Consider the following 66,144-nt stretch of genomic DNA (forward strand, 5'->3'; position numbering starts at 1 on the left):
TGGAATGGCAGTTGTATTAGATACAGGTTGAGTCTCCCATATCCAAATATTCCGAAATACGGAATATTTTTAGCATGACTGAGATAGTGAAACCTTTGATTTTTGATGGTTCAGTGTACACAAACTTTGTTTAAGGCACAAAATTATTAAAAATAAAGTATAAAATGACCTATAGGCTGTGTGTATAAGGTGTATGACATATAAATTAATTTCATGTATCTACACAAACTTTGAGCCACAAAATTATTGAAAATATTGTATAAAAATACCTTCATGATGTGTGTATAAGGTGTATATGAACCATAAATGCATTCTGTTTAGATTTGGGCCCTATTCTTTAGACATTTCAATAGGGTATGCAATTATTCCAAAATACAGAATATTCCGATATCCAAAATACCCTTGGTCCCAAGAATTTTGGATATGGGAGACTCAACCTGTATAAGATATTATATAAGGTGCTCTGGAACCTCCAATTGTTATGTATTACAACTTTTAAATATGATAGATTCCTTATTTGTCTAATCAATAATAATATCCATTACATTATCATCATTACAAATGTAGAATATAATTAGCAACTTGTGTTTATGAATGGTGCTAATGAATGCTTCATTATTGTGCATGAAGTATAATATTAACATTCAAAATCTAAAATGAAAGCTGGGGATATATTTGTTGACATATGTATATGAATAATGTTAATTAAGGAGTTGTGCTGTGTATAATAGTGTTTTCTCTCTTGGGATATTAATATATCCTGTTTAAGGCGAAAAAAAATGTATAGTCATATAGCTAAATGGATTTGTTCAAACATGTTAAAATAATATTGTAAGTAAAAAGTTTTTTTTTGTGTTAAGCCATAATTGTAAAATAGGTCTATTATTATAGTATAATTAAGGTTTGTTTTTATGGTCTTCCTATATATATGTTGTCTTGATCTAGGTAGATTCTTTATAGTTTTTCAGTTGGTTTGATATTATAGCTGAGCACCTTAATAAAATTTCCATACAGTACATTGATTATTGGAAAATTGTTTTTTGAATTCAAATAAATTCTTATGTAGTTATTTTCATCTTTTATTACTTATGGATTTATTTGCATTTACTGTCCCGTTTACGTACTTAATAAATATCTGGGCTTTTGGTGTGACTTTCTGAGGAAGCAGGGTGTATATCACTTAATTAACTCTTACTAAAATAACTTAAATTGACTACAGTGAACAAAAATTAAAAATAGAAAAAATTATATTTAGAGAATAATCCTCTCATTGCATGCTATGGGCTGTTTCCACAATGCCAACTAGAGTTGTGCAGTTCGGGTTTGTCTTGGAACTTCCCGCTAAGTTCAGATATCTGAATAAGACAAAGGGGTCTATTTACTAAGCAGTGTTAGGAGACAGAGTGAAAAGTGATAAGGTGCCAGCCAATCTTCTCCTAACTGCCATCTCACAGGCTGTGTTTGAAAAATGACAGTTTGGAGCTGATTGGCTGGCACCTTATCACTTTTCACTCTGTCTCCTAACACTGCTTAGTAAATAGACCCCAAAATGTGATCTTTCACGGACATTTCAGAACAGATGTCCGAGAAAGATTAAATATTGTATCAGAGTACACATATGCACATAGATCATACATTTAAATGGGTGAAATTGGCACAACCAAAACATTGGCATGGAGTCTCAGACCCCAACTGGTCTTCACCAGGGATCCCTGCAAGAGAATATGGACTTTACCCAGGTCATGGCCCAGTGTAGTTGCTTCCTACTGTGAAAGCAACAGAGTACTAGTATGAGAACACCACTGATTGGAATGTGGGTAAGGATGTGCTGCTTTTGAGGAAACTAAACACCAGAGTTAAAACAACATTGGATGCAAACAATACTGGAAAATATAGGTCTGAAGCAGGAGCATCTATGTAAACACAATTAACATCAGAGAAATGCATTGAGAAGGCCTTTATAGTGGTTGGCTGATAGGTGATTCATCAGTCATCGGTGCTGGAGGTTAGTGGTAACAACAAAGAGATATTATAGCATCATTAACTTAAAGCTAACCACAGCTGGGTTCTGTTGAGGATTTCATGAATCAAAGATGCTGGAGGTTAGTGGTAACTCCTGAGAGAGGTGCTATGTCATATGTAGCCTGAACCTGAGCCAAGCTGGGTTCTGTCGAGGATTCTGATAGGTAAGGCCAGCAATCAGTGACCTACTGAATGTTTAAAAGTAGGAAAGTCATGTCCATGACTGCTGGTACTGAAAGCTTTGCACTAGCAAAGCACCTGAAACCTATACCAGAACCAGGTGCATGAGTATATAGTGTTATGCTGCATACACACGGTCAGATTTTGTTTCAGATATCAACAATAATGATTGTAAAAAAAAATACAATCGTTCATATTTTTTACATGTAGGGCATGTATCGACGAACAATGTGCATGCCCGCATGTCAGATAACGATATCTGAAATCTGATGTGTTTGCAGTCAGAGTTTAATGATTTTAATAATTAAAATACTGTCAGAAATCGTTCATCGTTGATGAAATTGTTCAAATCATTGTAAATATCATTCAATCATTCAATTGTTCATTGTTCATCTGACAAATCTGACCGTGTGTATACACCATTAAAGTGATCCTCTAAACTCATTGTTATCTTGCCTCTTAAAGTTTCTTTGAGGTCACCAACTGAGGTAAGGATATCTCAATTTCTTGTATAATATTCCTTATTCAAGACTATTCTTCACAATATATTTCCACAAATATTGTTTGATTTTTTTTCAAACTATATTTGATCATATTAACCATTTTCTGTTGTTAGTTTATTCTGATTTACAGGCACTGATGATAGTTTATTTGTTTTTACTATAGCATTTTTCTTTAAATCTTTAAGCTACAATGATGTCTCTGAATTTTATTTTATTGGAACATTTCTGTCTCTTTCTTAAAAATTCCCATTTGGGTACTCTTTAAAGAGTGGTGTGTAAGCGTGAGCTGATGTTGTGCAAATTTCTGTTACTGTGGCTGTTTTATTGAATAAATTTGACAGGCTTCCATTTTCCAATATCACCATAATGTTGTCTACATGTCTCAGACACATTAGTATAGTGTATTTGTATTTTTTGTTTGCTTCAATAAATTCATGTTCCATTTGCTACCAGCCAAGATAAATGCTGTTGTGTACGGTTGAATAATTTGTGCCCATAACAGTTCCTCTGGTTTGTAAACAATTAATTTCACGGAATCCAAAAATTCTTGTTTATTATGAATTGTAATAGTTGTTTAAGAAATACACTGTGCTTCAATGGTGAAAAAATATTTTATTTAATCTTTTCCATGTGCATGGTACTATATTTGTAAACAGTCCTTTAATGCTGCACATAATAAGTCAAGTTTCCAATTATATTTTCAATAGATGAAGCACACCGATTTTGCTAATTCAGTTAAACTCTACAAATTTGCATAACCACACAAATGTGCTTTAATACAAAACACTATATACATGGAGTAGGACTAATAGTGATGGGAAATACATGGATGGAAAACTTATACCAGATAATTGTGGACAAGGCAAACAAAATATGATGCACTCAATTGCCATAATAATATCACAAAGTCCAGGAAAATGTTCAAAGGCTTGGGGAGTCACTTAGTTTCCTTGACCTCTTCAAGTTTAAAAAGATGGAAGAAAAAGGACTTATTTTAGCAATTCCACATTCTCCTCAGTGCAATTCTACACCAAGAGTAGCCATACTGTATAAGAAACCACACGGAAACTTCTAGTGTATTATCTTCAGTGGAAATATGGAAAAAATAATGGTGGAAAATGATAAGTGAATGGAAGTAATAATACATATGTATGGTATATGGAGGATTTGGCCGCATTCAAAAGGTCAACCTGTGAATGTCAACCTGGTCATAATATCGACAATGAACATATTGACAGATTCATAATGTCGACTTTGACCCTGTCAACATTCAGCATGTTGACAATGATGGATTGCCAACAATGTTGAAATGTTGACAGAGTACTTTTATTGTTTTTCTATCCCTAAACCTATCCTTAACCCTAATGGTAACCATAATAGTAATCCTAGCCCTAATGGTAACCCTAATGCTAATCCTAAACTCGTTGTTAGCCTTAACCGTAACCTTAACTCCAACAGTAACCATAACGGGTTACCCTAATAGTAATCCTATCCATAATGGTAACTCTAATGCTAATCCCAAATTTATTGGTAACCCTAACTGTAACCCTAACTGCAACAGCAATCCTAATGGTAACCCTAATTGTAACTATAGCCCTAATAGTAACCCTTATGCTAGACCATAACCCTAACAGTAACCCTAACTCAAACAGTAACACTAACACTAGCTGCATACATAATGCTAACCCTATTCCTAAACCTAATGGAAATGTCTACATTCTATCAACATCTACATTTTGCAGGTGTTTACATTCATGATTTTAGAATTTTAACTATGTCGGCATAGATAATAGCTAGAAAGAACAAAACCATATTTCTAATATTCTACTTTTCAGTGAAGATATTGTCACTCATAAATATTATTAAGATATATATTTTTAATAGGTAATTGTTTTGAATAAGATTATAGGGATTTAATGGCGTTATGACTGTACATGACCAATCATCAGAAAATAAATCAACTCTCTTGTGTGTGACACAATGCATCACTGTGTGTAGAATGTTAGAACATATAGATTGCTCAGTGGCATCACTAGGGGGGGTGCAGACCACACTGGGTGACACCATCCAAGGGCGTGATATCAAAATAGCAGAGCTGCTCTGCTATTTTGGTGTCCTCACCCCCTTGGATGGTGTCAGAGAGCAGCGGTGATGGATGGTGCCCACATTTGTGCCATTCACACTGTGCCGGGCAAGGCTGGGTGCTGTCCAGCAGCTCTGGAGCACTGAATAAGTACCCAGTGTGAACAGAACAGGGGCATGACATGCAGTCATTCCCCCAAAGTCATACACTGGGAGTGTGCTATCAAAGATAAGACAACGTCCCCTTTTTTGCCCACCTACGATATGTGCAAGTACTCCGCAGTGTACACTGGGTGATGCCAACTCTAGTGACATCACTGACATAGCTTACTGACAGCACCGTTTTTTCTATAGTTTCCATCTAAAAATGTCTCTTCATAGATATCAACTCTTTGTTTTCATTGCATGTGAACAGTGTAGTAGATGTTGTTTTTCTGACCTATTAGGTCCTTCAAAAAAAGATAAAAAATAAAGTGTTGAATATATCAAGCAAACATGAAGAAATGTTAATGTATAATAATAGTTAGAGATGTAAGGTTCAGTTCTCCAGAAATCTGAATCAACCCGAATTTCGTGAATCTGGACAGAGCCAAGTCACAGCTCTGATCTCCTGAGGAGATTCAGACAGATCTGAGTCATGATTCTGTTCTTCTAGCGATTTGGAATTTTATTTTAAATCTGAATTTTGGATTTTGGATTGCAAAAATTACATGATTTAAGCTGTTTATTTTTTCTTAAATTATAATTTATAAAAAAAAAAAAAAACTTATCCAAAACCTAAATACTTGAGGGTGGTTTTGCAAAACAAAACCAAAACACGAAGCTGAAACCAAATCCAAAACCAAAGCACAGCTTAGCACACATCTCTAAAAATATTATTAATATTCAATTTTAAAGATTTCTAATAACAATATAGAGAGGAGACTTATTTCAGAAACTTCACATGCATACTAAATTTTATATTTCAATAACATCATAAATAAATACAAAAATAGAAATAGGACATTGTTTCATTTTAATTTTTTGTGTTTTTTGGTGGGTAATAAAGTATAATATAGCATGCCCTGAAGATGCTAACATGACAATATTGTACAGTACAATTTAATGACTGCAAGACAATGGCAGCTATGAAAGAGAATAAAAATTAATTTTCTACTAGCAAAGAAAGATTTATTTTACTGTTTAAAAAAATATTTGTTTTGAATTGCCTCCTTTAAACTTAATACATCCCAACAGTTTTATTTTAATCATTAACTGAATATATAGTACACGACAATAAGAATTGTGCTCTCTAATTTCATTGATTAAAATTATTAGTACAATAGAGATAAGTTGATCGGTTTTGGTTCAGATCTTCCCGCTGAGTTCGGATCTCATATTGCATATTAATATACAGATAGCATATTGATCATCCCCTATTAGGACCTGTGGAGGCTGCTAGGACAACTCAGTGAAATCGGAAATCTCCAGCTGAAATACTTAGAAATGTTTTTTAAAAATAGAGCCCAAATTGTGAGCAAGTCATGTATCATTTTACAAAGATTGTGATATGAACATAACTGACCTATATAGACAAAATGGAAGGATCTTAATGTAGCAAAAGCTGTTTTATAACTAAGATTTCATTGTAATACAGTCTTAAATGTTGCCTGTAAATATGAATATCCTTATAATGTATAAAACTGGATAGTTCTAACAGGAATATATAGAGCTACTAACACAAATACAGCTATTATCATACCATATCATACCTGATAGGTATGTTCTGGTCCTACATGTTCATTGTGTCCATTTCCTGGAAAATAAACCAGATTACCTGGTAAACTATGTATCATTTTTAAGAAAAACTCAAGTTTTTGTAATACAATTGAGAGCATGGTATAAGAAACACAGCAACACTAACAGCTGATAATCACCATTAGCCATAATATATACGCATTTTTATTTGTGTCTATAGTTCATTTTCAATTAATATTCACAAATTCACAATAATCATCCAAAAAATAAAAACTAACACATTTTCTGACAAGTGATCACTTCACTTTGCTTTGTGTTACGGCAATACTTACATTTGGAAATGTTGAAGAACTTTTTTTAAGTGGGGGCAAACTAAAAAGTTTTGCTATGTTATAACTACAGTAGCACTGTATTTAAATTCCGGCATGTGTATGACCGCTTAGCGAGTCTGGCAATCGGCTTTGAGTACAGTAGCATTTATCAAGTAAATTCTATAAAATTACAGGCAGAAGCTGGGTGGTTGCTATGGGCAACTTCTACACTAATTTAATTGCTTGATACATGCCCCCCTCATTTACAAATGACTCTTTAAGTATAATGGAGCCAGCATATCCTGGGTCACCTCAGTCTCTACTCCCGCTCAGCCACATACCATGTTTGGCGGGCTCTGAACCCTCTCTGCTGTTCCCCTTCCCCCCACCAGCCCCATCATGGGTCATTGCTTCAGACTTGTCCTTCCCCTTTGCGCTGTGCCACCCACCCTGTGGCGGCTCCATCTGCGCAGCTTTGTCCTGAATCCCCATCACTCTGCACTCTCCATTGCTTCATCCAGCCACCCCTTCACTCTCTTAGATGCATATACGTTAAAAAAATGCCCGGTGCTAGCAGAGTTGCACAGGACCTGTCATGCTGAGTGGCATATTAAGGATATATGTAGAAAGATATTCCTTCCTGTGCCACTCCAGAAAGTTACTTCCATTCTATACCTGCACTGTCACGACTCTGGGAATATTGGCCTCCTGTGACGAATCAGACTCTGCGGGCAGAGACCGTGGTAACAAGAACTGAGAAGGTATCAGATAGCTTTTCCTCATAGAAGAGAAACAACTTGAATCCTAGTAGATGTTGAATGAATACAAGGCTTTATTTGAACAAGCAGGGGGTGATAAGATAAGAACATGAATCTGAGACAAGAATGCAGCAGCGTAGTAGGAGTGGAACAATTGGTGTTAGTGTATGAACTCCACAACAAGCAGGACACTAGTCAGATGATGCTGAGTTATCCTCGATAAAGGGATGCAGGAATCCTGAGTCCGAGTCACCGGGGTTCACCCAGTAAGACGAGATGGGAATCCTGGGTCAAAGGTGTAGAGGTAAATCCAGCTAGACTGCGATGTCATAGGCTTGCGATGAGAGTGAGTCTTGTGTACACAACATTGCGTCGAACTCCAGATTTGGTACACTGAGATGTGTCACAGTGATATGGACAAAGTGCACAGATGTGCGTCAATGGGCGCTGCAGGTTTTGTACCCACAGTGGAGTCTTTAGGTGCTGCAGGCTTTGTACCCAAAGTAGCGTATTTACCACGTTGCGGGCTTGGTACCCAAAGTGGTGTCTGTTGACACGGAGTAGAACATGAAGATAACAGGAAGTCAAAGACCAAATTATATCAGGAGCCAAATACTAGGACTTGAGAAAATGTTGTACAGGCACTGAATGAGCATCCAGGAAAGGTTTAAATATTTAGTGCCTGTTGCTGATTGGTGGCTGAGTCTCAGCTGACAAGAGGACCAGGAAATACTGATGGACCCTGGCTACAGTAAGCCAAAATAATTTATCGTTCTTGCAAAAATATAACCTCCAATGAGCACTCTAATCTTTCAACAAGTACCGCCTAGCTGGACAGAACTGTTTCCATTAGAGAGATGTCTTTCTAGAGGGCTCATCTTAAAAATAAATATGCAATATGAAAAAAAGAAATTCTGCAAGAAATACATTGTAAAAAAGTTCACAGAGAAAATAAAAATATGTTTAAACTTCATTATTATTTACCTAATAATCTTTTCTCCATGTATCGCTTAAGAAAACAGAACAGTCCCAGTGAAAGCAGGATCAAGAAAATGATGTTACCAGCTACAATTCCAGCCATGAGTTTAGAATCCACAATATTGCAATCTGAAAAAAAAAGTGGTAAAAAGTCATTGTATAGTTTAGAATGTGCTATTGTATATCCAACTGTAGATTGGATTATACTGTAGTAGACAAGCTTCTTACTGTACATTCTTTCCTTCCCCTAATTGTATACAGTCTTAGCCATTCCACACTGCTGTTTTATGTGGTTCTAAATACTGGGTACACACTGGCCGATATATTGGCCGATCAATTGATCGGCCAATATATCATGCCCCCGCCGGACAGTGTGTACAGACGATATGTCTGTGAACAACATCGTTCACAGACATATCGCATTGGCTGTGCTGTACAGCCAATGAACAGATATGTCTGGAGACATATCTGTCCATTGGCAAGTGTGTACTGGTGATCAGCCGATCGCCTGTACACAGGGGCGCCGAGAGGGACGGGGGGAGCCGCGAGCGGGTTCTACTTACCCGGGTCTTTCACAGCTCCCCATCCACAACAGCCCAGCACATGCTGCTGTGTGCTGGGCTGCACAGGGAGACTGTCCGAGGCTGCTAAAGCAGCAGCCCGGGCAATCTCCTATGCCAAAGGGGGAGCGATCATGCTGATCGTGCCCCCCATTGGCTGTGTGCCGGGCTGAGGGCACACAGAACCCCCCTCCCCAGCGCGCAGCACCGTGTCGCAAATGTTTTTTTTTCAGAAGGGGGCGTGGCCACACCTCCCATGCTTAGGCCACACCCCTACCCGCCCCCAGTCCGGCCTGACCCGCTGCAGCATGCAGATGATGATTGTTCAGTGTGTATGAACGACCATCATCTGCAGATATATCTGTCAGGTGTGTACCCACCTTAAGAGACTGAAGAGAGGATGTACCAAGCCTTAGAGAGAAATAAAGTAAAGAAATTGCTCAAAGCAACCATTCATCTTCTAACTGTCATTTCTTAAGCTCCACGGAGCGATGTCTCCGAACAGACAACGATCAGATGAGTGTTGTCTGATCATCCTGCATGTGCTGGATGTTCAATATCGAACATCCAGCACATGCACCAGCCCCCCAAACGACTATAACAACCCGCGATCATCGATTGTGGGTACCTATAGTAACCAAGCCAACTTGGCTGATATCGACCAGGTTGGCCTGCATTCACCGGTGATGGTCGATATTGATATCGACCATCCGTGCCCGTGCATCGACCATCGGTTGGTCATTGGAAGGGGTCCAAGAATACACAATTTGAGTGATAACGATATGAACGATATCATTATCGTTCAAATTGTGCATTAAAATCTGACCGTGTGTCTACGCACCAATAGACTGCGTCAGATAAATGACTGATAGAAGTAGTTTGGGGCAACTTCTCCAATTTATCATATATTTAATATATTATTGGTTGCTATGGGGAACGCCTGTAGTTGTCTTCTTTAGTAGGTTTGGTTAGGTTCCCCCTTTCTTTCAGAGCTTTCCCCCTTATATTTGGAAAGATATATCAAACCTTGGGGCGAGAGACATTGGATAGAGATAAAGTACCAACTAATCAGTTTCTAACTGTGTTTGGAAAATAACATTTAGGAGCTGATTGATTTGTACTTTATCTATCACCAAGCTTTGATACATCTGCCCCATTGTCTTAAACTTATCAAACTTGGAAGTGTTATTTGCAGGCACTTCTCTATGTTACAGAGCACACCGTGTGACAATCCATGTTAGGTACATCCCATTGCTTTTATTAATTGTACAAATGATGGGTATGGTAATATGTTTTGTCACAATCTACAGTGGAATTATAACTACCATGGGGGAGATGTATAAAACTTGGAGAGAGAGAAAATGAAGAGAGATAAAGTAGGCACCAATTACCGTCTAACTGCCATATTACAGGTGGTGTTTGAAAAATTGCAGCTAGGAGCAGTTTGGTTACCTCTCTCCACTTTATCTCTCTCCAAGTTTTGGTACATCTCTCCCCCCATATATTTGACAAACAACACACATTGGCACAACCCAGTGTATTAGTCACAGACATCACTTAGTAAATTGAGGATTTTTCACTCCCACTTATATCCCTTGTACGGGATTATTATTATTATTATTATTATTATTATTATTATTATTATTATTATTATTATTTTCAGCCTAAAGTTATGACATTATCAAGCTCAGTGGATGGGCACTCGGGTAACTGGATGTACATCAGAGCTCTCTTTCTCATGCCAATGGGTTTTTCCTAATAGTACATTAAGCAACTATACTGTCACAATATGACTGAATATATTTTTTTATAATTACGGAGGGTAAAGGGATATAAGGACTGTTTTATTGCATTGGGTCAGTTTTGTGTGCTTGTATGTGAGGTTCTAATTGCATTGCTGTGGTGTGAGCGATGACTGGAGGAGAATTGGGTTTTTCCATCTCTCACTAGAAGAGAAGAACGAGAAGGTGATTTTACAATTGTGAGGAAATGTAATGTGTAATACTTGGAAAAGTGTACAGGTTGAGTCTCCCATATCCAAAATGCTTGGGACCAGGGGTAATTTGCATAACGGAATTTTCCGTATTTTGGAATATGTGCATATCATAATGAAATATCTTGGGAATGGGACCCCAATATACACACAGAGGGCCTGATTCAGACCCGGTCGCAACCGATGAGCGCTCGCATCCGGGTCGATGGTGGTCCACAGCGCATGCGCACGATGGAGCCGGCTCCGTCGTGCGCATGCGCGAGACCCGGCAAGCGACGGGCACTCTGTCGCTCCGGGTCTCGGACCAAAGGGGGCGAGCTGTCGATGTTGAGTGACAGCTCGCCCCCTTTGGTGGGCGGGCTAGGGGGGTGGCTGCCCAAATTGAGGCGTTCCCATGAGAACGCCTGCCATTTGGGGGCGGCCTAAATCTCTGCAAAAACCATTTGGTGGGCGGGCCGGGGGGGTGGCTGCCCAAACGGAGGTGTTCCCATGAGAACGCCTGCCTTTAGGGGGTGGCCGAAAGCTCTGTTAAAGCTGAAAGCTCTCTGGGGCTTGTGATGACCGACAGCGCCGGTCGTATCGGGTCTCGATCCAAAGGGGGCGAGCTGTCGATGTTGATTGACAGCTCGCCCCATTTGGAAAGCGGGCCGGGGGGTGGCAGCCCAAACGGGGGCATTCCCATGGGAACGCCTACCGTTTGGGGGCGGCCCCACTGACGTCACTAGTGAGGTCAGTGGAGAGCTTCCGGCTCAGACAGAGCCAGAAGCTCTCCGGAGCTTATGACAAGGGAGACCCTACCCTAGGGTCTCGTCGTAAGCCCCGATGGTCGCGATGGTCTTGACCATCGCGACCATCACCTTAGGCGGTCGTAAGGCTGTGGGTGTTAACCCACAGCCTTACCACCGCAAAGGAGGACGTCTTGAAAATTCAAGAGGTCCTCCCCTCATTCAGACCGACCGCACGCTCTGTGCGACCAGCTCTGAATGAAGTCCACAGTCTGCAGGTCATTTTATACAATATTTTCAATAATTTTGTGGCTCAAGCAAAGTTTGTCTACAGAAATGAAATTAATTTATGTTTCATATACACCTTATACACACAGCCTGAAGGTGATTTTATACAATATTTTTAATCATTTGTGCCTTAGACAAAGTTTGTGTACAATGAACCATGAAAAATCAAAGGCTTCATTTTCTCAGTCATGCCAAAATAATCCGGTATTTCGGAATATTTGGATATGGGAGACTCAAACTGTAATACTTTTTAGCCTTTATATTTAGCCCTTGTCCATATGCCTGTTTTATCCATTTGTTATTCTGACCTAGCCACTAAAGGTTTAATGGTTTATTGAATAGTATTTTTCATGTTTTATTCACTCTAAATTAGCGCAACACCCGTTTATTTTTTGGTGACTGGCTTTGTAGGTGTTTTTTTGTGAAGTTACACAGGTTCACAGGTGTGTTTGCAGCTCTATATGATTAATCTGTGCAATTATATTTATATACAATATTTTATTTATTAGCGCCCTGCTAATCAGTGTGTTACTTTAAATATTTTATTTATAGTAAGCATTTGTGACTTTATACTGCACTACATTAAGTACTGTATGATATATAAAAAAAACACGACGTGATAATACAGTAAAATATACAAATATCATAATATCAATGTTAATTTTTAGCAAACAGTGTAAAGGGAACATATACTGTATATATTAAAGTGTAGAGGGGACGGATATAAAGAAGTGTTGGTTATGTCTTTTTGACACTAATTACATTCTCAAGTTGGAGATGGAAGGTGTATGGTAACACTTATTTATCAACATACCCTTACCCACTCAGTGCTCACTTGCCTTGATTTGCAACATTCTGGGAGAATTGCTTGAGTTCATGGTATATACAGAGTATCACCCTAATCTAGTAAACTCATGAATATTCCAAAATAGTAGGCGTGTATGATTATTACTGTATAATATACATGTAAAAAGAATCAGATGTCATTAAAAGCATTACATTAAAACAATGTAATTGTTTAATAAATCCACCTAATGAAGTCAGAATAGCACTTGCTGCTAGTCGAAAAACGATGGAAACATCTTTATCTTCTAATATCTTGTTGCTGGTTAAAAACTCCTTTGCTGAATTACCCCATCACCACTGGGGTAACAAGTTTGGTGATACAAGGGCCCGTATTCAATTTGAGCCGAGCCGCGTTAACTTAACGTGGCCCGGACTTAACGCCGACCTGTTTTGTAGGCGTTAAAGTATCGTGCACGTGCACGCTTTACCCAGTATTCAATTTTAAAGTAGGCGTAAACGGCACCCGGCGATACTGTAACAGGCGGAAAGTACTGTCATTTTTGTGGAAATCAGCCTGTCACCCCCCAAATGATGCTCTGACATGGGGGTTCACTATGCTACCCCCCGATTTGGCTTCCTGAAGGTATTTGGTGTTTTTAAATGGGCTCAATAGCAGCTAAATAGCGTTTTTCTATACCTGATGCATAATAGTATGTAGGAGTATTTTTTCCAGAAAATAACTTATCCCAGAAAATTTGGGGTACTTGAAAATGGGGGTCAGCATATTTAAAATTTGCTAAAGTGAAGTTGAAAAATCATGAAAAATCCACCTGGTGCAAACACCTGCAATCAAAAAAACACTTGGGGCATACTTGGGGACCCCCCCAGAGTCAAGGTCGCTAGTTTTTAACTTTGTACCCCAACTTTTTATTTTTTTGCCTCCTTTTTCAAAGTCAATTTTTGTGGTGTCCTTAAGTTTTTTTTTTTAAATTTTATTGACACAGATTACCTTTGGGGGGCTGTCTGAAGGCCGCAGGGGGGTTCCAGAACATTGCACCCCAAAACCCCAATTCTGCACTTTTTTCCGCCTGCTATTCATAGGCAAAACTTTACCGCTTACTACATTGCATTGACTTTCCGCCTAGGCGGAAAGTCTTTCAAATTGAATACGGAGGAAAATCAAAACAGGCGATAATGACGTCATCGGCGGTAACTTTATGCGGATCCGGATTTAACGCTTCAAATTGAATACGGGCCATAGTTGATCTGTGTAATGTGGCCAGTATTATATCCGATCAACAGAATTTATATTAATTTTATGTAAATGTATTACTTATATTTTAATCAATGGGAATGTATTACGTAATATCGGTCTCCTTTCATCCATTGGATATATGTTTGGAGTTGATGTTCTCATCAAGAAGGAGTTGTGGCAGACTCCTCAGAATTTGCCATACAAGTCTGGTTCTCTTTTACACATGGGTACAAGGATAATTAACACTTTTTGGGCATAGATTTATTACATACACTGGGCCTGACTCTGAGCCACATGCAATGCCGATGTTCAGGTAGTTGAATGATATTTTTGCTACTATACATAAACAAAAATAACTTGAAACTCCTTTTTGTTTTAGACTGATGGATCTACATACTAAGCCTTAGAGAGAGATAAAGTACAAACCAATCAGCTCCTAACTGTCATGTTACAGGCTGTGTTTGAAAAATGACAGGAGCTGATGGTTGGTACTGCATCTCCATCCACTATCCAAGGCTTTGTACTTAGGACACTGGCCCTCATTCAGAGCTGCTCGCAATTAGCGCTCGCTCGTTCAGAAAAAGGGGGTGGCTATTCAAATGAACCGTTCACTCATTGCGGTCTGTTGACGCCTCCATGTCTGAATGAGCGAACAAAACATGCGCTCCTTTATTTGTTAAAAACGCCCCCTGGCTGCTCGCATCATACGTCATGTCCACTATTTAATAGATTAATCGAGTACATCGAACAGCGTATGAACTGCTCGCTAGTCTTGTGGTTGGTTTTTCCTACCGCAATCTTGCGAGCAGTTTTGGCTAAAAGACACCCAACTGACGTGGTTGATGACGCTGCTGTTTTAATTATGCACACCCATAAAATGCCCGCTTTGACCTTTAAGCACGCCTGCGTTCTGATCTCCACTCCCCGTTTTCAAGCACCTTCCCCTGTTACCACCCACATACGCCTCATTCTGTCACTCAAAATAGCAGGCATTCGCTATCTAGCGAACAAACAATTTTCCGCCGCACAGTCTGGTTCGCGCATGCGCATTACAATCCGTACGCATGCGCAGTTGTGCAAACATCGCTCGGAGCGAGCGAGCAGCCGCTAACGAGCGGCTCTGAATCAGGGCCACTGTCTTTTATAACATCACATCAAGTTGTACTTATTTATTTATTTATCTTTTTATACAGTACATAGAAATTTACCTGAAGTAGGGACACCTCTGGAGGGATTATCTGAAAGACAAACACATCAAACATGTTTCTGTGTTTTTAAAGCATTTTTACTTTGGGGGAATCACATACCATTTAAAAACAGCTATTGAAGCCATCAAACAAGCATCATTTTGTAGATCACCTCATATTCTAATGTTCTGGAGACAAATATTTTTAAATTCATCATTAACAATCAGGATCACAACTCTTATCAATTTAATTACACAACAAGAAGGAGACTTGGTGTCCTAAACCTCTGTCCCTTCTAGTTGACAACTAGAATATGTATATACTATGAGTAACATCATTTATTTCTTAGCAGTGGTTTCATAAATGTCACCCTAAGTATCACTGAACACATCTACAGTGCACCTGAGGAACACACTCTCAAACCTCTATAGGAACGTAAGCCATGAGAAAATATTGTAGTCACCATGACCACTGACAAATCTTCTCCTTTTGTGCAGGATCTCTAAAAGGTCTGTTTTGCTAACCTATCTATCCCACGTAACATGATACCCATCTTTGATTGGACAGCTAATCAGATGACTGCACACTAAGCTGGCCAATATGGAAAACCAGCTTCTCCTGGTAATTAGATGAGAAGGACAGTGAGGATAGTGGCCTCCACACTACAGGACTCCATATTTCTAATATTTATCTATTTTAATTTAACATAAAAAATCCAACTTCTTAAACACAGAGACAGTATGTGAGAGAAAGCTATTCTTTTTATTTATTGATATATTTACTGTATTATCACTTATTTATATAGTGCTCCCATAATATTCAGAGTGGAAAGGAGACTATTGAGACTACATCAGTCAATGCCTCTTTGGAGCTTACAATGTAAATATTTGTCAGCAGACAAATATCCTTTCAGTTTGGCTTTATAGTTCATACTGTTTGAAAAACTGAACCATTTGAAAGAAACCAACACAAACATGGGTCAAATTTATAAACCCCACACAGATAGCGCCCTGGCGAGAATTGAACCCGTAACCCTAGTGCCTTAAGCAAACTTCCCTACATTTACAAATTTAATATCAACTCTGCCCTGATCTGACCAGAAATAACCACTATTGGATAATCTCTGCTCCTTTTGAGGTTCACAAAATGGGACTGTAGAACAAAAAATGGGACAGTTAGGCGGTATGCTGTGAGGCAGCAATACTAATTATATTTTTGGCCTCATCTGCAGCAAATCTTTTTTTATTTAGTGAAAGTATTGGTTTAAATAGGATGTGGTCATAATCCCGGCACATGGGCTGCGGGCGATTAAAATACCGGCACAGGAATTCCGGCACCTGCCAGAATCCTGTCGCCAGCGTCCCAAACGACGGCAACCCAAAGGCAAGTAGTGGGGTTAGGGGGAGGGTTAGAATTAGGGTTAGGCACTAAGGGGGGGAGGGTTAGGTTTAGGGTGTGGGGAAGGAGAGGTTAGGTTTAGGCACTAGGAGGGGGGTTGGTTTAGCCAATGTGGAGGGAGGAGTAGGGGTAGGGAGAGAGTTAGGATACCTGCCAACAGGTGTTAGTATCCTAACCCTGTTGGGATATCGGCATCAGGATTTTAACCGGCGGGATCCCGAGCTCCTGCAACCCAGTTTATATATGTTATATGCTAATATCATTTTCTATTGTAGTTGCATCTTCTGTAGGAACATGAATCTTGCCTTTCACACTCAGAAAGATGCTTTTGCTGGAGATTCCACTGTCTACAAAAGTCACTGTACATGTCAACGACGACTGATCATCTTCAATGGATGGGATAAATGTAATGTTGGACTGATAGGTCCTTGTACCGTCTTCATTGTTCACTGTGTAACTTTGAATGTTTCTCCTGTTTGTGCCTCCTTCCCATGTGATGCGTGGAGATTTCCCAGAACATCTTCCAGGACTTGTACAGGTCAATGTCACCATTTCACCGGCAGTAAAACTGCTCACCGGAGAGATCTCTGGTATGTCTGTTAACTCTACAAATAGAAAATTGAAAAAAGAAAATGTAAGATGGGATATATATACTGTTTACTGTAGATCTATTTTTTAATTATTATTTGTTAAGATTTCAAATCTGCACACAATTTTTTCAATCCATCCATTTGGCTTTTCCTTTTTTGTTCCTTAATGCTTAATGCAGTGGTAGATCCAGGGGTGAGAAGGGGGAGGAGGGGGGTCAATCAGAGTAGGTAAATATGGAATAGACCTTTAAGTAACATAGAAACTCTTTTTGGGTTGTGCTGCGGTCCTTGGAGGCTGTGCCCGGCAGCACTTGCGGCCAATAACTCCATCACTCCTGCCAAGTCTCTGGGGTCCTTGACATAGGCTGCACTACGCTGCCAGTAAAAGGGCAGTGTGCTATAGGGGACAATCACCCACACCCCCTTCACTGGATCCACTACTGCCTTAATGAGCTATTCAATGGAAGGCATAACTATTAGATCTACGATAATACAGATCTTGTAACTAGCCATTTAAATCGAATAAAACATTACGGGCCTGATTATAAACTGGACAAATCAGCCTACTAACTAGATTAGGCCAATGTCAGTTAATAAAATGAGTGTAGGTTGAAAAGAGTTTATATGTAACCTAAAGGGCTATCCTATATTTACCAACTTTCCTGGTAATTCCAGGAAACTCCCCCATTTTGGGGTGATCTTCTGGACTCCCAGAAGAACAAGCCACCCTCCCACATCCAGCCCACTTTGCTAGAGAAAGGGGTGGGACTTATTGACATTACTTGAGGCTGTGATAGATCTTTTTCTTGTTTCACCCTATACAGAGTTACCCCCAGGTGAAAACATACCTTTGCATATGGAAGCCTATTTAACAAGAATACTGAAGGTACATCTAGCTAATCGACTCATGCATGCACCCAGCGAAGCGATAGGACTGGTCCAGTAAACTGGTAAGTATTGCTCAGCTACCCTAGGAATATTTTTGTAATAAATTGAAGCAATAAGTGAATTGTTTATATATATAAAAAATAGTGTTATCACTAGAGATAGAGGGATCTGGATAAATATCACCTTAAGGGGGAGAATTATTAAACCTTCAAGAGTAGAGAATTGGACAAGTGTAGAAATTGCCCATAGCAACCAAGCATCCTCTACCTACCAATTATATATACTAGATAAATGATAACTAGAAGCTGATTGGTTGCTATGGGCAACTTCCCCACTTGTCAACTTCTCCACTCTATAGTAGGTTTGATACATTTCCCCCTATGTGTGATATGCCTTTAATGAGTGAATAATACTTATGGGCATATTTATTAAAGTATATTTATAGTACATCCCCTGAAACAAAAACATTTTCTGGAGGTACTCACAAATATATATCACCAAGATGTAAGAAGGAGAGACCATAGAAGATATTGCCGATAGTTGCCGCGGTCCTTCCATTTCCGACAGCAACAACAGCCGCCATTGCTTTCTATGAGGGCCGCTATGCTGCCGGATTTACCAAGCTCTGGAATGCAAAGCTACGTACAATGGGGAGCAGGTACCTAGAGATATACAAATACACTGGCTGTTGCCAATAGGGAGAGAGTGACAGTCCCACCGAGTGAAAATGGCTGCTCTAATACAAAATGAACCTAATGTTTTATAACAAAGTAAACTTTGCTGGAGACTTCACTTTAATTTCATTACTGGTATTTAAGGGCCTGATTCAGTATGGATCGCAATATTGCGTACGCTCGCAGTTCAACTGCGCTAATATGCTAATCCATAGCGACCGCAAAGAAAACTCAGCACTACATAAGGACACCCACTCCACCTACACGCACATCCGGAATGGTTAGCAAGACTGCGAACACATGGGTACAATCATGTACAATGGGACCCATACTCAAAGTTCGGGTAAGTCAGACCTCACTCAGGAATTGCTAACTTCAGCGCACGCTATGAGGCCTCAGGCTGCGTATGGCATTGCAGTGGATAATTTATGCACGTCCTTGCAATGGCGTTGAAACGTACTGGCACACCTGCATTCGCCCGACCACCCCCCATCACCACCTACAAATGGCACTTCCTGTCGATCACTCTGCAATGCGTCTGCGTAGTTACTGCAATAGCAGTCCTGATCACAGTGGCCAGTTTGCGCATGAGCACTGCAATGCATATGCATGTGTAGTGCAAAACAATTAGTCGATTGCGAGCATATAGCAACTGCGTTCCTTGCTGAATCAGGCCCTAAGTACTGTATACACTTTCTAACTCTGCTGCATCAGCACTCTATAAACCTTTCGTTCATTATATGTGTAGGGATACTTGTTTCCTGTTTCCCGGAAGGCAGTTAATTGGTCGGCATGCAGAATGTTGACAATCACATTGCCCATAGGATAATGTTGAGCAGAGAGCGCCACCGCACTAGTAATATCATGCATTGTAACCGTGTCAGCATGACCGCAATGCTTGAAATAACATTACTACTGTGTCAGAATTCTCACTGTTGGCAATGTGTTTATCAACATTCTAAATGCCGACAAATTATATCGAACCCCTTTTACCCACATGAGCCTGTACTGAGACAGTCCGGGCAACAACAGAATAATGCTAAATCATTTATTATGCCAAAGGTATTCCGAAAAGAATCATCTTATAAATAGAATACATGTTTTTTATGAGTAATTTGCTTTATTTTGTGGTTAGAGGGGTGTCTCTCACCTGAATTGCCCACATTCTGGTGGTATCCGCTCCCTCCAAGGGAAAGGAAAATAAGATTGGCACATTCTGCACCTACAATAAAAGTTTTGAGTTCCGGGATTTTCTGGGCAGCACAGCTCAAACTGGAAATATAGAATTCCGGGTTTTCCAGGTCACCAAGAGCCAGCAGGAAGTCAGCAGCACAGGAAGGGTTTAAAACTCTCACTCAATCAGGTGCTCCTTGCTCCTGATGCCGCACAATCTGGCCAGGCGATAGGTCGGGTCTGGTAGTTAGCATTATGGTGCCAGGACCTGGAAGGTCCACAGATATTGTAACTGCTGATTGTAAAGCACAAGTAGTGCTGGTACATTGACTTTTAGGTTTGCTTATTTTCTGTTATGGGCCTGTGTGTGTCCAGGCCTATGCTCACGTATGCTAAGGTGCAGTGGGTCTCATTCAGACCCGCTCGCGAGCGCTGTACGCTCGCAAGCGGGTCGATGTTACCCAAATGAGCATGCGCACGACGGAGGCGCCTCCGTCGTGCGCATGCGCGAGACCCGAATAACGACGGGGTAGCCGTCGTTATGGGTCTCGCACCAAAGGGGGCGTGCTGTCGATGGTGAGTGACAGCACACCCCCTTTGGAGGGCGTGCCGGGGGACTGGCTGCCCAGACGGAGGCGTTCCCATGGGAACGCCTACCATCTGGGTCCGGCCCCACTGACATCACTAGTGATGTCAGTGGGAGTATTTTTGGCTCTGATAGAGCCAAAAGCACTCCAGGCTTGCGGCAGACGAGACCCTACCACAAGGGTCTCCTCACAAGCCCGATGGTCGCGATGGTCTTGACCATCGCGACCATCTTTTTGGCCGCTCGCATAAGCTGTGGGTGGTCACCCACAGCTATGCGAGCGGCCAGGAGGCCACTCCAATTTTTGGTAGGCCGGCCCTGATTCAGAGCGAGTGCTCTGGTCAGAGCGTCCGGCTCTGAATCAGGCCCAGTATTTGCTGCCATTAAATGCCACTGCTTTTACCAAGTACCTGCCTGTCTGGAGTCCTCATTTCTATACCCCGTGTTGCAATTTTTATTTCATGTGCAAATTTATGATGAACATTCAGTTGATACATGATTTATATTGGTTTCTATTCTTGGGCTTGTTTTGCCCATTTTTTAATTATTTCACTGATTTCTTCTTGTTTCTTGAATAGATAGATAAATTTACAATTATAGAGACAATAAAAGGTGCTGATACCATGCACCGCTGAGTACAAAATAAAAAAGAAAATGGACAGTGAACATATGAAGTTGAAACAATTTGCTACATTGTCTAATATCTGGATCACTTTCCTTATAGTTACTGTTTAACTACTACAGAGTAGATTGGGCAGATGTACTAAGCTCAGGAAAGTGATAAAGTACCAGCCACTCAGCTCCTAACTTTCATGTTATGGATTGTGTTTGAAAAATGACAGTTAGGAGCTGATTGGTTGTTACTTTATCACCCTCCAATGTATAACTTTCCCGAGTTTAGTACATTTGTGTGTTCAGAGAGAAGGGTGAATTAGATCACATATATGAAAAGGAAAGTACATTTTTGAATTGATCTGGACAAATTACCTTCAATGGCTCATAATATATACAAAAGTTGAAAGTTTACTTTAGGTTCTTTTTATCAGCTCAATTAAACAACTGGAATAGGAAACCAATAAAGCATTGTTAGTCCATTAGGTCCAAGTAGACCCTATTTTACTCACCTATCACATCCACATAGAGCTTGTTCTCAGCAAAAGAATATTGAGTGGCTGCGTCTTCAAGTCTGAAAGCATAATGTTCAGAATCTTCTGGTCTAGCGTCACTGATCCTCAGAGAGCAATCTCCCTCCCATACTTCTCCAGTAAGAATGAATCTCTCGCTTGACACACCATTATTAGGAGTAAAAATATTCTGTCTCCGGACGTCTGCTTTGATCCAGATTCCTTTGGTTCTCTTGGACAAAGTATATACTGATGGTATAGTAAAGGTGCAGGGGATGTCCACGCAGAGTCCTGCCTGGACTGTGACCTTTCTTGGGACTTGTATTTGAAATCCTGGAACAAACTGGGAGTTGGAGTCTGTGTGAGATAAAGAAAAGCACAAATATTAGCTACAGTAATTGCCATTTGGTCCTACTCCTACTATTCAGGGACAGCTAATAATAATAATAATAATAACAACAACAATTATATTACTACTACTACTACTAATAATAATAATAATAATAATAGTAATAATGATGTTGATGATGTGCATAAACCATTGATTTGTGTAATTTGGCATGTTTGTGGTCACATTTTATTCTAATTTCATGTATTGATCATACTACTACTACTACTCTCTGATCAATCTCATTGACCTCTCTGCTGCTTTTGACACTGTGGACCACCCTCTCCTGCTGCAAATCCTTCACTCCCTTGGTCTACGTGACACTGCCCTCTCCTGGCTGTCCTCCTACCTCTCTGACCAATCCTTCTCTGTTTCCTCTCATGACTCCTCTTCCCCCACCCCACAGCCTCTTACAGTAGATGTTCCCCAAGGTTCTGCTCTTGGACCTCTCTCTCCTATTCTCCATCTATTCATCCTCACTAGGTGAACTCATCAGCTCTTTTGACCCCCATTATCATCTCTTTGCTGATGATACTCAGATCTACTTATCCTCCCCTGATTTCTCCCCCTCTCTACTGACTCATATCTCCAACTGTTTCTCTGCTAACTATTCCTGGTTGTCCCAGCGATTTCTTAAACATAACATATACAAGACTGAGCTGATTGTCTTCCCACCTCCCACATAACTTCACTTCCCACTATTTATTTATCAATTGATGGCATAACTATCTCACCTAGCCCCATAGTGCGCTGTCTTATAGTTATCCTGGACTCTTCCCTCTCCTTCAAACCACTTATCCAGAACCTTCATCAGTCCTGTCGTTTCCATCTCAAAAATATTTCCAAGATCAGACCCTACTTATCCAGAATTCTACTAAAACCCTCATAGACTCACTGGTCATCTCTAGATTGAACTACTGTAACCTCCTCCTATCTGCCCTCCCCAAATCCCATCTCTCTCCTCTCCAGTCTGTCCTCAATGCTGCTGCTTGGCTCATCTTCCTCTCCAAATGCTCTACATCTGCCTCCCCTCTCTTACAAGCCCTCCACTTGCTCCCCTTCTTTTTCAGAACCCAATTCAAGGTTCTCACACTTGCTTACAAAGCCCTCATCCAATCCTCTCCCATTTACATCTCTGATCTCATCTCCCTTCACTCTCCTGTCCACCCTCTTCGCTAAACTAATGCACGCCATGTTTCATGCCAACTGATTACTTCTTCCCACTCCTGCCTCCAAGATTTTGCCCGTGCTGCTCCCATCCTTTGGACCTCTCTCCCTCTCTCCATCAGTCTCTCCACCTCTCTACAATCATTCAAATGGGCTCTCAAGACCCACTACTTCATTAAAGCCTTGCAGCTCTCATCCTAGCTTGCTGCTACATGTTCCTTCCTCCCCATCTGCCCCATATGTGTCACTCCGGTTTGTCTGCCCCTCCCTATTAGAATGTAAGCTCCTACGAGCAGGGCCCTCTACCCTCTTGTGCTTCTCCCTACGTTACATTCATCTCCTTCTTACTCCCCACTAGGACACCTAACACTTGGTTGTTTATACTCTGCTACTTACGTGGGTGTTATGGATGTAGCAATGTATATTATCCATGTCCTTGTCCTGCATTGTATTGTATTGTATTGCACTGTACATCACTGGTCACCTATTTGTTTATGTACTGTGTAAGGCACTGCGGAACACTTGTGGCGCTATACAAATAAATGATAATATTACTATATTATTTTATTCTCTAATATTAACATGTGCTATCCTGTCTCCGTAACACTCACCTGAATTAGCAGTGTAGTTCTTGCTCCTTCATGACCATCCCATTCCAGAGAGAGGATTTCCTGAACTGTACTGTACAGGTATCAAGGAATTCCCCAATGAAGTTAAGTTTCTATTTTATATTCTCTTATTTTAACACACTGAGAACAACGAATTTTGATTTGTATAAATTAATATTTAAGACAATAAAAGTATTTTTTACTGCAGAATATGTAGACATGTACAGTAATTATGCACAAATCCTCCTGCTTGTTTGCTGAATGAATAACAATGCGTGCGCTGGTTTTCCCATGCATCTATACTGCACGATGATAATTTTTGGGGGGTGTAGGAATGTGCAGGCCAGAAAAATAAGAATGTCACTTCCAAACTTTCCCTACTAACAATTTTGTACAGCTTGCTTAATTATTTTCAAATTCTCAATTTTTATCTCTTAAAATACTTATCGTCACATCAAAATTTAAGTCATTACAGTAACGGGATATTTAGACTATTGTTTATTGCTGTCCCAATTATTCACATTAAAATTAACTTTAAGGCCCTTCCTTTTATCCTTTTAGGAACTGACATCTCCTATATCTGTTCTAAGTTTCTGTATAGTTGGCAAACTAATCCTCTCCAATATCTAGGTATTCCAATCCCACCAACCCTGTCTTCTGTATTCAATGTTAATCTCCCACATGTAATTAAACAATTGATGGCCTATGATGTCTGTCCGATAATATTTTGTGGCTGGGCTGATTAGCATAATTTCCCTGCTGTCTAAGCTTATGCATCTGTTTCACACAGTCCCCTTTATCTTCCCTAGGAAATATTTAGACAAATGTCGCTCTATATTATCTCAATATATATGGAAATATCGCTTTCCGATACTTGCTTGTTCTCAGATGATTCTTCCTAAAAATCGGGGTGGCCTGACACTTCCAGACCTGGTTAGATAACAGGAGGCATATCTTGTAGCTCAACTTCAGGACTGGACACGCCAACCCAATGAGAGTTGACTGTCTCTTGAAATGGCTGGTTGTATGGGATACAATTAGGGGAGCCTTATATGGACACTTAAATCTATGCTCCCCTCTCTTCTACAAAAGCCTCGCTGCAAGTTTGGGATACATTAATTTCTTAGCTTCCGGATGTATCTCTCCCTACCCAACCCATTCCATTTGGGCCATTGCTAAATGAATTCCTAATCTTCATGTTCCTATATAGCATTCTTATTATTCACTTCCCTCTAAAAATGAATTTCAATATTACCAAATTCACCATTGGTTCCAGAGCATGACCCGTCCTTCTGGGACAATGAGCCTACCCTCTAGTAATTTGTTGTCTAGTCTCACTTCTAGCGGAGGTAGTGGTGACAGTCACTACTGGTATAAGTAGATATAAATATATGCTATACTTATGCCCATGTGTTAAGTCATCTTCCAAGGTCCGCTGGGAGATTAACTTGGGCCGCTCTATTTCTGATTCTCAGTGGGAGTTAATCTACATAATGTCATATTGTATATGTCTAAAAGTCTTTATCTCTCAGAAATGTATGTTAAATTGTTAAATAGATTATACTGAATCTTACTCCTGATAGGTTGCACACCATGTGGCCATCTTGCTCTAAGTTTCGTTGATGCATTTGTAGAGAGGTTGGCCATATTTTTCAGTTTTTTTGGACCTGTCCTCTTCTTAGCACTTCTTGGAATGAGGCTTTTTTACTGATTCAGAAGGTGTTGGGGATTAACTTTATCTCCTTCCCCTGACCTTGCACTTCTCCATCTTTACCCCGTTTTAGTACAGTCTCACCAGAGGTATGTGCTAGGCCATATTTCTATAACAGTGCAAGCTGATATAGCACAATGGTGGAAACTGCCTCTCTCTCTTCCCTTGCTGAAGGTATTTCATAAAGTTTATTTTCATTTCATGATTTAAATGGCTTCTGTTTTCTTTTCATCTTCAGCTTTATCTCCGCTTATCAGGTGGATGGCCTGGCATGAACATGTAACAGTTGGCGAAGGATCTAAATTTATTCTTAAACCTTACATTACAATTAAGTTTAAATGAAATTCTCCTTAAGATTGCTGTATGTCTATAGAATGTTTGTTTTACTAAACTCCCGCTACCTGTTTAGATTTTCTATATTGTACGTTGTGTATTGGGTTTCCCATGTATTCTTACCCCCAATTCCCTTTCCCCTTTGTTTTCTTCCTGTACCCACCATATTGAAAAATTTCAATAAACATTATTGATGACAAAAATTATCATAGCAGATCACCGCAGCCACAAACAGTACCCAGTGGTGAGTACCGGGCTCACCCTCCTGCAGCCTGGGACTTTGTACATATTATCACCAGGTGCAGCACACTGGTGATTAACCCACTGAGTCACCACCTGAGCGCCACAGCTTCTGGAGTCAGTCCTGGATGCGGGCACACCATATGGTCTCCCTCTCCATGCTGTGGTATTGTTAGCAGACTCCCCTGGTTAACTATCATTCGGCAACTCATAACCCTGCAGCCTGTAACAATTGTCCCAGCTGCAGCAGCTCTGAGTGCACCGGTGGTTAAACCACTGCCTCACTGGAGCAAGTACAGAGATTGTGAAGCATTCATTAAGCTAAAATTAGGGGTGTGCACCGGCCACTTTTCGTGTTTTGTGTTTTGGTTTTGGATCTGGATCTTTCTTCGTGTTTTGGATTTGGATTGGTTTTGCCAAAACCACCCTTCCGTGTTTTGGGTTCTGGGTTTTGTGTTTTGGATCTGTATTTTTTTTAAAAAAGCATAAAAACAGCTAAAATCACAGAATTTGTGGGTTTTTCTGCTCCTATGCTATTAACCTCAATAACCTTAATTTCCACTCATTTCCAGTCTATTCTGAACACCTCACACCTCACAATAGTGTTTTTATGTCCAAAAGGTTGCACCGAGGTAGCTGGATGACTATGCTAAGAGATACGAGTGGGCGGCACAAACACGTGGTCCATCTAGGAGTGACACTGCAGTGGCAGAGAGGATGGCAGTTTGAAAAACTTGGCCCCAAACAAAACATAATGCAAAGAAAAAAAAGAGGTGCAAGATGGAATTGTCCTTGGGCCCTCCCACCCACCCTTATGTTGTATAAACAGGACATGCACACTTTAACAAACCAATAATTTCAGCGCCAAGGTCTGCCACACGACTGTGGCTGAAATGATTGGTTCGTTTGGGCCCCCACAAAACAAGCTGGCAATTAATCTGTCCCTGCACAAACTGGCTCTACGGAGGCAAGATGTCGTCCTCATCCTCCTCATCCACCGATTCCTCACCCTCTTCAGTGTTGTGTACATCCTCATCCTCACAGAGTATTAACTCGTCCCCGCTGGAATCCACCACCACAGGTCCCTCTGTACGTTCTGGAGGCTGGTCTCCCTGGAAGAGTTGATAATTCATTTTTATGAACATCATCTTCTCCACATTTTGTGGAAGCAACCTCCTACGCCTTTTGCTGACAAGGTTCCCGGCTGCACTAAACACTCTTTCGGAGAACACACTGGAGGGGGGCAACTCAGGTAAAATAGAGCCAGTTTGTACAGGGGCCTCCAAATTGCCTCTTTTTCCTGCCAGTACATGTACGGACTGTCTGACATGCCTACTTGGATGCTGTCACCGATGTAATCCTTTAACAGACAGACGCACGCTTGTCGCTGCTGCTTTGAGGATGCAGGTGCGGCTACAGCCCACACAATTCACAAAGACAGAAAAAAAAAAGAAGATTTTTTTTTATTGTTTGTGGAGTGCACTTTGAGGGTTACACCACCCTTTAACAGACAGATGCACGCTTGTCGCTGCTGCTTTATTTTTGCTGGACAGTAGTGCACTTTGTGGGTTACACCACCCTTTAAGAAATGAGCCAGCCGGCCCTTTACTTATGGGACACAGGCGCATGCTTGGCACTACTTTGTTGATGCACGTGCGGCTACTGTGCACACAATTCACAAACACAAAAAAATATATTTTTTTATTTTGTTTGGAGTGCCCTTTGGGGGTTACAGCACCCTTTATCGGACAAGCCAGCCTGCCTTTTACTTATGGGACACAGGCGCATGCTTGGCGCTGCTCCTTTGTTGATGCACGTGCAGCCACAGTGCACACAATTCACAAAAACAGAAAAAAAAATGTATTTTGTTTGGAGTGCCCTTTGGGGGTTACAGCACCCTTTAGCGGTCAATCCAGCTGGCCCTATATTTATGGGACACAGGCGCACGCTTGGCACTACTTTGTTGATGCACGTGCGGCTACTGCGCACACAATTCACAAACACAAAAAAATATGTTTTTTTATTTTGTTTGGAGTGCCCTTTGGGGGTTACAGCACCCCTTAGCGGTCAATCCAGCTGGCTCTTTATTTATGGGACACAGGCGCACGCTTGGCACTACTTTGTTGATGCACGTGCAGCTACTGCGCACACAATTCACAAACAAAAAAATATATTTTTTTTTATTTTGTTTGGAGTGCCCTTTGGGGGTTACAGCACCCTTTAATGGACAAGCCAGCCGGCCCTTTACTTATGGGACACAAGCGCGCGCTTGGCGCTGCTCCTATGTTGCTGCATGTGCAGCCACAGTGCACACAATTCACAAACACAGAAAAAAATTTGTTATTTTGTTTGGAGTGCCCTTTGGGGGTTACAGCACCCTTTAGCGGTCAATCCAGCCGGCCCTTTATTTATGCTTGGCACTACTTTGTTGATGCACGTGCTGGGGGGCTCGGGGGGTTCGCATTTCAGAAATCCGAACCCGCTCACCCCTAGCTAAAATGCATTTAGATGAAAATTTGCTTTAAAATGATGTTGCAGCATGAGGGTTATCCCCTTCAGTGCTGTCAGGGCCGCTAAGAGCTGGCCCTTGGGGAAGAGGGCAGTCCTCATAACTGGGTGTCATGACCACGCCTCCTTAGAAAAAAAAAGAAGAGAAAACCTCACTGAGGAGGGGGGGGGCGGTGCTTCTGATCCCCTCAGCCCGGTGCAAATCTAGGGGGGGGCATGATTAGTGTGATCACTCCCCCCTCACAGGCAGAGGAGACTGCTACTGCTGCTGCTTAGTTGACAGGTGAGAGGGAGGGGGGGCAACATCAGACCCGGGCCCACGCCGGGGTCCTCCAGCAAGCCCGGGCCCAGGTAATTAGTACCTGCTCTCCCCCTCTGCTACTGTCTTGGTCACACGGGGGTAGCGGGGGAGCCATCATCAGGACAGGGACTCAGCCACAAGTGCACATGTCTATCAGTCCTGGGGGGCCCTTCCCCATACACCCAGGACTGAACTACACAGCCTGCCCATAGCTCCCTATTTTCATCCAGCAGAACCATCTTTCTAGTGATATATTCAGAAACATGGTTCCGCAGAGGAGCTACTGTAGCAAAGATTCTGATACTGTGCCAGAGCCTTAGCATTTCTTCTGCACATGCACCATCTTTCCGAATATATCACCAGAAAGATGGCACCGCGGGGTGGGGGGGATCAAATTCAGTCCTGAATAATAGTTTCAGAGCTGCTGTAGATAAATGTGATTTGAATAAATAAGCTTTATATCTCAGTACCTTGTTATCATTATCATTTACATTATATTCCAGACAGGCTCTTTTAATCAAATGTATACAGTATATTCTTTTGATCATTTTATTTCAGAGGAAATAACTAATACATCACTCACCTTTCCACAGTAAAGGAAGAACCAGTATTATTGCTGTGTAACAATCCTGTAGAATGCAGTTACCCATCCTCGGCCTCTTGGTGTTGTAGGTGCACTCTGTTATGTCCCTAAAACATATTTATAGCATTTACATAGTGAGAATCGATATTTTGATTTAATGAAGAGAAACAAACAGTAGACCTAACAGTCTATACTATAAAACGTATCTAGATCTATGAACCAATGTTACACCCTCATTAGTAAGAGCCTGGTGCTGTTTTTTGAAACTATGAGGGACCCCTACATCTGTTTTCCCCAGTATTTTCACAACCAGGACCAGCTCACAAAGCCCGGTGATTGGTTAGCTTTTGGGAGGGACCCCACGTCATTTGTTTTTTACCGCTTTCATACACATAACACACAAGAAGTCTGCTAAAATTGCCAGGATGAAGCAGGTCTATTATTTTTGGGATGTTGTGTTTGATTTTGTATTTGATTATAATTATAGCAAATCAGGGGCTCCTATGTTGGTCTATGTAAGAGTACCAATGTTTAGGCGATATTTGATTTTGAAGGGGATTCGGTTTTATATTTGATTTCACATTTGATTCTGAGGCTGAATACTGAATGCAAATTGAATGTAAAATCACCCAAAATTTACCAAAATTTAACTTTTGTAAATATACCCCGAAGTGTCTAATTTTCTGCATCCAATAGAGATCACTTACAGAGTGCAAGTGTACTTACATACATCTGAAACGCAAGGGGGAAAACTAAGAATACAGCCTCTTTACTCCTTTACAAGTAAATCACGTCACTAAAACAAATTTTCTTTTTCACTTCCTCACAAAATTTGGGATGTGCACCGACACCCGTGTTTTGGTTTTGGTTTTGGATCTGTATCTCCTTCAAGGTTTTGGATCTAGATTTGGTTTTGCAAAAACACCCTCAAGTGTTTTGGTTTTGGATCTGGATTTTTTACATAAAAAATAGATAAAAAGTTTTAAAAACAGCTAAAATCATGTAATTTATGCAATCCAAATCCCGAAATTTGAATTTAAAATCCGAATTCCAAACTGCAAAAATATCAGAACTGTGACCCAGATTTACCTGGATCTCCTCAGGAGATTAGAATCGTGACTCGGATTTACCCGGATTCACAAAATTCGTCTGGATTCGGATTTCTGGAGAACCGAACCGCACATTTCTACACAAAATACCTAGAGGCTGCTCCATAGTCTTATAAGAATGACCTCACTCCACCCAACTCCTCCCACCTGACTTTGGTCCATGCTACTCTCCTTTAGTGCTGGTGTCCTTCATCAGTGTGTATTAGCACCAGCCCGATAACACGGCTTTCACCTTTGCATACAGTATGCTTCTGTGTGCCAATCTGCATCTGTTCCCAATTGTGCAAATATGACCTTAATATACTTATTTTTAAATTAGATTACCGCATCCCTCCCCATCCCACTTCTACAGGTGAATATAGGCATAATTGACAGAAGCACACACATCTGCTTAGGCGCATACTGTATGTGTGTAATGTTATGTGATTTATGATTCATGTAGTAGTGAAGTTTCCACTCCTTTTGCATGGTGAGAGCTTTAAACTTCTTAATGATTGAAGATTCATGGTAATCCATTAACAGAAAAAAAAAACATAAAATAGAACTATATATGCTAAAACTGAAACTGAAAACTGAACTCAGCGTTTCCAATCAAAGAATGAATAAAGACAAACAGTCATGCAACAACACCTCAAACACTGATGTTTAACTCCCACATTGTCAAACAGTACACACTGGGACAGGTGGTTCCACTATTTACCATCAGGTACAATTTCCCTGACAAATAAATGATGAGCATAGCATAAACATAACTAATATAAAACACTAAACAGCAAATAAACTAGAAATATCCCCTTGTGATTTGGTCATGGATCCGTGTTTTGGTTATAGTTTTGCAAAACCACCCTCACATGTCTTGTTTTGGTTTTGGATCTATATTTTTTTAAATAATAAAAAAACAGCTAAAATCATGTAATTTGGACATATTTACATGCAATCCAAAATCCAAGTTCAGTTTTTAAATCCGATGTCCAAACTGAATGCAGAACTGAACCCGGGACTGGGTTTGACTCAGAATCCAAAAGTGACTTCGAACTCAGACTCGGATTTACTCGCAACCCCTTAATGCAGTTGTTGTTGGTTCTCCAGGAAGCAGATCTGTACATTTAGCACATCTCTAAAATAACAGTTATTCTTTACACCAACACAACTAAACAGACAAATATATAATAAGTAAGGAGAGGTGTGTGGGAATTCCCAGAAGGAAGAGGAGAACATTTAGAAACAAAATCTAATAAACCATTAAAACCCCAGCCCCCAAACAACAAAGGCTAGACAATATAGCCACACCAATAATACATATTTAAAGGGGCAGCTAACAACACATTTAACGTCCCAACTTCAGGATTTGACTGGCCTCAGGCTTAAGGACATCCTTGCGACTTTCAAACTACAGTGCCATATAGAGTAAAGTAAAGTTACCTTAATATTACAGTATGTATAATAAAAAAAAGTTGAATATATCTGTAGCAATATTTCATCAGTTAAAGTACGTATCACTGCAAACACAATAAAGAAAAACTTGGAAATAAAGCAGAAGCAAACTTCCAGGAACTTTGACATATTTCTCAACTTCTCTATTTTACGTGTGTCGGTTAAATAAAGAGTACATTATAAATGTCAGGAGTCATCATAAAATTATACAAAGTAAAAATAATTTTAAATAAAGGAAAAATATTTATTTTACCAACACAATACATCCACACAAGTACCCTATTCCCATCTATGCTACTACACACTTATCCTACTGCCACCTACTGTATATTACCCACACACCTACCCTATTGCCACCTATAGTACCCACACTAATACACCCTTACACCTACCCTACTCCCACCTATACTATCCACACTAATACACACTCACACCTACTCAACTCCATCCTATACTAATCACACTAATACACCCTCACACCTACCCTACTTCCACCTATACTACCCACATAAATACACCATCACACCTACCCTACTCCCACCTATACTACCCACATAAATACACCATCACACCTACCCTACACCCACCTATACTACCCACATAAATACACCATCACACCTACCCTACACCCACCTACACTACACACATAAATACACCATCTCACCTACCCTACTCCCACCTATACTACCCACATAAATAAACCATCACACCTACCCTACTCCCACCTATACTACCCACATAAATACACCATCACACCTACCCTCCTCCCACCTAAACTATCATCACACCTACACTACTCTCACATGTACTACCCACACTAATACATCCTCATGGTCTGCATTTGGTAGCCTTGCAGTGTTGATGCCAATGTTTACCTTACCGGCATCAGCATACCGACGTCAGTCAGAATTCCGAAGGTAATTAACGCAATTGCGGGGAGGGTAATGGTTAGGTTTAGGGGTTAGGGTTAGGCACTAGGGGGAGGGTTAGGAGGCACTAGGAGGAACATTAGGTTCAGGTACCAAGGAGGGAGGGTTAGGATAGGGAGAGGGGTAGTGTTAGCATTCCAACCACCAAGTGTCGGTATGTTAACCTGTTGGGATCCAGGCATCGGTACTCTGACTGCCTGGATCACATCTGTCATTACCAATTCCCATCCTCACACCTACCCTACTCCCTCTATACTCCCCGCACTAATAGACACTCACACCAATCCTAATCCCACCTCCACCCCCCACAATAATACACCCTCACACCTACCCTACTCCCACCAATACTACACACACTAATACACCATCACACCTACCCTACTCCCACCTATACTACCCACACTAATACACCCTCACACCTACCCTACTACCACCTATACTACTCACACTAATACACCCTCACACCTACCCTACTCCCACCTATACTACTCACACTAATACACCCTCACACCTACCCTACTCCGACCTATACTACCCTCACTAATACACCCTCACACCTACCCTACTCCCACCTATACTACTCACACTAATACACCCTCACACCTACCCTACTCCCACCTATACTACTCACACTAATACACCCTCACACCTACCCTACTCCGACCTATACTACCCACACTAATACACCCTCACACCTACCCTACTCCCACCTATACTGCCCACACTAATACACTCTCACACCTACCCTACTCCCACCTATACTACTCACACTAATACACCCTCACACCTACCCTACTCCCACCTATACTACTCACACTAATACACCCTCACACCTACCGTACTCCCACCTATACTACCCACACTGATACACCCCCACACCTACCCTACTCCCACCTACACTACTTACACTAATACACCCTCACACCTACCCTACTTCCACCTATACTACTCACACTAATACACCCTCACACCTACCCTACTCCCTCCCATACTACTCACACTAATACACCCCCACGCCTACCCTACTCCCACCTATACTACCCACACTAATACATCCTCACACCTACCATACTCCCACCTATACTACCCACACTAATACACCCTCACACCTAATCTACTCCCCCTACGCTACTCACACTAATACACCCTGACACCTACACTACTCCCACCTATACTACTCACACTAATACACCCTCACACCTAATCTAGTCCCCCTATGCTACTCACACTAATACACCCTGACACTTGCACTACTCCCACCTATACTACTCACACTAAGGCCCCTCACACCTACCCTACTCCCACCTATACAACACACACTAATACACCCCCACACCTACCCTACTCCCACCTATCCTGGGGGCGGAGACTCTGCAGTGTGTGCTGTCTGAGCTGTGAGGAGGTTGTGTGGAGGAAAGCTCTAGCTGCTGCAGGTGTGTCCCGTGTCTGCAGGGAGACTCCCTGCTGGCTTCCCCAGGGGGATGGATCCTCCTGGGGGAGAGTGCTCCCGACATTCAGCCCGTGGCTCGGGCTCTAAAGCAAAAGCCAAAGCAAAGACTCGTGGTGTCCGGACAACTAGTGCGGCAGGCCAGTCCGGATCATCAGGAAGCAGCATGAGTGACAGTGGAGGCAATATCATCAGCCCGGCTTCTGTGCAGTTGGAACCACAGCTTGTTCCCCCTATGTCTGAGGGTGCTCCCCTATGTGATGGAACAAAGGGTCGAGCAGTGCTGGAAGCTACCTACCCTGTCGGTGTGGGCCCAGTAAAGAAACTGGAGCCACAGTCAGATTCCCACAAACTTTCCCTGGGTGCTCCCCTGTGTGATGTAACACAGGGTGGAGTGACAGCAGCTACTGTCTGCCCAGGGGGTAGTGAAGTATGTGGGGGGGTGAAGCCCCTTGATGCCTTGGAGAATGTTCCTGGATCCCCTGGTGATACTGGGGATGAAGAGGAAGATGAGGAGGAGGAGGAATTATTTGATAGCTTCTCTATTGAGGAATTACAAAGAGAGGCAAAGCGTATACAGACCAGAATTAATGATAAGAAGAAAAAAAGAAATACCTGCTATAAATGGGAGAATCCAGTGTTAAAAGAAGTAATTGAGACCCTTTCTGTGACTCTGGGAAGGGTTAAAAATAAATTGCAAGAAAAGCGCTTGGAAAAAAAGGAAAAGCAGATGCAAGCAGCAGTGAAAGGGTTACCAGTTCATGCAAAGGTCCAATCAAGGCCGACACCCATGGAGACAGGTGTTATCAGTGTACCTGGTGATTGCAGCAGCAGCATCCCACAGCCTGTTTCAGCAACTGAAAGTGAAACAAACCTACCAGCTGATGTCCAGGCAGAGTGTATGCAGCTGGAGGCAGCAGCAGTAACGGAGTCTAATACAGCTGAAGATGCAGTAAATATGGAGGATAAAGTTATGTCAGAGGTGTCTGGTGCTGTGATTGCTGATTCTCAGGAGAAGTCTGTGGCAGGGGACACAGTGGAGATGTCTTGCGAGCCTGAGGTGGAGGATGTTGCGGAAAAGGGCGCTTTCGGTGAGCCGGCTGTCCTGCAGGTGAGTAACAGTGTGCCGGGTGCTGGGGGTAAGGCAGGTAAGAAGTGGCCGGTGATGGCTGAGCCTGACAGTGCCCGGCATGAACTGTTTCCACCTGTAGTGATGGCAGATGGCGGAGCCAGGAGCACAGAGGGCGCGGTGTTCCAGGCTCAAATGGAGGTTGTTATGGCGGAATTAAGGCTTGAGGAAGCTTTACAGAAAAGTGGCACTGAGGGGGGATCTCCAGGTGAATCTGCAGTGGCAGGTGAATTACCTGTTGCTGGGGAGGCTCTGGGGATTGTACCCGGAGACGTGCAGGGCGAGAAGGTTATAGGTACAAGGAGGTTTCCGCATGGTACTGGTTTAGGAGGGCGCATAAAGGAAAGACAATTTGCACAAGGAATGCCTGCATTAGAAAAGACTGGGCTGCCGGAGGAGCAGATTAAAGTAATAGAAACTGTTTATGGAGATAAGATGCTTGTACCAGCCAGGGCTGCAGAGGCAGCTAAAATTATTTGTGATGATGTAAGAAGGAGAGAGGGTGGGGGGAGTGTGGTAACAAACGTATCAGACAAACAAACTGTTCCTGGAAGTATATCGTATGCTAAAATGGTGACAAGATCTAATGTCTCTAATATGAATGTGAATAATGCTGGTCCACAAATGCCGGGTGCAGCAGGCCAGGTTGGAAAAAGGAGAAATTGAATCCAGTTCCGGTGGGCAGGAGAGGGGGAAGTTCCCACAAAGGAGACTTTCTAAAAGATGATTTTTGGTCTGGGGTTTAAACCCTCAGATTTATATGCTTGCATACACCCGGTCAAATCTGCAGAATTTTATTGAGTTTTTTATCCTACCAGGGACTACAAGTGTTCTGGACAAAATGGCAGGCATGTAAAATGTCAAAACCATATGATATGTACAGAGTAAATTTGGTTACAAAGCATGATAAAGTGAAGGTGCATATTCTAGTGAGGAATGAGTCCATTCCTGTCCAAGATATTGCGTACTGGTTGTCCAGATATTGTGATATACAGTCTGACCTAAGCAAATCTGGATATACGATGGGGGTATGGGGGGGAGCTTGGGAGGCCCTGGTAAAGCTGCGTCATTCTGACAGAGGATTCATCCATGTACCGTCCGCTGAATACATTGGCAGGGATCGAGTACAATGCTTCTACCAGGGTCAACCAAGTACTTGCTTTAAGTGCGGGGATTTCAGGCATCTGAGCAGCGAATGTAATGTGATAAAATGTTCATTGTGTAATAAGATTGGTCATGTATCCAGAGAATGTGGGGTAGTCAAATGTAATTTATGCGGTGAAGAAGGCCACCCGTATAGCAGGTGTCCTCGGGCCAGCCATAATAGTGGGCAGGAGGTTAGGCCAGAACCAAGAAGGGAGGAGGAGGTGGTGAGACAAAAAGAACCACTAGGTGTAGATGAACATGTAAAGCAGGTGCAAGGGAAACAGGTAGAGGAGGCACCTTTTCAGGAGTTAAGGAGAGGAAATAAGAAAAAGAGGAAAGGTGAAGATGTGCAGGTTGTGCTAAGCAACAAATTTGATGTATTTTCCTCTGATGAGGAGGAAGTAATGAGGAGTGGCGGTGAATTGATTTTGGTAACAGGGAAGGATAAGAAGCAAGCAAGGAAAGTGACAAAGAAAGTTAATAAAATTGAAGGGGGGAGGAAAGGAATAAAAGGAGGAGAAAGAGATCAGATCAGGAGGAAGGTGATGGGGAGGGATTAGAGTGTGACCCTGCTGGAACTCAGCTGGAAGAGGAAAATATGTGCAGTTTAGGGAGTGTGGTGGAGGAAGTGACAGTGATAGAGGAGACCCAGGGTATGGAGAAGGATAGGGTGGCTCAAGGTGTGTCCCAAGGCTCCTGTGTAGGGCCGAGTCAGGTACAGGTACCTGGTACTGAGCATCAGGTTATCAAGTTTGTACCCAAACCTCCTGATCCTGGGCCTTCTCGTACGGGGGAGAAGGTCCCTGTAGATTGTCAGGGAGTAAGGGAGGAACGGGTAGTGACAGTTGTCGCTATGGAAGAGAAGGCTGGCCCGAGTAGGGTTAGCTTGAAGTTTTGTGGTGGATTTGGTGCTGGGAATTGTGCAAGGTAAAAGTAAGCAAGGTCTTGCATTTAATAATCTATACATCATGGATCCCCAACCCATACGATGTGCCACGATTAATGTGGCTTCCGTAGTTTCTGAACGTGCTCGTATAATGTCCTTTGATTTTTTCAACACGGTTGAGGTTGATTTTTTGTTTTTGCAGGAGACTAGGATGAGTAAGTTGGATCTCCTCCTCTACAATGCGAAGCGTGAGTGGAGGAGGGGTCCTTCTTACTGGTCTCTTGCGGCCGAGCCGTACGGTGGGGTGGCAGTGCTTTTTACTGACATGGTAACTGTGTACAAGGTTATAGAGTTGCAAGCAGGTAGATGTATGATTTTGGATATCAACATGAAGGGACAGGACCTTAGGTTAATTAATATTAATGGTCCTCAGTCACAGTGGGATAGGAAATGTCTCTTCATGGAGATAAAACCTTTTCTTTTTACAGCCCAGCAAGTTATCTTTGGTGGTGATTTTAATACCAGAATTAGGCCAAAAGATAGGGGAGGCTCAAAGAAAACTCTGGGCTATGACTCCAATTTTTTAGTTAGCATGATTAGACAGGCGGGTCTGGTAGATGTGCATATTCGGCATTTCCCAGACCTCACAGGTTTCACCTTTTTTAGTGGTAGTCATAGATCTAGAATAGATAGGTTTTTTGTTAAGGAATCTTCAAAGACCTCATCTTTAGGGGTGAGGTTAGTGGAGTTTTCCGATCACGCTTTTCTCTCAGTGACTTTGAATGCCTCAGAAACCCCTAAGAAAGGGCGGGGCCTATGGCGATTGAACTCAGAGCTTCTGGAAGAAGAGAGCATTAGACAATCCTTTAGGGTCTTCTTTCAATCTCAGGAGACACTTTTGGAGGCGGGTTGGAGTAGATCTGAGTGGTGGGAGGTGATTAAAAAGAGAATCCGGAAGTTTTTCCGTGGGTCTATTGCTAAAAAAAACTTGTTAAGACGTAACATCTACCATAGCCTGAGAAAGAAATTGGATCTCTTGATCTCTGAGGAGGGAGATAGTGGGGAAATCTCCCGGGTGAAGGCTCGGATGAAGGAGTTTCAGTACAACCGACTGGCATCCTTGGTTCTGGAGAGGGATTATGGAACATACCACTCGCCAGATCCCTACCAGAGCTGTAGGAGGTCAGTTGATGCCAAAGAGATCAGGGGACTGAAGGATGGACAGGGTGTTCTTCATATTGATAAGAAGGGCATTCTGGAAGTGATTGAGTCCTATTATTCAGATCTTTTATCTGAGCATTCACTCATCAGGGAGAGGATGGAGGAATTTCTGAGGAGGACACCAGGTTTGGGTTCTCAGGTTGTTTCTTCTGAATCTTTGGAGAGTGATATAACGGCAGAGGAAGTTAAGATAGCGATAGAGGGGTTAAACTCCAAAAAATCTCCAGGACCGGATGGTTTAACATCTGAATTCTATAAGACCTTTTCAGACCTCTTAATTCCTCGCCTTGTGGAAGTATTTAATGAGAGCCTGGATAAGGGAGTCCTCCCTCCTTCCATGAGGTTATCTGCCCTTATACTACTGTCTAAAGGAAAGGATCCGTCCCGTATTGAGAACTGGCGCCCCATAGCCCTTCTTAATACAGACAGGAAGATTTTGGCAAAGGTACTGTTCAATAGGCTATCGGAATTTTCTGAGCTGTTGCTTTCCCCCTCTCAGCACTGTACGGTGAAGGGCCGTAGCACCTTTAGTGCTGTCCTAGGTGTCCGGGAGGTCATTGAGCGGTGCAGGGCTGAGAAGTGTGGAAAGTATTTACTGGCATTGGATCAATCTAAGGCTTTTGATCGGGTAAACCATGAGTAGCTTTGGGCCCTACTGAAAAGGTATGGTCTTCCAGAGCGGGTGGTGAATTGGCTGCAGGCTATTTATCGTCAGGCCGAGAGCTTCCCTCTTGTAAATGGTTGGGTGGGTCCCACTTTTGGGGTAGGCTCTGGTGTTCGTCAGGGATGCTCCCTGAGCCCCGTCCTATATGTTTTTGCGATTGACCCCTTCGTCAGAAGGGTAGAGAGCGGAACTGTGGGTGGGGTGCAGCTGAGCCCAGAGTTTCTGCTAAAGGTGGTGGCCTATGCCGATGATGTCACGGTGGTTCTCTCCTCACGGATAGAGGCCCGTGATGTGGAACGTCTTATCTGTGAATACTCTGAAGCCTCGTGCTCCAGGGTAAACCGTGAAAAGTGTGAAGTTTTCTGGATGGGGGAGGAGGGTAATGAATTTTGCCTTCCGAACAGCTTCCCTCGGGCCAGTCAGCAGATTAAAATTCTAGGCATAACATTTGACCATGGTGACTATGCCTCCCTAAATTGGGATAAGAAGCTGGAAGATGCTACCAAGAAGGTAGAGAGCTGGAAGAGATGGAAGTTATCTCTGAGGGAAAGGGTTGACTTGTGTAAGACTTACTTGATTCCGATTTTTTTATATGTCAGTTATGTGTGTTTTTTGCCTCAATCTATGTGGTCCAGATTGAAATCCTTGTTTTTCCTTCTTTTGTGGGGAAACGGGGTCAATATTGTCAGGAGAAACATCACCTACAGACCGAGGAAAGATGGGGGTTTAAATATGGTAAACCCCGTTGTCTTTTTTGTAACAGCCTTTTTAAAATTTAATCTTGGGAGTTTGATTTTAGATGCTCCCCCTCGGTGGGTAGAGGGATTTAGATTCTGGATGTTCCCCTTCCTCAGGTTGTGGCTAGAGGGTGGCCAGGTGAAAAGCTTTCGGATTCGGTGTGGTTACCTCCCGATCTACGTCATCCAGAGTTTGAAGGTGATGAGGTGTTTTGGCATGGTGGTGAGTGAAGTCAAAAACTTCTCTAGAAGGGAGTTGGAGTGAAGAATTTTGCAGACTCACTTCAATGACCAGCTGTCCCTGAGGGACTGTCCGAGTGATGTCGCTTCGGCCGGGTTAGCTCTGTTAAATTCACAGAGGATACCGCAGAAGTTTAGAGACATTGCTTGGCTCTCTTTTCACGGAAGACTTTATGTTGGGGAGAATCTCAGGTGGAAGAGTGTCAATGATCGTGGTTGCCCATGGGAGGAGTGTCCAGGGGTGGTGGAGACGATGGACCACTTTCTGCTTGAGTGTCCCTTTAATGTAAAGGTTTATGAGGAGGTGTCAAAAGCCATTGGCATTCCGTGCCTTTCGGGGCTTAGTTACCCTGAGTGGGTTTATGGGGTAGTCTGAAGATACGGTGGATTTAATTTAGTCACGATTTATTTAGTTAGTTTAGCAGTTAGATTTCACACGTGGAGCGCACGGTGTCAGGTGTCCATAAGGAAAAAGGTCCTCCCCTATAGAAATGTGGTGGGTTTGATTCTTCAAGAGGTGAGAAGGATGATGGATCTGGATAGGGAGGGGTTGGATGCTGTCGGCTGGTCTCGTCGGTGGGGCCAGTTGAAACCCCCTTGAGTGGGTGGCAAACAGTCTCTCTGAATTCCAGTTTTGGGTTTTCTTTTCTCTTTTTTCACTCCCTTGTAGATGTTTTTTTGAAGTATTTTGTTTTATTTATGGAAAGGTTTGCATACATCTGCATGTAGGTGTTGGTGATGGGTAATATAGTTTAGGGTTTGATGTATGATTTAGATAGTTTCCTTTTACTTGAGGTGGTTTCTAAATCCTTGCTTAGTTTTCCCTTGCAGGTGGTGGATTGTATATAGGTAGTAGGGTAGATAAGTGTTTGTATTAGTATAGGAAAGTATAATATGAAGTAATATTATGTATTTTTTTTGCCTTTTTTATTAAGTTTTTGATTTTATGTAATTATTTATTTACATTTTATGTATTTATTATTATTATACTTGTTGCAAGTTTTAATAAAACGAAGCATGACCTATACTACCCACACTAATACATCCTCACACGTACCCTACTCCCCCTATGCTACTCACACTAATGCACCCTCACATTTACCCTACTCCCACCTATACTACTCACACTAATACACCCTCATACCTAATCTACTCCAACCTATACTAACCACAATAATACACCCTCACACCTACCCTACTCCCACCTATACTACTCACACTAATACACCGTCACACCTACCCTACTCCCACCTATACTACTCACACTAATACACCCTCACACCATCCTCACTCCCATCTATACTACCTACACTAATACATCCTCACACCTAATCTACTCCACCTATGCTACTCACACTAATACACCCTGACACCTACCCTACTCCCACCTATACTACCCACACTAATACACCCTCACACCTACCCTACTCCCACCTATAATACCCACACTAATACATCCTCACACCTACCTTACTCCCCCTATACTACTCACACTAATACACCCTCACACCTACCCTGCTCCCACCTATACTACCCACACTAATACATCCTGACACCTACACTATTCCCACCTATACTACTCACACTAAGGCCCCTCACACCTACCCTACTCCCACCTATACTACCCACACTAATACACCACCACACCTACCCTACTCCCACCTATACTACCCACACTAATACATCCTCACACCTACCTTACTCCCCCTATACTACTTACACTAATACACCCTCATACCTACACTACTCTCACCTATACTACCCACACTAAAACATCCTCACACCTACCCTACTCCCCCTATGCTACTCACTCTTATGCACCCTCACACCTACCCTACTCTCACCTATACTACTCACACTAATACACCCTCACACCTACCCTACTCCCACCTATAATAATACCCACACTAATACACCCTCACACCTACCCTACTCCCACCTATACTGCCCACACTAATACATCCACACACCTACCCTACTCCCCCTATGCTACTCTCTCTTTTGCACCCTCACACCTACCCTACTCTCACCTATACTACTCACACTAATACATCCTCACACCTACCCTACTCCCCCTATACTACTCACACTAATGCACCCTCACACCTACTCTACTCCAACCTATACTAACCACAATAATACACCCTCACACCTACCCTACTCCCCCTATGCTACTCACTCTTATGCACCCTCACACCTACCCTACTCCCACCTATACTACTCACACTAATACATCCTCACACATACCCTACTCCCCCTATACTACTCACACTAATACATCCTGACACCTACACTACTCCCACCTATACTACTCACACTAAGGCCCCTCACACCTACCCTACTCCCACCTATACTACCCACACTAATACACCCCCACACCTACACTACTCCCACCTATACTACCCACACTAATACATCCCCACACCTACCTTACTCCCCCTATACTACTTACACTAATACACCCCCACACCTACCCTACTCTCACCTATACTACCCACACTAAAACATCCACACACCTACCCTACTCCCCCTATGCTACTCTCTCTTTTGCACCCTCACACCTACCCTACTCCCACCTATACTACTCACACTAATACATCCTCACACCTACCCTACTCCCCCTATACTACTCACACTAATGCACCCTCACACCTACTCTACTCCAACCTATACTAACCACAATAATACACCCTCACACCTACCCTACTCCCACCTATACTACTCACACTAATACACCCTCACACCTACCCTACTCCCACCTATACTACTCACACTAATACACCCTCACACCTTCCTCACTCCCATCTATACTACCCACACTAATACATCCTCACACCTAATCTACTCCCCCCTATGCTACTCACACTAATACACCCTGACACCTACCCTACTCCCACCTATACTACCCACACTAATACACCCTCACACCTACCCTACTCCCACCTATAATAATACCCACACTAATACACCCTCACACCTACCCTACTCCCACCTATACTGCCCACACTAATACATCCTCACACCTACCCTACTCCCCCTATACTACTCACACTAATACACCATCACACCTAATCTACTCCAACCTATACTAACCACAATAATACACCCTCACACCTACCCTACTCCCACCTATACTCCCCACACTAATGCATCCTCACACCTACCCTACTCCCACCTATACTACTCACACTAATACACACTCACACCTACCCTACTCCCACCAATACTACTCACACTAATACACCCCCACACCTACACTACTCCCATCTATACTACCCACACTAATACATCCTCACACCTACCTTACTCCCCCTATACTACTTACACTAATACACCCCCACACCTACCCTACTCTCACCTATACTACCCACACTAAATATCCTCACACCTACCCTACTCCCCCTATGCTCCTCACTCTTTTGCACCCTCACACCTACCCTACTCCCACCTATACTACTCACACCTATACTACTCACACTAATACATCCTCACACCTACCCTACTCCCCCTATACTACTCACACTAATGCACCCTCACACCTACTCTACTCCCACCTGTACTACTCACACTAATACACCCTCACACCTAATCTACTCCAACCTATACTAACCACAATAATACACCCTCACACCTACCCTACTCCCACCTATACTGCCCACACTAATACATCCTCACACCTACCCTACTCCCCCTATACTACTCACACTAATGCACTCTCACACCTACCCTACTCCCACCTATACTACTCACACTAATACACCATCACACCTAATCTACTCCAACCTATACTACTCACACTAATACACCATCACACCTAATCTACTCCAACCTATACTAACCACAATAATACGCCCTCACACCTACCCTACTCCCACCTATACTCCCCACACTAATACATCCTCACACCTATCCTACTCCCACCTATACTACTCATATTAATACACACTCACACTTACCCTACTCCTACCTACAGTATACTATTCAAACTAATGCATCCTTACATCAACTCTTCTGCCGCCTCTACTACTCACACTAATAAATTTTCTTACCTACCTGCTTATTCCTACCTATACCACAATAATGTACCCTCCAAACTGTCCGAATCTCCCCTCTGAATGTCACTTGCTACTTATATCTCCACAGTGTATCCCCTCACCATTATTTTCATGTCTGCATTTATTTTGCCTAAATTTTATGTCCATGTTTTATGTATGTCTTATTCATCCCTTCTAGCCACTCTGGTACAAATCTACAATAATAATAATAATAATAATAATAATAATAATAATAATAATGAAGGGCCTCATTTAGATTAGGTTCATTTTAAAATAATTTTTGGTGGTGCCAAGGCCCATAAGTGTTTGGAGGAACAGAAGTTTACATGGGCCAATGGGATAGTATGGGCATTTTTTGCAAATTATCTGCTTTTCATCTAGTTTTGCAGAGCAGAACAAAAAGAAGATACATTTTATGGAGGGATATTACTGAAATAAAATAAAGGGATAAAGAAGGCATATTTGTGCTTTCAATAGCTCCTCTGTATTGGTTGAGAATGGCATCCCAATGGTCAGAATCACGACAGTTGGAATACCAGAAGCAAAATCCTGATGGTGAAAATGCCAGCAAATTTAAAGGCTATCGCCAACTCTAACCCTCCCTTCCTGCTGCCTAACTGTAACATTCACCACAACAGCCTAACCCTCCCCTATAGCATCTAACCCTGACCCTCCCCTACTGCAACCTTACATTAACCCCCCTCTCGCAGCCTAACCCTAACCCTCCCCTCCCGCTGACTATTCCTAACCCTCATCTCCCGCAGACTAACCCTAATCCTCCCTTCCCGCAGTCTAACCCTACCCTCGCACAGCCTAACCCTTCCTGTCATGCAGGCTAACCCTAACCGTGCACTACTGTAGCCTAACCCTGACCCTCCCCTCCCACAGCTTAACCCTAACCCTCCCCTCCCATAGACTAACCCTAACCCTGCCCTCTCTCAGATTATTCCTAACCCTCCCCTCCCACAAACTAACCATAACCCTCTCCTTCCACAGGCTAACCCTAACCCTCCCCTCCTGCAGTGTAACCCTAACCCTCCCCTACTGCAGACTAACATTAACCCTCCCTTCTTGCAGCCTAACCCTCCCCTACTGCAGACTAACCCTAACCCTCCCCTCCCACAGCCTAAACATAACCATTCACTTCCACAGCCTAACCCTAACCCTCCCCTCCCACAGACTAACCTTAACCCTCCCCTCCCACAGACTAACCCTAACCCTCCCCTCCCACAGCCTAACCCCAACCCTCCCCCCCGCAGACTAACCCTAACCCTCCCCTCCCACAGACTAAATCTAACCATCCTCTCTCACAACCTAACCCTATCTATCCTCTCCCACAGACATAAGCTGGCCACACACTAGACCAACTTACATCCAACCAGCCAACTAGTTGATTGGTTGGAATGAAAATCTGGTAAAGTATGAAAGCAAATGACAATCAGCAATTTGCTCCCAAATGCCAGAATATGGACAAAAACTGTTGTTTGAACAAATTGTTTATAATCAAACATTTAACAAACTTTTCTGAAGACCATTTTCATCTGTTTTCTGGCCTTTAGGAACAAATTGTTGATCATCATTTACTCCCATACGTTACCAGATTTTCATTCCAACCAGACAACTAGTTGGATGGTTGGATGAAAGTTGGTCTAGTGTGTGGCCAGCTTAATCCTAGCCCTCCCCTACTGCAGCCTAACATTAATCCTCCCCTCCCACAGAGTAACCCTAACCCTCACCTCCTGCAGACTAACCATAACCCTACCCCACTGCATCCTAACGCTAACCCTCCCCTACTGCAGTCTAACCCTCCCCTACTGCAGTCTAACCCTAACCCTCCCCTACTGCAGCCTAACATTAACCCTCCCCTACTACAGCCTAACCCTAACCCTCCCCTACTGAAGCCTAACAATAACCCTCCCCTCTTGCAGTCTAAGCCTAACCCTCCCCTCCCGCACCCTAACCCTAATACTTACAATTTTAAGTTATCAGCATTTTGACCTGTCGGGATCCCGCCACTGGTATAGTGTGTGTTAGGATTCTGACTGTTGGAATGCCCTTCTGTAGAGTTGATCATTAATAGATGCACTTTGACCAATGTAAAACAAGCTTCAAATACACCTGTGGCACATGTAGGTGGGTTAGGGGAAGCAACTATGGGCCCGATTCAGAGATGGACGCTAATGTGATCGGAGCTGCAATTTCATATGCAACACAGTTGTGAAAATATGCTAATGTCTGCAAAGACCACCTGAGCAGAAAGACGCACACTGCTACTTCCTTACCTGCGTGGGACTAAGCATACCTGTGTAAATATCGGTAACATCAATGCACATCGAGCTGCAATCTTGCCCTTGTGGCAGGTCTGACCAGCGGAAGACTCAGCAGCTCTTCTGTCACACAGAGGGCTCTCATGCTGTGTAGCCAATCACAGTGCCTGATTTATGCATGCCCATGAAATGGCATTTAAACATACAGGCAAAACCACCCCCCTGTTACTACCCCAAAATGCTGACAACCTGTTAATCACTGTGCCAAATATTCCTATGTGCGTCCATAATTGCAATGCAACCACAGCGCAGTGCACGCTCAGTGTGACTTATACACATGCCCAATGGCAAACAATTCACATACTCTGCATACGGAATCGCCATTACATTCATCTCTGAATCAGGCCCTTTATTTGAAATGCGCACAGAGTATGACTGATTGAGAAGGGGTTGACCAAAGACAAAAACTTTGAACAAAATTTATTACATTAAGTTTTCATACTCCAAGAAATATGAACAAAATACATTTAGTATAAACATTGCCTCTATGTAAACTCTCTAACCCTATTCAACATTTTATGTTTTCACTCATAGGGGCATATTTATTAGAAATGTGCGCCGACCCCCGTGTTTTGGTTTTGGTTTTGGTTTTGGATCTGTATCTCTGTGTTTTGGATATGGATTTGGTTTTTGCCAAAACCTCCCCTTGCATGTTTTGGTTTTGGATCTGTAATTTTTTATAAAAGCAGCAGCAGTGGGCAGCACAAACATGTGGCAGTTCAACTTCCAACATGGCAAATCAGGAAACAAATATTTTTATTATTCAAGAGGCCTGAGGGAGTTGGAGTATGTATGTAGTTGAAGGCAGGAACAGGAAGGGTTGATTGGTAGTAAATGTAATTACAGTTTTTGATTCCGAAGCAAATTTATGAGGGAGAAGGAGAGGCATTTAAAAAATATATTTTGCTCATTCACATTAGTCCTTGCACCAGAAGAATCCTTGAGTGCTATGCCTGCTGCTGCTTGGAGTGGATTTTCATCCCAGAAGGGGACCAGGAAGACTACTAATAGTGCTTTCAAAAACAATTGACTGTTAAACAATCCTTTGCAAAGATACCACTTAACTAGAAAAGCATTTTCCAATCAGCGCAGGGACATTAGAAAACACTTAATTAGTGGCCTCCAAAATGCTGTTGTACCCACTGTCCACTTAACCACAGATATGGCAACAAGCTGAACAGAGCAAATGCAAGTTTAAGTCTTACATTGTGTTTTTCTTAAGAATCCTTGAGTGCTATGCCAGCTGCTGCAGGGAGTGGATTTTCATCCCAGAAGGGATGAAGACATTGTGTCTTTCTTCCCAACGGACACAGATCTGAAGAGATGCAAAGATCTGTTGGTAAGCAAATTGTCAGCTCAAGTGCCATATGATGCAGCAGTGGCTTCTCCTTCAGTTTCTCCAGTAAGTGCATCTGCCGAGAAAAAACTAAACTTTCCCAAAAAAACACACTGGTGATGCAGATGAGTCAACACAACCCTTTCTTTTGTTTTGTGCCCAGGCATGACAATGTGCTTTTCCTTATCATTGGCAACAACTGTTTTATCCACTAGTGCCTAATTTATACAAACAACATCCTCATCAACAACATCCTCATCATCAACATCCTCATTAGCATCAGGTACACAAATATCCTGCTCATCCTAGTGCACTTCCACAGAAGCATCCTCGATTTCTATGTCAGCATGTTCACTTGTGCTTACATCATCATAAGAGGCAGAACCACCAGTCATAAATATAGGCCAATGCCTTAGCCTTTCCTTGCCACTTCATGTGGTGAAACTGGCATATTGCCAATTTTATATCTTTCTACAGCTAACTTTCCCTTTGGTGTTTTCTTCTTAACCACTGTAAAATATTTATTCTTGATTTTAGATGCCCTGACATAAGCCCTGTATGCCCTTGGGTATTGGCTTTAATAGATGATGTAAATGGACTAGTATCGTCATGACTGGTGGCACTGGCAGCAGCTCCAGCACTAGTATGTGGTTCCTGCTCTCCTCTCAAGTCTCAACTGATTGTTCTCCATATCAATAAACATGAATGAAGTGGCGTACAGCACAAACATCAATTTGTGCCAATTTTAAATATTACACTGCGGTATCAATGACCTACAGTGTCACAAGATTTTTTATGAATAAGAAAATAATAACACACTGTGCTGCCACTTACAATGTCACAGGATTATTTATGAATAAGAATAGCACACTGCGCTACCACTTAGTGTCACAAGATTAATTATTTATGAATAAGAATAACACACTGCGCTATGACTTATAGTGTCACAATACATGGACAATAAACTGCGGTCTGGCTGGCAGTGTCACCAAACAATAATAGCGCAGCTATGTTGGTAATGCACACACACAAAAGAAAAAAATCTTTTTTTTTTGTAGAATTATTTTGATATTATTATTTTAATTTCACTTTTATTTTTTTCACAATGGGGAAGAGCATCCCACAGTCATTAATACGTGGACGATAAACTGCGGTCTGGCCGGCAGTGTCACCAAACAATAATAGTGCAGCTAAGTTGCTAATGCACAAAAAAAAGCACTTTTATTTTTTTTTACACTGGAGAAGAGCACCCGTGATTGACAGAGCACCCCCCCTGGACAACACAGCACCCCTTTATGGACTGCAGCCCTAGGGGGTCATTCAGACCCGCTCGCGAGCAGCAGTACACTCGCAAGCAGGTCGATGTTCCCCACTGCGCATGCGCATGACGGAGGGAGCTCCGTCGTGCGCATGCGCGAGACCCGGGGAGCGACAGGCTTTCCATCGCTCCGGGTCTCTCACCAAAGGGGGCGTGCTGTCGATGTTGATTGACTGGTGCGAGACATCCGTCTCGCACCAGACGGAGGCGTTCCCATGGGAATGCCTACCGTCTGAAGCCGGCCCCACTGACATCACTAGTGATGTCAGTGGGAGCGATTTTGGCTCTGATAGAGCCAAAATCACTACAGGGCCTGTGGCAGGGAGACCCTACCGCAGGGTCTCCGTCACAAGTCCGATAGTCGCGATGGTCAAGACCATCGCGACCATCTTTTTGGCCGCTCCCATATGCTGTGGGTGGTCACCCACAGCTATACGAGTGGCCAGAAGGCCGCTACATTTTCATGGAGGAGGCCCCTGATTCAGAGCGAGCGCTCTGGTCAGAGCGTCAGGCTCTGAATCAGGCCCCTAGCCCCTTAATGGCCAACAACAGCAGCTCTAATAACACAGCAAGATGTAAAGAGGATTACAGAAAAGATTACCATTTCTTTGTGCACTAGCAAGCTGACATAATATCCAGTATCCAGCATTTGCCACGCCGACTTTGTCTACCAGCCGCGGCTCAGCAGAGCGGAGAACACGCACGCGGCTGCATCATTTCATCTCTCTGGAGAGAGCGACTCTATTGCTGGACATTCCACTGCTTCACCGATTGCAGTCCTCACAGCGGGGCTTTGGTTGTGTCCCATGACCGCCAGAGCGGCCAGTCCTCCTTGGCACACACGTGTGTATTCACTGCGCAAACTCCTCGGCACTCTCCAGCTGCGTACCTGCCTCTTACCTACAGGCTGGCACTGCATCCATTTCTGGAGCAATTTACCATCATTGCCTTGGAGGTGAGCTCTGACATGTGAGTTGTTTATTATAGGATAATCCATATGCTATCCGGATCAATTTGCTTTATTGACTGACTTTCATTTATTTACTGCTATTAGTTATTTTTTACCATCAACCATATACGGATCTATACAATCTTTTGGTCTATCCTAACCAGGTTATCCTTTTGGAGCTTCACATTTGCCAGTCATTTTGGAAATAGATATTCTAATACATTTTTTTCCCCATTTGTCATTCTTGTATCCATTTTTAGCCATGTGATACATGAGTTGCTTTAATATATCGATCGGCAACACACACATTCTGGTGCAGAGTGTTAATGTACTAATTTATTTTATTTTTACCTATTGATATTAATGTTTTGACTGACATTCAGTACTGTATTAATTATATTTCTAATAAATATTTTATTCAATTATATTTATATTATGTTTTATATGTGATACTACACAGCAGCAGCCCATTGATTGACAGGACAAGTGACACAGCAGCTGCTGCACCCACTGAAGCCCTCTGTTATATACTGCAGCCCCAGTCCCTTTATGGACAACACAGCAGCAGCCTTCAGCCCCAGACCCCGACAGGATAAGATGGCCAACACACTGACACAGCAGTGACAGCAACACGTCTGTTCAGTTCACCATCCACACCCTGAGTGAAAATGGTGCCGATCAATATATATAGAATCCAAAACCCCAGAGAATCCGACAGCGGGAGGATGACATTTTGCCTCGTTTTGAGATCTGAGTCATGCAGGAAAACCCGAGCCTAGCTCGGTTCTCGCCTCGGATCTGAAAGTTCGGGTGGGTCTAATATTTATTAACATTATAATTTATACTAAAATAATGTGAAAACGGGCGCTTTCACGTCCATTTCACATTATTTTAGTATCACTTACATTTATTAAAGGGAGGTTGAAGTCGTTTTCATGAAAAACTACTCCATGCCCATCAATTCACATATTTTTAGTAAGCAGATCACATTTCCCTTACTTGTAATGGGAAATGTGATCTGGCCAAATTTACTGAAAATATTGTGAAAAAATACTGGGAGAAGCCCTGTGATAATAACCCCAGATAGAGATGGCATTATTGGGGCATCACCCCAGTTCCCCAACTCCCCAACTGAGGCTGAGCAGAGGCAGGAGCTGGTCCCCTGTAATCAGCTGCGTGGTCTAAATAGACCACAAGCTAATTACTATTAAAAAAAATAGTTGGTCCCAGTGCAGGAGCCGGGAGACCAGCTGACTGGAGCCCCAGAGAGAGGACCTCACCGGAGCACTGATCACCGAGGTAAGTATAAGCTGAACGGGGGCAGTGATCGTAGGGGGGGTCAGTGGGGTCCGCGTGGGGGGGAATGGTAGTATCTGGCAGTGGCACATGTGCAGACACATTCTCCCTGTATTTGTTCTGTAAAATACAGAGAGAAGAGTGCGGACGGGATTCGCAGGGACAGAGCTTTATCGCAAGCTCTGTCCTTGCATGCTCATGTTAGTACATCCATGTGATATTTCACACTACAACTGCATTTTAAATATGGATTGTAGTAAACACAGCCCATAGTACTGTAGAAATGTTTACAAAATAACATATATTATATAGACAAATTTGTAAATTCAGTTCCTTTCCTTACCTGTGTGCTTTTTTCTTTTTCTTGTTCTAGACTTTGGTTTTCTCTTTTTCTTACTACAATCCCCCTCGTTACCAGGCGTCTTAGGTTTGACTTTGTTTTAAAATGTAAATTGTTTAACACATTTAACTGTATGTAGAAAGCAGAAGTTACTATGCCCATTACATTGTGTAACCGTAGGAAACCTCATATTGCTAATACCAAGTGAATCACTGTGTTTTTTTTCATTCACCAGAACAAAACTGCACTGATTACCACCAAGGTCATCAATGAAAGACATGGGAACACAGAAGAGACTGTATACATGAATCAGTTTATACAGCTACATATTCAACTACGTATAAATGGTTTTCCCTAACAAGATGACAGTTATGCCTTCTGCAAATAATGGCTAAGCATGATTTACTCATTTCATACTCACTCTAACAAATGGCAGGGCTTGATTAAGACACCATGGCCCCCAAAACGAGTGATACATTTCACTGTGTATGATAAATGGTGCTCCAGCCAATCAGCTCCCAACTATCAACTGTTAGAAAAATGACAGTTGGGAGCTGATTGGCTGGAGCACCATTTATCATACACAGTGACATTTATCACTCGCTTTGGTGATAAAACTTGTTAGTAAATGGGGGCCCATGCATCTCATGGCACCATATTGTCCCCCCAGCCTACCATTGTCGTATGTGTTGCTCAAAAAAGATCACAATATCTGGTTAGAGACCCTCAGTGCCCATTGGGCCATAAGCAGGGGCCTTGGTTGCCTAAAGGATTATCTAGCTCTGCTAAATTACTGTTGTATTTGGTGATAGACACACTTCACTCTGAGGCTAATACAAAGCAACTGCAGACCGTATGGTAAGGAAAGGAATGTGTTAAATACATGCGTGTAGCATGGGTGTGGTAGGTCAACATGCATCAGGTCAACATGAGAATGTTGACATGCTTAGCATGTCGACAGTGACCATGTTAACATTTTATCATGTCTACATGGGTGACGTATTTACATGATAGAATGTTGACCTAATATCCCTGGTGAACCACCGACTTTTTCCTGGTCACGGTGGTCATGTGAGCAGCACTTCCAGCGTAGATGGGTGACTTAGCAGTGTTCTCATAAATGTTTTGTCCCTAACCCTAGTCCCTAACCCTAACAGTTCCACAGTATAACCATAACTTCCCACCACAGCCTAACCTAACCCTCCCCAGTGGCGCATAACCCTAACTGTCGGCATTCTGTTAGGGTTATGTGAACATGTTAATGTTCTGAGATGTTGACATGGTGCCTGTTACATGTTGAACCAAAAATTGTAATTTTGGTGCATGACTAAAATGTGATAAATAGGAGGCCTATCTCTGCTGGGCAGAACAACTCACAGCTGAGCAACATAATTTTTGCATCAGCTCAGAGCTGGAGAATATTGTGTTTCATTCCTTATTTTATGGTACATATGTAGTGCCTTACAGTTACACCTCAGCTAATGAGCACATTTATAATTGGACAGTATTTAGCTTAATAGAAGAAAAATCCTTTACACACATAGGGCCTGAAGCAGAGACAAATGTACACCGATTTGTGAAGGGTATCTTGTGTTTTTTTAGGCACTATGTCTATCCAGGTTCGGACCGGGACTAAAAATTGGACCTGGCAGTAAAATCACTCAGGCACATCCCGGTGACAGTGTCTGACTCCTGGAATCCTCCCGGCTGCTGAAGCGGCTCCCAGCCTCCCCCAGTATACACGACTAGATGTCACGTCCTGCCATGCATCCACCTGCATGCCAAGCTGAGTATCCAATGTTTTATATACAATACACAATTCAATACACACGGTACAGTGAAACTGCGAATGGCTCATTAAATCTTTTATTGTTCCTTATCAAGGGGGATTTAAATTAAAGATATTACAGGTTGAGTCTCCCATATCCAAATATTCCGAAATACGGAATTTTTTTTGACATGACTGAGATAATGAATCCTTTGATTTTTGATGGTTCAATGTACACAAACTTTATCTAAGGCACAAATTATTAAAAATATTGTATAAAATGACCTGCAGGCTGTGTGTATAAGGTGTATATAACACATAAATGCATTCTCTGTGTATATTTGGGTCCTATTCCCAAGATATTTCATTATGGTATGCAAATATTCCAAAATACGGAATATTCCGTTATCCAAAATACTCCTGGTCCCAAGCATTTTGGATATGGGAGACTCAACCTGTACTGATTAGGTGCATATATCTCCTGACCGTGGGGCTATTATTAGAAAAGAGACTCACGTGATATGAGAAAGGAACTGTGCCGATAATGGAGGGTATGTGTGTGTGCGTGCATACGTGTGTGTGTTTGTGTAGGCATCTTTTTGTGCAATATTATTCAAAAGAGCTACCAATGTGAAAAATTTGAAATGTGAAAAACCCAAATTACCCCATACCAAAGAATAAATTTTATAGGCTTATCTTAATCAGAAAGTTCTTTAAGGGAAAATACATCCTCTTAAACTTCTGCAAAGGTATCCACCAGCAACTCAAAAATAAGGGTGAGAAAAAGTCATCAATCATTACGTACCCCATAACATATTTAATTTCTTAAAATTTCAACATACGCAAACTTACAATAGTATAAAAGGTTGGTATGGGCTTATCTTATAAAAGTGCCAAAACCAGGCAATGAATGCCAACATACATCACCATAGGTCCCGAAGCACTCTCCTCCCAATGCGTTTAGCCCTGTGTACCGTATGACTTCCTCAGGGGTGTGTATAAATATTTATGTGTGTGTGTGTGTGTGTGTACACACACTTATCTTGTATCCTGTTGTCATGACTGCATCCTCTGTGTTGTCACAAATTGATGCAACTTTGCAATTATTGTCTAATTTTAGCTTGTGAGGCTGTCACCAATATTTAGATTGATCTGGATTTTATACTAAGGAATTGTGAACTGTTGGAATTGTAAATGAGCTGGATGAGTGTGGTCACTTATGTGCTGTGATTAGTCAGTGGATTTAAATGTAACTTTGGATGAACTTTGATTTCACCACCGCTAGGATCTGAGAGAGTCCTCTCAATGTCCCCCAATATATGGATAAATAATGACATTTCTGTGCCACTATCGGCTGCAGTAATGATCTTCTGTATTGCTGGCACGGATCAGTCGCTCCATAACTTGATAACCACAGCTTTTGCTTAAGTGAAATTTGTCACACTTGTGGACCTACTACTTCTCTTTTACCCATGGAAGTTATCATTGTTTAAATACAAATAATAATCAACAATACAAATATAATATTATAGTGCTAACAGTCCCACTAGTAAGTGGGACAGAAACAAAATATTACAATTTTGGCAGAATGAAAGTGTATGAATAAACATATGGCAAGAATTGTTTTTTATAAAAAACACAGTAAAATTGTATTACAGTATACCATTAAAATACATGTATCAGTACATAGGTTAACAGTTTAGTGCAATCCAAATGGTATTGAAAACTCAGGAATCCACATTGACTGGAAAAAAACCTGAACTTTATTTAGAAACTGCTGCAAAGTTCCAAAGAAAGTTAGAAACAGGCCTTCTACATTGTTTCCCCCATATTCAATATGGGGCGAAAAGTCCGACCTCTGACTTTTCCCCATCATCATCGTTTTTGGAGGGGATAAAGTATTGGGCGCATGCCCGCTTATCCCCATATTCAATTAGGGTCCAGCGAAAACGGGACCAGGTGGAAAGGTAAGTAGTGAAAAGTCGTGTCAGTTTTTGGAGAAATCATGCTATCACCCCCCAAAAGATGTAAACGCGCCTGTGAAGAACTAGTGAAGAATAGCACTTAGCTTTTTTTTTGTAAAAATAACTATGCCCACCAAATTTGGGGTACATAAAAATGGGTGTAAGCATATTTTTAAGTCCCTAAAGTTATTTTTTAAATTCTTCAAAAATGCACCTGCCGCTACCAGTCGCATTCTAGAAAATACCTGCTGTATACATGGGAACCCTCTCTGAAGGGTTTAAAACTTTGTTCCCCAGTTATTATTTTTCGCCCCTAATATTTAAGTACATTTTTGGGGGTGTCCTGATAATTTCTTATAAATTGTTTTAGACACAGATGACTTTTAGGGGACATTAAAAAGGCTGCAGGATATTTTTTATTATTCTGCATGCCAAAACCCCAATTCTGCACTTTTTATTTGTATTACATGGAGAAAACTTATCCCCGTTTTTTTACAAAGACTTGTCGCATCGGTGAAAAGTCTTTGAATTTGAATATGTGGATAATTGAAACAAGCGAAAATGACATCATCGGCGATAAATTATTGCCGATAAAAGACTTTTTGCCCCATATTGAATATGCCCCTATGTAGTGGATATTAGTGTGCTATATTCTTTGGATTACAAACCCTGATCATTATAAATCAATACTAGTAAATTGCATTTTGTGGTTTTACAATGAGAAAAAGCTTCATTATAGAGGATAGCTGGGCTAATTAGTGATATACACAACAATTGTTGTTGTATTTTATTTTCGTGCCAACCAGAATTCTGCCAGTGGATGTCATAATGATATGGAAATTGGTGCACATATATTGCTAATAGTATTTATGACAAGTACATGAAAAATAGGGTTTGATGCTAGTCAGGGTGTTTGGAAGATTAAGCCCAAAATGTGGTCAATGCTCCAAATATGGCTGTTTCTGCATTTTTGGGTTTTGGAGCTATTTAACAAAGGAATGCCATCTATTAAAGCACGCAAGAGCAGTTACAATGGATTTCTAAGGGGACTGCAAAAATGCACCAATTACCAATCTCCTAAAAGCTTAACTCCATTAGCTAACTGCACCTTCAGATGCTGCTATTCCATCGAAGCCCATGGTCTACATTTGCAGGGTTTTCTTTCTTTTGGATCCAACTCCAGTAATAAGCACTTAGGAACATGCAGACCACTGGACATCTGACATGTGCCCAACGCTCACTACATCCTCCTCACCAAGTTGGTGGGCAACACATAGCCAGTCCGCCAGCTATATTCTGAAAGTGGGAGCAATGATAAGCCTAGGAGCATCTGGTGTGGTACTAGGCACACTCAAGACACACACAAAACATCAGACTCCAGGTAAGTAGGCTGGTGAGGGAGTATACAGTAACTTGTGATGTTTCACCCACAGCTGAATTTCAAGCTTAGGGTGGAATTGTTCATTAACTCTTTTACACAGTACACGTCAGTTATATGTGGTTGGCTCATTGCTTAAACCATGTACTTGCACATTTTTTTATTAATTCACTCTCATGGGACTTCAACATTTGCTCTGTTTAGTAGGATCCTGATGGTCACATATTGCTGACTCTTCTGCCAAATACCTTTGGTGATGTTCGACTGGCTCCATAGAAGAATAGTGTCCATGTGGGCAATCTGTGGCTTTTATATACACAGTGTTGGGTCTCCTCTGCTGCAGAGAGCTAGCCATTGGCTAATACTACTGAGATAGTAAGAAATTTGTGGTTCTTCACCCTCTGTGCTCTCTTCATTCACCCTGATTTCCTTTTAAATTTCATAAAGTATCATCATAAACTCCCTTTATTTTATGAAGAAACCTCGTTTCTTCAATTTTGCGTGTTTGACCTCTGCGCACTCGATCTCCATGTCTTCGGCAATTACTCTTGGCTTTAACTTTGAGAAGTCAATGCTCACATATTGTATATCGTCCATGTATACTGATCCTTGGTGTTCTTGTGTCTTGGTGGTTCCCTACAGGGAATATAATCATGTTACACTATATGGATGTTTATTTTAATTGGATGATCTACATTAGAATGCAACTTAACCAAATATGACAAGCATGAAATATCATGTAAATTAAAAGGGTCCTTCAGTTACAGATAATTATTGCTCATCCCCCATTAATGTTTAAGAACCTCAAAATATAGGGTTTTATAGACAAAAATGTGGGTATTTAATTGTATTGAATAAATAAACAAATAAATACAAAATATTGGAATCCATTTATACAAATACATTTATTATAACATGTACAGTACAGCAAATGTTAGCATACCAGAGTACCTAAGAGAAAAGTCAATAAAAAAATAATAAAATATCGAAAATAAAATGCTTAAACAAACAGTAAAATATATAAAATAAGCCAAACGGGTATGTAATGCTGGCTGTCAGTATGCCTCCTGTCAGAATACCGACAGCGGCATCCCGATGGTTGGTATCCCGACAGGGCTCGGGTAAGTATACTTACCCTCCTCCCTTCTCCCCCTAACCCCAACCCTCCCTTCTTGTAGCCTAACCCTCCCCACCCCGCACCCTAGCCCTAACCCTCCCCATTATAGCCTAAACCTGTCTCCCCCCTTCCCTTCATGCCTAAACCTAACCCTCCCCCCTTAGTGCCTAACCCTAACATCCCCAGTGATGCCTAACCCTAATCCTCTCCTCCTAGGGGTGCCTAACCCTAATCTGCCCCCAAAACCTAACCCCGCAATGGTCCCTAAACTTAACCCTACCTCCCCTGGCGGATAACGTTAAGGGGACCACGGACTTACCTCATTCGGGCTGGCATTCTGGTATTGGGATAAAGATAGGAGTCATTATTTCGATGCCTATCTTAAGTCCCTTGTCAGGATCTCACTGTCGGTATTGAGACCAGCGTCAGCCATTGACCTCACCGCACATCACTGGATACAGAAAACGTAAATGGAGAAGAATTTTCTCCTTTCATCTACACTAGGGCCTGATTCAGTGCAGAACGCAACTGCAATCGCAGCTGCAAAACCGCACGCAACGCAGCTGTGAAAATATGCTAATGCCTGCCACAGCAATGCCAGCATAAAGACACCCACAGCTGCTTTCTCACATCCGTCCAACCTCGCATTTCTGCGTAACACCGGTACCATTTATTCACATCGGCCCGTCACGCAGCATTTACAACAAGTCTGACCAGCCGCAGAAACTGCAAGTCTCGTCGTGCGCAATGAGTACTCATGCGGCGTATGCAATCGCGGTGGCTAATTTATGCACGCCCATGCTACGGCATTCAAACGAACAGGCACGCCTGCATTTTTTAGACCACCCACCCATCACCACCCCCAAACACTGACAGTCTGTCACTCACTCTGCAATGGATTCCTCTGTGCGTGCGTAATCGCAGTGTGATCGCAGTGCACACAAACTACGGCTTATACGCATGCGCAATGGCTAATAATCGCTTAATCTGCGTACATAGTTGCATTTGCGATCGCTGCTGAATCAGACCCTAAAGTGAGAGTGTTTTAGGAATGGAGATTCTACTTTTTTACTAGCACCTTCTAAAAGATAATAGCTAGAATCTGATTGGTTGCTATGGGCAACATCTCTGCTTCTAAAAACATTCACTTTAGTAAATATACCCCTAAGTGTATAACTATGGGGTCTATTTACTAAGCAGTGTTAGGAGACAGAGTGAAAAGTGAAGAATGAAAAGTGATAAGGTGCCAGCCAATCAGCTCCCAACTGTCATTTTTCAAACACAGCCTGTGAGATGGCAGTTAGGAGCTGATTGGCTGGCACCTTATCACTTTTCACTATTCACTTTTCACTTCTCCTAACACTGCTTAGTAAATAGACCCCTATGTAATTTTGGTTTGTGAGAGAAGTGTCAGAAAGTGCTGCTTTGTATATGATGGATTACTATGATGGATTCAGGTCTGCCGGGGCGAGATGGAGCTCTGATATCCAGAAAAGGCTGCAATCTGACTTCATTATAATGTGACAATGACTACCATACTAACCGTTCCTTGGGTTAACTCCTTAGAGTTGACAAAAGTCAAAGTTCACTCAGTGATAGAATAATGTATCATAGACAGGGGAAACTTACATTCAAAGTTACTTCTGAATTGCTGTAGATGACATCTGTATTCTTTATACTGGACCATTCTGTGTTTTCATCATTCTGTATCTGCTTTCTCCTGAGGACACAAATCCAAATGAATAAATGTACAAAGATGTTATCAGGTTTATTTTGGCTGTCATTGTTCTTAGTACTTAGAGTAAGCACCTGCATTTTCTTTCTCCTGCATTGTACTACAGGGCTCAGCATGGAATCACCTCTTATTATGTTTAAAATTAGGGTGTGCAGTCCAAGCCCCCTCCTCCTTTCCTCTACATTTATATATACACTTGAAGACTGCTTGGTATTAGTACCCCTTCCATCTGTCTTTAGGTATTTAAATCAGTATAGGTTCCTACATTACTGTCTACATATTAGAATGGGCACTATTATTGTTAAGTCCTGGCCTGGATAAATTGACACAATGTTTTAGTATTAGGGATGTTATGGGGTTCACCTTGACGCGGTGGATGGGTAAACATCTTTGGCCAAACATGCGCTAAGAACCTCACTTATACTCCTTGTTAATTGTAGAGTTTATAGGGATTATTTGGACTATCAGTATTCTTTATTATTATTATTATTATTATTATTATTATTATTATCCTTTATTTATATGGCACCACAAGGGTTCCGCAGCGCCTTACAAAGTACAAAAACAAATGAGCACACAAGACAACAGTTATTAACAGTACAGACAATGCAGGACAAGCACATGATTTATAAACAATGCTGCATAACACCTAAATAAGCAGCAGGGTGTCAGTAAGCAGGTTTAGGCACCATTGTAAATGAAAGTAAAAGTAAGGCAAGAAGAAGCACGTGAGGAAAGAGGGCCCTGCTCGTGAGAGCTTACATTCTGAGGGGAGGGTCAGACAAACAGGGGTGACACAGATGGGCTAGATAGTGAGGAAGGAGCATAGAGTAGTGGGTTAGGATGAGCGCTGGAAAGCATTGAGGAAGAAATGGGTCTTGAGTGCCCAGTTGAAGATTAAAAGCCAGGAAGCCAAGTGATGGAGGAATTTTGCAGGAGCAGTGGTGTCAGAGGGGTAAACCCAGGGTTTGGTGATGGCAAGGAGAATCAAGGCATTACAGATGAAGTGCTCATGAACAGGGACCAGTTTATTATAGACAAAACTGGCTTTCCAGAAGGAACAGGAGAGAGGGATAGAGTTAAGAGGCGAGAGGAGAATGAGATTATTAGGGTTGATGTAGTGTGGAGGTGATATTGATCTAGAGAAGGGGGATAAGGAGTGTGGGGTTATGTGGCTGGCTTCTGAATGAGGAAGGGTGACAGCAGGTGATGGGTAAGGTGGAGGTTTAGTGTGGTGTGGGGGGGGAGAAGGATAAGTATCTTGGAGAAAAGAGAGGGTGCAGGGTTTAAGAGTAGTGAATAATACTGGAGTTGTGGGAGATGCAGTTGAGAGACTAATATGTGATGAAGAGAGACAGAGGAGGGGGAGAATGTAGAGGGGACTATGGATGGAGAAAAGAGGTGAAAACTGGTGGTAGAGGAGAAAATAATGTAGCAGCTGAGTGAGGGAGGAGTAGAAGAAAAGAGACATCGTGTAGATGAGGCAGTCGGGGGGGGGGGAGTCAGTAGTAGTAATGAGTGTCAGATGAGGGAGCAGTACAGGTCAAAGGTCAATATCAGATAAAAGGAAGAACAGTGCAAGAAGATGTAAAGGCACAACTAAAATAGAATATTATAACCAAAAAACGAGTTTAGAGCTGTTAAAGTAGCAAGACTTGAGAATTAGTCTAAAGTATGAATATATATATATATAAAGAAAAAGGTATATGTTTGAAACAATGGTAGGTACTACAGTGGTATAAAGATAAATTGACAGTGGTATTGGAATGATTTAAACAATGTAGAGAAGAAACGCAAACATACAAGTATTAAATGTTCAGTAAGTAGGTAGTTGCTTGCAATGCTGAAGCAGGGTGTTGGCAAAAGGTGTGTCCAGGTTATAATGGAAGCTGGCGGCTGAGTAGCAGGGTTTCCAGAAGCTCAGAAGATCCTTTGCTTTTTCCAAGTTATAGAGAGTTCTTTTAAAATGTTGTCCTCCTGTCTTCCTCCTGCTTAACTCCTGACTAACTCTTTAAGTTATGCTGTACATGTAGTCCCACTTAGAAAAAAACCCACTTTGCAATAAACCTAGAAGCCTTGTACAAGCCTAAAGCCTTGTAACCTACTGATTATATAGTTAAGCATAACATGTGTAGTCACTAATTACACCCACCCTCAATACCCTCACCCACACCAGAAACAAGTCATAAAATTCTAATACAAACAAGCAGAGCCAAAACAGCATCCCATGAAGCTAGGAGATAAGATCTGACTAGATATTTACATTTAAAGTTACTCTGGATTTTACAGATATTAAAGACAGTATACCTAGCAAATGAGAATTCCAAACAGCATTGGTTTTTCTATAATAGATGCCTGGTGCAAATATATGATTACCTAGCAAATGAGAATTCCAAACAGCATTGGTTTTTCTATAATAGATGCCTTTATGCTTAGAGTGTGTACCTGCATCTTCTTTTTTACTGTTAAATGGCACCATTTGTTTTACAAACACAAGATATCTTTCTTCTGACCAAAAATATACACAGAAAATAGGTTTGCTTTGCCAATGGTTTATTATATGTGCATCTGAGTGTATTTACCATCTATCTTCCTATATGTGTTGTACCCAATATTATAATAATTTCTCTTTATTTCACTGGTTAGCAAAATAGAAACAAAATTTGTTAATTTATATTTAGCTAATTATGTTTCTATAGAACAACGTATCAATGAACAGTATGCATGACCAAACAGCCAAAAGAGATTTTAAGTGTTTATTCTCAATAAGTTGTTTGTGACATTATTCAGCACTTGCCAGTAACCAGTATGAGATTATTTACTCAGTTCGTTGTTATAACATGAACAGTGGTAAATGTTTATTGTCCTTCAAACTATATAGGTAAAGCACATTTTAGATCATACTTAACATATACATGTTGTTAGATGTATATCTATTGCCACCTAGTGGCTGTTCCTAGGGATAGCGTGCTAACCAGTTCAACAAACAACCATGTTACTGCAGACTGGCCTACAGAACCCTGGGTTCTATTGTATGGCTACCAACAGTCTAATACAAATGGCCAACTATAACTATGAAACTAAACTATTAAAACAATAATAGATTAATACAACCACCATATTAAATATGATATATTTATGTCATACATATAAGTGGGTAATCAGTAATAAAGGAAAGACTTACCTTCTGAAGAACTTTAATAGTATAACTCCCGTCAGTAACAAAACTATAATCCCGCCAAAAACTGCAATAACCATCGGAATTTTAAAAGGTAACCAAGCTGTAAGGGAAAAGACCACCGTGACTGGAGGCTGAAGTAATACTTAGTGCTTAAAGTTTGTTCAATCTGATTTATTCCTTTGCTCTTATTAATAGTCAAGTTCTAGTCCTGACTTTGCATTTTCCTTACTTCTATATAACTACTGTATATAAGTCTCCACAATCCAATTCCCCAGTGCATCCCGCCTTGAATTAACAAAGTGTAATACCTTTAGTACTAATTGTATCTAATGTTAATGTTTATACTGGGTAAATAAATGTAAAAAAGTTAAAATGGCTCCATTAACGGGAACATTGTTACCAATGATATAACAGTTATATAGTAGTATATACAGTTACTAGCTGAAGTGCTCGACGTTGCCCGGGTTTAAATCTTAAGTTATTAAGTTTTATTATGTGATGTCATCCAAATCCTTCCAGAACAGGCTTTCCTGGTCAAAGTTTTACCCTGCATACATCAACGGGATGTCCGACCAGGACCGCAAATCCCCTAATATGTCTTCTGGGATTCAATGTTACAACTCTGTAAAGTTTTCATTCAAATCCATCCAGTGGAAGCTCAGAACAGGTTCCCGGGGTCAAAGTTCTGCCCAGCATAGACCAATGGGAGGTCCTACCGGGACCCTAACCCCCCTGGAAACCTGGTCAGGATACAACTGGACCACCTCCCATTGGTTTTATCCCAATCGGTGCAGGGGTGTCCGAATGCATAACCGGATAGACAAACAAGCAGACTAATTAATTTTATATATAAGATATAGCATTCCTGGAGTTAGATTCTTACTATTGTCATTTAATAGAAGCAGAGTGATCTCGCCATGCACATTACAACTGACACACTGTATAATTTGAGGAACTCGCTGATTTACATTAAGGATCATTGTGCTGCTGGTTTCTACCTTCGGGGGTCTATGTACTAAGCAGTGATAAGTGACAGAGTGAAAAGTGATAAGTCTGTGATAAGTGCCAGCCAATCAGCTCCCAACTGTAATCTCACAGGCTGTGTTTGAAAAATGACAGTTGGGAGCTGATTGGCTGGCACTTATCACAGACTTATCACTTTTCACTCTGTCACTTATCACTGCTTAGTACATAGACCCCTAAGTGTCATAGTGAAAATCTGAAGGTCCTTTTTTGGATATACAGAGAGACCTGATTTCCCATTGATTTTTCACTGTACAGAAGCTTTGGGAAATAACTGAATAATACAAGTACATTCAATGTGGTTTCCATCCTTGTCACAACTAAAATTTCTCCCATGAATAGTTTTGGGCTTATCTACAATAACAAGAAACAACAATAATACTATAATTATATCATTATTTAGGGCAAATCCAATGTTGCTTAACCACTTAACCGGCCAACTGTTTCTTCAAAAATCACTCAGAAATTGTTGTTTGTTTTCATTTAAAGTTAATCAAGTGGAGAACACACGTTTTTGAAAATTTAGTTGATTATTTTATTTAAGAAAAATATGCATGGGGATGTCTCCTCCCCCTCCTCCTGTGTTCACAGGGCCCAATAGGAACATTACCTCTCCCCCTGAAGTGGCAATAGATTCCCCAGCAGCATTACCCCCCACCCCCATGTGTTGCATATTACTGCCACTGACACTCTGTAAAAAAAAAATGCAATAGCGCATGCATTAGCGACCAACGCAGCTTTAGGGCCTGATTCTAAGATGGATGCAATTCCATCTGCATACAGATCTCTCTATTTTCAGCAGACTGTGCATGCAATCAGAGCAATTACAGGTGCTTCAGAGATCCGTCCAACATCACTCAGATCTACTCCACCAAGAATAGAGCTGGTGAATATGATGCCATTGAATAACGGGGAGAACTCCAGTGATTTTTGAAGAAAGAGTTGGCTGGTTAAGTGGTTAAGCAACATTGGATTAACCCTAAATAATGATAGTATTATTATTGTCTCTTGTCATTGTAGATGAGCCCAAAACTATTGAAGTTACACTTCCTGGAGGTTGCTGCATATGGGCATGTAACCGCCTATGGGGCTTGTTGTGCAGTGGGTCCACAGCAAATATCAGAGATACCTCCGATATCTGCTGCAGAGCTTTTTAATACATATGGCATCCATATGTATTGTGGTAGACCTCCTAAAAACATTTACATTCTGTCCTAAGTGTGTAGTCACCCAAGTATTCAGTGAGATTTGCTTTGACCAAAGTAATTATAATAGTAAATAGCACCCCCTATCTGTAAACGCTAAATGTTAGCACCATTAGAATCAGTACACTACATTTAGTGGTATCCGTTTCATTGTCGACACTAAAAACGGTCACCATTCAGAAGGTATACACCAGAACGTGAATGGTCGACATGTTAAATGTAGATCTTTCAATGTGTTGACTATTTAACACTGTTGACCTAAATACATGTCTACAGAATGATGGTCAACATGTTGACTGTCGACATTCAGAACCAGTCGACCTTCTGAATGGCGGCCTTTATAATGATCTTTCATACCACACCCACATTTAGCACCTGCAGCCAGAGCTCTGAATTACCATAGAAATGGCTGCCATTAAGAGGCCTTGACCAATGCAAGTGAGCATGTACTTACTACAATTACCAGGACACAATACTTAGGCCCAGATTTATCAATGAGTGATATTCTTGTCGTCACTTGTTACTAATCTTAAATGGTGCTCCAACCAATCAGCTCCTGTGTTTTAGAAATGA

At 41.8% G+C, this 66,144-nt stretch overlaps 1 protein-coding gene across 1 annotated transcript; it reads right to left on the reverse strand.

The window, feature by feature from the left end:
* Positions 1-4,637: 4,637 nt before the first annotated feature.
* Positions 4,638-52,288, reverse strand: LOC148525426 (sialic acid-binding Ig-like lectin 8). Its single transcript, XM_088470947.1, has 8 exons — positions 52,204-52,288; positions 29,638-29,744; positions 21,799-22,155; positions 17,069-17,368; positions 15,387-15,416; positions 8,578-8,700; positions 6,539-6,582; positions 4,638-5,236 (listed from the first exon to the last, which is right to left on the reverse strand). The coding sequence occupies exons 2-8, from the start codon at positions 29,702-29,704 to the stop codon at positions 5,186-5,188; spliced, it is 972 nt and encodes a 323-aa protein (XP_088327073.1). The 5' UTR covers positions 29,705-29,744; positions 52,204-52,288; the 3' UTR covers positions 4,638-5,185.
* Positions 52,289-66,144: the final 13,856 nt, after the last annotated feature.

This window comes from Taudactylus pleione, unplaced genomic scaffold (assembly GCF_031769625.1).
Source record: "Taudactylus pleione unplaced genomic scaffold, aTauple2 ptg000108l, whole genome shotgun sequence".
NCBI lineage: Eukaryota > Metazoa > Chordata > Amphibia > Anura > Myobatrachidae > Taudactylus > Taudactylus pleione.

Excerpts from the sequence above, each read along its gene's own strand:
- LOC148525426 (XM_088470947.1), bottom strand. The coding sequence starts at position 29,704 with ATGGGTAACTGCATTCTACAGGATTGTTACACAGCAATAATACTGGTT. Across the intron at positions 17,369-21,798 it reads GCTCTATGTGGATGTGATAG|AGTTAACAGACATACCAGAG; the intron begins GTGAGTAAAATA and ends TTCTATTTGTAG. Across the intron at positions 6,583-8,577 it reads CATGGAGAAAAGATTATTAG|GAAATGGACACAATGAACAT; the intron begins GTAAATAATAAT and ends TTTATTTTCCAG.